Source organism: Papaver somniferum, chromosome 5, assembly GCF_003573695.1.
Source record: "Papaver somniferum cultivar HN1 chromosome 5, ASM357369v1, whole genome shotgun sequence".
Classification (NCBI taxonomy): domain Eukaryota; kingdom Viridiplantae; phylum Streptophyta; class Magnoliopsida; order Ranunculales; family Papaveraceae; genus Papaver; species Papaver somniferum.
The window spans coordinates 36,206,931-36,279,019 of NC_039362.1; the positions used below are offsets into that span (position 1 = coordinate 36,206,931).

Sequence of the window (72,089 nt, forward strand, 5' to 3'; positions counted from 1 at the left end):
ATTGTTTACGTCCGTGAACTTGAAGGTCACATATTGCAGTCAAAAGTAAAGTCGTTCATGAATCGGTATTCGTATTGATGAAAGGACGAATGGACTTTTGACATATACAAAATTTATGCCTATGCAGTCATGTATTTGATGTAAAATAGGATGAAATCTTTTGTTCTACAAGGATAAAGTCTATTATGTCGTTATGATGGAAAATAGAATAGATCCTTGTATGTTATCCACGGTATTGATCTTCATTGATCCATTTTATTATGTTTTACCGTGAAGGCTCCATTGTGTGTCTTATGTTGAGCACCTTAAAACTAAGTCGATTTACCTTGGCTTTGTTGGTTGTTCCATAAGATGCTATATGTCGAGCATTATGAACTAAATTAATCAACTAGTTTGGTTATTTAGTTAGTACTCCATAAGTCTTCTTTCTTATGTTGAGTACATGTACGGTTAAGGTTGTCATACTCTATGATGAACTTAGTCGGGGTTCCATAAGTTCTCTTATGTTGAGCCCAAAATAATTAAATTGATTACTTCGGTGAATAGTTTGGTTGTTTGTTTTCCAATTAGATTAATTATAGGTTCTCTTGTAATTAATCTAGTTGAATTTTCATATATTCCACAAGTTCTTGTGTTGAGAATATGAAAGGATACACTATCATGTTCTTTGGTTAATGTAGTCATATACTCCGTAAGGTTTTCCTTATGTTGAGTATTTGAACGGTTAAGCTAGTCATCTCCGTGTGATTGACTTAGTCGTAGATCTGTGAGTTTACTTATGTTGAGCACTTTCAATTAAATTGATCACTTTTGTGGTTTTATTTAGTTGTGTATTCCAATTGAATTAATCATGGGTTTACTTGTGGTTAACTTGGTTGACCTTTGGATATAGAAAATCTTTCCTATGGTTTTTGGTGTCCAATAAAAAATCCTTCTTTTCTGTCGAAATTAAGGTCGCTCTTGTTGTTCTCTCGGGAATGACATCTAATGGGGGAGAGTTCTTTTGAACTTGTGATTAATGGAAATATCTTGCGGGGAGTGCGGCTGTGGAATTTTATAGGGGTTATCTTGTATCTTAAAACTCCTTGATGAATGTTGTTAGCTTCGGCTATTAGATTGCATCTAAACTAAGTTGGTATGTATTTTTCTTTTGGTCATGAAATGTCTCTTATGGAAATTTTATTATGATCCCATTCTTGTACCTTTGCCAATTTTATTGACAAAAAGGGGGAGAAATATTGTAGTTCACACTACAAATACATATGGTTTTCGGATCATTGTGTAAGGGGGAGTGGTTTCCATGATCGAGATGGAGTATTGACTAAGGGGGAGTAATACATATCACCGTAGTATTATTGTTAAAGTCGTGATACAATTGGACTTTGATGTTATATAATAATACTATGACATTGTATAATAATGATCGAGAATCTCGATTTCTCTCATTGTTATAGCTACGGATCTTCAACAATGATGGTGCTAAACTTACAACCTTTGGGATCATTGGAGTACTTGGAAGGACGAAGATTTCAAGGAACTTTAAAGATTAGACTATGGAATAGGAGCCACTAAAGTTTATTTTTTTTGTATTCCATATGTATTAATAGTTTTGTCACTAAAATTGACAAAGGGGGAGATTGTTAGAGCATAGCTCGGTCAACCTCGCATGTGTTGCTATCTCAAGCATGTTTGTCAATGTTAGTGATCAAAACTATAAGTCTTGATTTCTAGCCTACATAGCTAAGTCTCGGACTAGGATAGAAAAGTGTAGTTGAGCTCAAGGACTTCATGGCGATTCATCATACAAGGAACCGTGGAACTTCATCAACAAAAAGGTATGTGGAGACTTGAACTTATCTATCACTCAAAAGTCTATCTCTTCTATCTCCTACTTCTTATGAGACAAAAGTCGTATGTTATATAGACTAGATCATATACATTTGATGTTTTGAGCTGAGCATTCATTGCTTATCTTTTATCTCGAAATCGTGTGTTGGTAAAGAGTTTCGCTTTGATCAAGTTTATCTTCACCTAGTAATGAAAGTCATGAAAAGTTTCAATCACTTTGAGAATTGCTCTGACTTGAATCAGTTTGTGAATAACGGCTACACAGCGTCCTCTGAGAATATCTCAATGATTGAAATTAGAGTTTAGATTACATAACCATGTATTCCTTGAACCGAAGTTTTCGAACTTTGTTGATCAAGAGAAATCGGGAGGATTGTGGAATTGGCTTGCCAAGTCCGCGAACCTAGTTCGCAGACTCAGTCCGCGAACTGTCGGAAGTTCTCGACCGAGAATTTCTTATGGGATTTTTCCGAAACTTGTTTGTGTGCTAAGTACGCGAACTCAGTCCGCGAACCTAGTCTGCGAACTGACGGAAGTTCTCTTTCCGAGAATTTCTGTTGAGTTTGGAAAACTCAAACGATTAACTTAAGTCCGCGAACTTGTTTGTGAACTTAAGAGGTTATGATCTAAAGATGTGCTCTGAACATGAAACATTAAATTACTAAGGAATGCTTTATGAAAACCGTGTCTATAATGTTCATGAACCGATTCAATCGAATCATCTTTGTTTCAATTGTGTCTTGTGTAGTTACATAAGATATCATAGCAATTGAACAACTCTTTAACTAGTTCATTTGGGTCAATTGAACTAGTTATGGTAAAGAAGAACAAGGTTAACATGAAATGCTCATATGGTTAACCTTTTGGGTTACTATGTTGAACCAACATACACGTACACGTTTAGGCATGGTTTTCACGAAAATAAACGTCTACTCAAGTGTGTGTGACAAGCTAAGTTTTCAATCTAACGGTTGATAAATATTAGCTTGATTCTAAATCAGGTTTTCATCTAATGGTGAAGAAGGATTGCTTTGTAACTAAGGCAAAACCCTGATTTGAAGGCTATATAAAGGAGACATCTAGCATTGTGCAAAACTAATCCCCACACGTCTGTGTGCTACTAGTGCGCACGCTAGAGTCGATCTCCATTAACCTTTGATTTTCTTCTCTAAAATCAGGTTAACGACTTAAAGACTTCATTGGGATTGTGAAGCCAGACCGATACTACTTTATCATAGTTGTGTGATCTGATCTTGCATCTTCTATCGTACGAGTATAATCGATTGATTGGCTTGAGATCGTGAGAGTTCTCTGATAGGAAAGATAAAGAAGTCACAAACATCTTCGTCCCACTGTTTGTGATTTCTCTACAATCCGCTTGTGTAGTCGGGAAGGATTGTAGAGAGGTGATTGATTAATCTAGGTTGTTCTTCGGGAATATAAGACCGGATTATCAATTGGTTCCTGTTCACCTTGATTTCATATCAAAAGACGGAACAAAACCTAGGGTTTATATGTGGGAGACAAATTTATCCTTTTATAGACTTTTCTGTGTTAGACATATCTGTTTATTATCAAGTCTGTGATTTTGGGTTACAACAACTCTTGGTGGTGGGTGAGATCAGCTAAGGGAATCAAGTGCGCAGTATCCTGCTGGTATCAGAGGCGTAAGAGTACAACTGTACCTTGTATTAGTAGGAGATTGATAGGGGTTCAACTATAATCCAGTCCGAAGTTAGTTTGCAGTGGGCTAGTGTCTGTAGCGGCTTAATACAATGTGTATTCAATCTGGACTAGGTCCCGGGGTTTTTCTGCATTTGCGTTTTCCTCGTTAACAAAATTTTTGATGTCTGTGTTATTTCTTTTCCGCATTATATTTTATATAATTGAAATAATACAGGTTGTGTGTTTGTGATCATCAATTGGAAATCCAACCTTTGGTTGTTGATTGATATTGATTGATCCTTGGACATCGGTCTTTGGTACCATCCAAGTATTCTTTGCATTTGATAAAGACTCGTTATTGTTTTTAGCTTGAGTAAAAATCAAATCAAGAGAGAGATATTAACTCCTTGAGATACTTTTATCTAGATTGAGTCTGACTGTCTAGTTGATTCTCTAGTAAAGTATTTTGGAGTTAGTCCATACAGATTGCTAAGCGAAATATTGGGTGGTGTTGTTAGACCCCCGCTTTTTCATCAGGATTAAGCCGTTGTACAAAATCTAAACCAACTTCGTATAGTTGAGACCAAGCAACTAAACCTAGATTTCACCTACTTCCGTCTGTATCCATGCGCCTCCAACTTGCAATAAGTCACGCACTTGGAACAATCCCTTTGGTTCGTAATCCAAACAGTAAAGGAACAACATCTTTTCAATCAACATGATATGAGTTTGACAAAAAGGATCTTCCGTTTATCCCAATAAACTCCTTTGTCAGGTCCTTAGATCTACCCAATAACAATTACCAAAGTAATTGTCAAGATTTTGCAATCAATACTTTGAATCACAAAGAATTGTATGGATGTCGATCTACTCAACTAATCAATCAAATCTATCACAAAGATAAACCGATTATAGTTGGATCCTTTTCCAGCCAAAACAAGTATTGTGCAAACCAAAGATTATGAACCCAAATCGGAAATCTTCTTCGTCTTCAAATCTTCTTAGATCTTCAATAAACACATGCACACAATCAACTTGAATCTTCTATGATCAATCACACACAGAATGAAGTCTGTTAACAATGTATTATCACAAGACGTCTTTAGAACTACAAACAGTCTAAAGATTCCCGTCGAAACTTCGATCTAGTTTGAGTGAATCTTATATCAGAAGAGAAGATTCTCAAGCATAAACAAACTAGGTGCAATCAAAGTTCGACAACCGTTAGTCAATCAAATCAATCGAAAACTAATAATAAACTGCAATTATCTAGTTTCCCACCGAGGGTACTAATAGATCTTCTTGATCCCAAAGAAGTCTTTAAACTGAGTGGCCGTAAGAGATATCGCCTAATTAGGTTACTTTCTTCTCCGAAAAGGCAGCTCCACTTGTAACAACACAACTAGGTAGTTTTTGCTGGCCCTGAGGATTAGTTTGCTTAAAATGCAAACTTCAATATTTATAGACTAAGGAAGTTTGGACACCAAGGAATTTCCAAAAACGAATATTCTCAAAGATATGCAATAAACACAAAATCGGTTTTCATAATTCCTGGAAATGCTCTGTCCAATTAATGACCGAAATCTCAGTAGAAAATCTCCAACTAGTAAAGTACCTTACTAATTTTTTCCCCAAAGATATGCATTTTAATTGCTGGAAATTAAAATCATATAAAACTAAAAACCTTAATTAAAAGATTCTCAATTTATTTCGATCATGGATTCTCCTTTAGCTATTAAGGAATATTTTTGAATAATAAATGATAAGAGTTACTGCACATGCTCAAAGTATGTCGACATTTTACTTTGTAAATCCTTTTTCATATTTACAATCTTGGAACCGATTTTCCACACTTACAAACAAGTATAGAATTGGTTCATCTGACTTCCAAGAACTATGTGATTGATTATCCTATCAAATCACAAATCATGGGTTTCACGGTTCTACCAAAACAAGTTTCGTTTCTACCTCCATGTGGGTACTATAATTAGTCATGCTAGTTACCAAAACTTGGTTGATTTAGGTACTAGGATCGGTTCCCACATATATATGGTATCTAACTTGTATTTGTTGCATATGTTCATAGGATCGGTTCCCAATAACTAAAAACGTATTGCACATGTTCATAAGATCGGTTCCCAATAACTAAAAACTTGTTGCACCTCTTACAAGGATTGATTCCCCTTTTGTGATCAGTTGCACCTCTTACTAGAATCGGTCCCTCGATGTCTAGAGTTGGTCATACCAATTACAACAAATCGATCATACCATCTCAGGTGATTACTTAAGATCGGTTTCACTAATAAAAGTCATACCAATACATAAGTCAGGCCTTGTGAATAGTTTTACCAAGAACATAAGCAAGTCATAAGCGGTTATATTAAACACACACATTGGTAATCCAAAGATTTGCAATGAATAACAATACCAATAAGCCTAGCAATTTCCTTTTCGATTCATAAAACAAGTTTATGAATTGTACTTCCTTTAAACGAATGTAAAACATTGTTTCCTAGGACGAAATCTTCACCCATACCCATACATAATCATAATAGCATTCATACGATTATATCGATGTCTTATATACGAAGTTCAAAAGATAAGCGTTATACTTCGTATTGTATTCCTTAATACTATGTCTAACTAGAGTATAATCATTCACAGCTACGCATGTTTTCAATATGCACGACTTGAAAGATACGTTAGGGAATGAAACAGTTCAAGTCAAATATTATTAACCTCAAGTGGAAGGATGATGTCGTCGTTGTAGCTGCTTACTTCTTCACATTCTTCAAGTCTTCACGTAATACTTGTAATGTCGCATTTCCTAATACTTTCAAGCTAACCTATACGAAATTGACTCTAATAAATAATCAAGCGACTCTTTAAATGAGTTTTGGTTCACTAAAATATGACAACCAAACGTGACATACCAACGCTTGGTGGGTTCAACCGAGCTATGCTCTAACATACATTGGATACAATCCATTACTGTGAGGGCCTTGTAAAGTTATCTTCCGACAATAGATCCTTCATTGTGAAACCAACAAAATCAAAATATGGAACAATTTTTATTTGAAGTAAAATTATGTACAAATAACAAATTAACTGAAGATTTAGGGACAAGAGAATTTTATTGTTCAATGAGAATAATTGAGCAGCAATATACTTCAAAGCAGAACCAAAATGTGATATTTGCATATCTTCACCATTAGAAGCTTTAAGTTCTTAATTGTCATCATGAGGATGTGAAACTTGCAATTCAGACTTATCAACAATGATATGACTGATACCCCCTATATAAGCATACTAGGATTTTCTACCAAAATATTTGCAGTTGCTAGCATAATACTTAGATTTTGAGGAGTAATAACATTTGGATAGATAAAATTCAATCCATGTCTACAGGAAAGTACATAATGACCAAATTTGTTTCAAATTTGACAGATATGAGATTCAGATGAACCTGAAGTAGGTTTTGGTGGTGGAACAAAAGTAATGTTGAAGAAATTGGGAGTAGGATCCCTAGGATGAAACTGAAAGCTACTCCTAAAGTATGGATTAAAAAAGTTACCTCTACCACAACCTCTAAAACCAGAAGAGTATTATTGATGCAAATTCGATTGGTAAGCACCAAAGCTTTATTGTTGGCTTCAGATAGTAAAGCTGCAAATCTATCACCAACAATAATTTATTCAGTGAAAAGAAGATTATGAAGCTATCTAGAGTTAACAAGGGGATTTCGAATGCGAATTAAAATACTAAAATCTTGATAATCTTGACCAATATCATTCAAAATAGTGACCAAAAATTCATCATCAGAGATAGATGAACCAGATGCAGCAAGTTGATCAGTGATTTTCTTAATTTCACCTAAGTAAGTAGACATAGTTCCAGATCCAGGCTTTATATATTGAAGTTTGGTGCGTAGTTGGATGAAATGATATGTAGAGCTTCTTGCAAATCTTGAATAAATGTTATCCTAAATCTCTTTAGCGGATTCAACACCAAACACATAATAAATACACAATCCGAGATGGTGTATTGAATCTACAAGACTAAGGTATTGTCATCATAAATTCAAGCAGTATAAGATGGATTGAGAACGTTTCTGTCATCACCATCAATCCAGGTAGGAATGAAATTCGATGGACAAGATGGCAGAGATCCGTTAAAAAACCCATAAACATTTTATTTCTTCAATAATAGAAGAAGGACACCCTTCCAAGTGAAAAAATTGTCTTCTTTAAGTTTACATTGAATGATATTAAAAATGTGGTTAAGGGAAATCTAATAAATACGATATTCTAGTGATACAAAGCCATTAAAAATAGAAAAGAAGAAAGTTAGCAGAAGAAAGATGATGAGATGATCAATGATCAAAAAATTAAAGAGTGAAACATCAGAAATATGGTTTTACCACACGATTGATACCATGATAGAACTATGATCTTGTTTATTCATTGCTGAATCACAATTACATAAAATGAATATCTTACGGAGGTTGAAATTTCTATAACAATTGTATTACATAAAACTTACACAGATAATGAGAAAACACAAATGATATATATGGACATTGAAAACAAAGACAGGATTGAACCAATCCGTAACTCAACTCACAGACCAATGCGATAAAGGAACATGCGTGAGGATAGCTGGTATAACTGGTAATCATGTTATCCACCTGAAACAGATAATGAGCATAATGGGAGTGTTAACAATTAAATATTATTGTTATGTGTTATTATTATTATGAAAAAATCCCAGGGAAATGGTTTGATCTATGGATCCTAGCACCTCTAATATATGTAGATTTTTTAAGAGGTTTGGAAGAGTTAATCATAATTCAAAACAGGACATTTAAATTTGTCATGTTACTTAGGAATATGTACGAGATAATTATATGTCTCCTATATAGTATGATATGTATCCTTGTTGATGAGTCTGAAATTGTATGTGGTTTGGTTGTTGTATGTGTTAGAGCATAGCTCGGTCGACCTTGCATGCGTTGTTATATCAAGCATGTTTGTCAATGTTAGTGATCAAAACTATGAATCTTGATTTCTAGTCTACATAGCTAAGTCTCGGACTAGGATAGAAAAGTGTAGTTGAGCTCAAGGACTTCATGGCGATTCATCATAAAACGACGAAGATCTATACAAGGAACCGTGGAACTTCATCAACAAAAAGGTATGTGGAGACTTGAACATATCTATCATTCAAAAGTCTATCTATTCTATATCCTACTTCTTATGAGACAAAAAGTCGTATACTATATAGACTGGATCATACACATTTGACATTTCGAGCTGAGTATTCACTACTTATCTTTTTCTTGAAATCGTGTGTTGGTAAAGCGTTTCGCTTTGATCAAGTTTATCTTCACCTAGTGACGAAAGTCATGAAAAGTTTCAATTACTTTGAGAATTGCTCTGACGTGAAACGGTCTGTGAATAACGGCTATATAACGTCCTCTAAGAATGTCTCAATGATTGGAATGAAAGTTTAGATTACATAACCATGTATTCCTTAATCCGAAGTTTTCGAACTTTGTTGATTGAGAGAAACCGGAGGAATTGGCTTTGCCAAGTCCGCGAACCCAGTCCGCGAACTGACGGAAGTTCTCTTACCGAGAATTTCTGCTGGGATTTTCAAAAAACACGTTTGCGTGTTTAGTCCGCGAACTGGCGGAAGTCTCCTTGCCGAGATTTTCTGCTGAGTTTGGAAAACTCTGCCGGTTGCCTTAAGTCCGCGAACTTGTTTGTGAGCTTAAGTGGTTATGATCCAAAGATGTGCTCTGAACATGAAACTTAAATTACTAAGGAATGCTTTATGCAAACCGTGGCTATAAAGTTCATGAGCCGATTCATCGAATCGAATCATCTTTGTTTCAATTGTGTCTTGTGTAGTTGCATAAGATCTCATAGAAATTGATCAACTCTCTAACTAGTTCATTTGATTAAATTGAACTAGTTATGGTGAAGAAGAACTAGGTTAATATGAATTGCTCATATGGTTAACCTTTTGGGTTACTATGTTGAACCAACATACACGCACACGTTTGGGAATGGTTTTCACAAACCCAGTAAGCGTCTTCCAAAGTGTGTGTGACAAGCTAAGTTTTCGATCTAACGGTTGAGAAATATTAACTTGAATCTAAATCAGGTTTTCATCTAACGGTGAATATGGATTGCTTTGTAACTACGGCAAAACCCTGATTTGAAGGCTATATAAAGGAGACATCTAGCATTGGGAAAAACTAATCCGCACACGTCTGTGTGATACTAGTGCGCTCGCTAGAGCCGATTCTCCTTTAACCTTTGGTTTTTATCTCTAAAACGAGGTTAACGACTTAAAGACTTCATTGGGATTATGAAGCCAGACCGATGCTACTTTTATTGTAGTTGTGTGATCTGATCTTGCATCTTCTATCGTACGAGTACAATATTTGATTGTCTTGAGATCGTGAGAGTTCTCCGATAGGCAAGATAAAGAAGTCACAAACATCTTCGTCTCACTGTTTGTGATTCCTCGACAAAACGCTTGTGTAGTCAAGAAGGATTGTTGAGAGGTGATTGATTAATCTAGGATGTTCTTCGGGAATATAAGACCGGATTATCAATTGGTCCTTGTTCACCTTGATTTTATATCTTAAGACGGAACAAAACTTAGGGTTTTTCTGTGGGAGACAGATTTATCCTTTTGATAGACTTTTCTATGTGAGATAGATTTGTTTATTATCAAGTCTGCGATTTTGGGTTGCAAAAACTCTTGGTTGTGGGTGAGATCAGCTAAGGGAATCAAGTGCGCAGTATCCTGCTGGGATCAGAGGCGTAGGAGTACAACTGTACCTTGGATCGGTGGGAGACTGATTGGGGTTCAACTATAGTCCAGTCCGAAGTTAGCTTGGAGTAGACTAGTGTCTGTAGCGGCTTAATACAGTGTGTATTCAATCTGGACTAGGTCACGGTGTTTTTCTGCATTTGCGGTTTCCTCGTTAACAAAACTTTTGGTGTCTGTGTTAATTCTTTTCCGCATTATATTTTATATAATTGAAATAATACAGGTTGTGGGTTAAATATCATCAATTGGAAATACAACCTTTGGTTGTTGATTGATATTGATTGGTCCTTGGACATTGGTCTTTGGTATCGTCCAAGTTATCTATCTTTGATAAAGACTCGCATATTTCCATTTGCTTGAGTAAAGATCAAATCGAGAGATTGAGATATAAACTCTTTGATATATCTTTTTATTGATTGAGTCTAACTGTCTAGTTGATTCTCATAAAAAGTATATTGGAGCTTGTCCATACAGATTGCTAAGCGAAATATTGGGTGGTGTTGTTAGACCCCCTCTTTTTCAATTGGTATCAGAGCAGGCAAACACGTTTAAGACCTAACAAGTCCGTGTTTGTAGCGATCTGACTCTATGGACAGGGGTGATATCTCTATTAACGTACCACCAGTCTTCGATGGCTCCAATTACTTATGGTGGAAAGTTCTATGCGAGCTTTTCTTCAATCGCGTGATTTTCAATCATGGGTATATGTGGTTAATGGCTATGATGCTCCCGTTGTGGCAGTTGGTGATGTAAACGTTCCCAAACCTATTGGTGAATACACCGCTGTTGAGATAACTGATGCAAAGCAAAATTATGACGGTTTGAATGCTATCATACATGCCATTACCCCAAATCTTCAGCATCATGTGACAAACTGCACTAGATTTAAAGATGCTTGGGATATCTTAGAAACAGTATTTGAAGGCAACTCCAGTGAAAAGGATGCTAGGCTTCAAAACCTTAATTCCGATTGGGAGAACCTTCGTATGGCAGATGAAGAAACATTTGATAAGTTTAATCACAAAGTGTCTGAAATTGTTAATGCATCTTTTGCATTGGGTAAGACTTCCTTAAAAGGACATTGTGATGAAAATTCTCAGATCGCTGCCATCTAGATACGAGTCTAAGAAGCATGCCATCGTTGAGGGTAACAACCTCAATAATCTTTCCAGAAACACCTTGGTTGGAAAGCTTAAGATCTTTGACCATGAGCATACATCCAAAGTCGGTAAGGATGTTGCCTTTAAAGCACAGAAGAACACTAAATTACTTGTCAAAGGTAAGAGTGTTCATGTCTCTGAGGATGATCAGTTTGAGGATGATTGTTCAGATGAAGATCTTGACAAATAAGTCTCCTTGATCACAACACAGTTTAGGGATCTTCTGTTGAAGAGAAGTAAATGGTTTTCAAGAGACAAACCTCACGGTCGCGTACCTCCTAAAAATAGGGATGCTGACGAGGCTGATGACGAGGACATGCCTCAGTGCTTTAAGTGTAAGGGTTTTGGCCATTTTGCTAACGAATGCCCAAATCGTAGAAAATACACTGGGAACAAAGGTCTAGATGTAACACTTGATGAAATGTCTAAAACCTATGATTCCGATGAAGATAGGAAATCAAGTGTAGGGCTTCTTTGTAAAAACATCAATTTTGATACTTGTAGCAATACATATATCAACCTCAATGGGTTCGGAGAAGAGGGAAACCCAATCAAGCTGGAAGATTCACTGAATCCGATAACTGGAAACCTTATTAGCGATGTTTCATGATCAACTGTATGTCTAGATGCTTGCACATCTCAGATGCCTGAATACTATCCAAGATTGACGTCCTCGTTTTGTTCGATGAAGGGACATGAACTATCAAAGTGTTATAAATACAAGCACCAAATAAGGCACGCCAGCAAACTTCAACGAAGAGCAGATCGATTAGCAAGGAAGCTGAAACTTGCTCAGAAGACCGCCGAGGTATGTAGGATCTTATCTTTGTCTAAGAAGTTGGTTTCCAAGGATAGAATAAGACCATTTGAAAAGAAAATATGGTCAACTCGTTTTGATAGACAGAGATCAGAGGATTCCTCCCATGAGGAAAAAGATGGACAAATCGTTGTTCATCGCAACACAACTTGATTGTGTTGTTGGGAAAATCTTGTCTCATGTGCCTGTTCGAAAAGAGACAAGATTGAGTACTGATCCAGGCTTCAGAAAAGTTTTTCCTTATTTCCTTAGTTTTGTTTGTCTATCAAATAAAAGAAAGGGTTATTATCGACAATTTTACTCTTTATAGGGTTTTAGAGTTGGGTGTATACGAACCTGTCAATAGGTTTCGAAACCTACATTCCTTTTTCCTTTTGACATCCTTTATAAGACTGCTTGTTGAGTTAAGTGATTCCATCACACAAATCCAGTTGTTCATAATTGTTCTCAAAGCACTATGTCGTCAGATGGAAAGGATGTCAACATGATTGTTAAGTCTTCAATCAAGGAAAAAGAGAAATCTCCTGTTTCTAAGTCCCTGAAAAGAAAAAGAAGGAATACAAGAAATCTCAGGGCTGTTCCTTCTAACTCTCAGAAATTTTCCGATGTTCTTGATGATTTAAAGGAAATAAGAAGGGAGATTTATGAAATAAAGACGTTCGTGTCTAAATCTTTGAAAATTCAGAGGACCCTAATTCAACCTCTTTAGCCAAGACAGTTCGTGGGTATTGACACTTATCTCCGTGAACCTTATGTCCCGATGGTTGTTGATAACAAGGAGTTCGGGAATGATAAAGAGTTTCTCAAAGAAATTGTTGCCTAGTATGTCTTCTTTTTGGATTAGTTGGAAGAATAACTAGAGCTGTGAATAGCGAAAATTGTGACTATACATAACTACTTTTTTTCATCTTCTTGTGTTATTTTTTAGGTTTATTGGTTTTAAATTCTAAAAAATTTGGAGGATGATATTATTGCAGTATTAATCTGTTTCGAAGTATTGCAATGTTTTTATGGGATATGTATTTTTTGCGTCTGTGAACTTGAAGGTCCCATATTGTGTCAAAAGTAAATTCGTTCATAAATTGATATTCGTATTGATGAAAGGACGAATAGACTTTTGACAATTACAAAAGTTATGCCTATGCAGTCATTTATTTGATGGAAAATAGGATGAAATCTTTTGTTTGACAAGGATAAAGTCTATTATGTCGTTATGCATATAGTGATGGAAAATAGAATAGATCCTTGTATGTTATCCACGGTGTTGATCTTCATTGATCCATTTTATTATGTTTTACTGTGAAGGCTCCATTGTGTATCTTATGTTGAGCACCTTACAACTATGTCGATTAATATTGGCCTCGTTGGTTGTTCCATGAGATGCTATATGTTGAGCATTCTTGAACTAAATTAATCATCTTGATTGGTTATTTAGTTATTTGCTCCGAAAGTCTTCTTTTGTCGAGCAAAATCTTTTGACAATTAAATTGATTGCTTCGGTGATTAGTTTGGTTGTGTATTCCAATTAGATTAATTATGGGTTTTCTTGTAATTAATCTAGTAGAGTTTTTCATATATTCCACAAGTTCTTGTGTTGAGTATATGAACGGCTATACTAATCATGTTTTGTTGGTTGATGTAGTCGTGTATTTCGTAAGGTTTTCCTTATGTTGAGTATTTGAACGATTAAGGTAGTCATCTCTGTGTGGTTATCTTAGTCGTAGCTCCGTGAGTTTTCTTATGTTGAGCACAATCAATTAAATTGATCACTTTTGTGGTTTGATTTAGTTGCATATTCCGATTAAATTAATCATGGGTTTACTTGTGATTAATTTGGTTGAGTTTTGGATATAGAAAATCATTTACATGGTTTTTGGTGTCCAATTAAAATCCTTCTTTTCTTTCGAAATTAAGGTCGCTCTTGTTGTTCTTTCGGGAATTACATCAAATGGGGGAGAGTTCTTTTGAACTTGTGCTTAATGGTAATATCTTGCGGGGTGTGCGGCTATGGAATTTTATAGGGGTTATCTTGTATCTTAAAACTCCTTGATGAATGCATTTAGCTTCGGCTTTATGATTGCATCTAAATTAAGATGGTATGTATTTTTATTTTAGTCTATGAAATGTCTCTTGTGGAAATTTCATTATGAACCCGTTCTTTTACCTTTGCCAATTTTATTGACAAAAAGGGGGAGAAATAATGTAGTTCACACTACAAATACATATGGTTTTCGGATCATTGTGTAAGAGGGAGTGGTTTCCATGATCGAGATGGAGTATTGACCAAGGGGGAGTGATACATATCACCATAGTATTGTTGTTAAAGTCGTGATGCAATTGGACTTTGATGTTACATAATGATACTATGACACTGTATAATAATGATCGAGAATCTCGATTTCACTCATTGTTATAGCTACGGATCAACAACGGTGGTGCTAAACTTACAACCTTTGGGATCATTGGAGTACTTGGAAGGACGGAGATTTCAAGGAACGTTGAAGATTAGACTATGGAATAGGATCCACTAAAGTTTATCTTTTTTTTTATTCCATATGTATTAATAGTTTTGTCACTAAAATTGACAAAGGGGGAGATTGTTAGAGCATAGCTCGGTCGACCTCGCATGCGTTGCTATATCAAGCATGTTTGTCAATGTTAGTGATCAAAACTATGAGTCTTGATTTCTAATCTACATAGCTAAGTCTCGGACTAGGATAGAAAAGTGTAGTTGAACTCAAGGACTTCATGGCGATTCATCATACAACGACGAAGATCTATATAAGGAACCGTGGAACTTCATCAACAAAAAGGTATGTGGAGACTTGAACTTATCTATCACTTAAAAGTCTATCTATTCTATCTCCTACTTCTTATGAGACAAAAAGTCGTATGCTATATAGACTGGATCATACACATTTGACATTTCGAGATGAGTATTCACTACTTATCTTTTTCTCGAAATCGTGTGTTGGTAAAGCGTTTCGCTTTGATCAAGTTTATCTTCACCTAGTGACGAAAGTCATGAAAAGTTTCAATTACTTTGAGAATTGCTCTGACGTGAAACGGTCTGTGAATAACGACAATATAACGTCCTCTGAGAATGTCTCAATGATTGGAATGAGAGTTTAGATTACATAACCATGTATTCCTTAATCCGAAGTTTTCGAACTTTGTTGATCGAGAGAAACCGGAGGAACTGGCTTTGCCAAGTCCGCGAACTGATGGAAGTTCTCTTACCAAGAATTTCTGCTGTGATTTTCCAAAAACTCGTTTGCGTGTTTAGTCCGCGAACTCAGTCCGCGAACTGGCGGAAGTCTCCTTGCCGAGATTTTCTGCTGAGTTTGGAAAACTCTTCCGGTTGCCTTAAGTCCGCGAACTTGTTTGTGAGATTAAGTGGTTATGATCTAAAGATGTGCTCTGAACATGAAACTTAAATTACTAAGGAATGCTTTATGCAAACCGTGGCTATGAAGTTCATGAGCCGATTCATCGAATCGAATCATTTTTGTTTCAAGTGTATCTTGTGTAGTTGCATAAGATCTCATAGCAATTGAACAACTCTCTAACTAGTTCATTTGAGTAAATTGAATTAGTTATGGTGAAGAAGAACTAGGTTAATATGAATTGCTCATATGGTTAACCTTTTGGGTTACTATGTTGAACCAACATACACGTACACATTTGGGCATGGTTTTCACAAACCCAGTAAACGTCTACCCAGGTGTGTGTGACAAGCTAAGTTTTCGATCTAAAGGTTGAGAAATATTAGCTTGAATCTAAATCAGGTTTTCATCTAACGGTCAATATGGATTGCTTTGTAACTAAGGCAAAACCCTGATTTGAAGACTATATAAAGGAGACATCTAGCATTGGGATAAACTAATCCCCACATGTCTGTGTGATACTAGTGCGCTCGCTAGAGTCGATTCTCCTTTAACCTTTGGTTTTCTTCTCTAAAACGAGGTTAACGACTTAAAGACTTCATTGGGATTATGAAGCCAGAAAGATACTACTTTTATTGTAATTGTGTGATATGATCTTGCATCTTCTATCGTACGAGTACAATATTTGATTGGCTTGATATCGTGAGAGTTCTCCGATAGGCAAGATAAAGAAGTCACAAATATCTTCGTCTCACTGTTTGTGATTCCTCGACAAACCGCTTGTGTAGTCAAGAAGGATTGATGAGAGGTGATTGATTAATCTAGGATGTTCTTCGGGAATATAAGACCGGATTATCAACTGGTCCCTGTTCACCTTGATTTTATATCTTAAGACAGAACAAAACCTAGGGTTTTTCTGTGGGAGACAGATTTATCCTTTTGATAGACTTTTCTGTGTGAGACAGATTTGTTTATTATCAAGTCTGCGATTATGGGTTGCAACAACTCTTGGTTGTGGGTGAGATCAGCTAAGGGAATCAAGTGCGCAGTATCCTGCTGGGATCAGAGGCGTAGGAGTACAACTGTACCTTGGATCGGTGGAAGACTGATTTGGGTTCAACTATAGTCCAATCCGAAGTTAGCTTGGAGTAGGCTGTGTCTGTAGCGGCTTAATACAGTGTGTATTCAATCTGGACTAGGTCCCGGGGTTTTTGTGCATTTTCGGTTTCCTCGTTAACAAAACTTCTGGTGTCTGTGTTATTTCTTTTCCGCATTATATTTTATATAATTGAAATAATACAGGTTATGCGTTAAAGATCATCAATTGGAAATCCAACCTTTGGTTGTTGATTGATATTGATTGGTCCTTGGACATTGGTCTTTGGTACCGTCCAAGTATCTCTCTTTGATAAAGACTCGCAGATTTCCATTTACTTGAGTAAAGATCAAATCGAGAGATTGAGATATAAACTCTTTGATATATCTTTTTATTGATTGAGTCTAACTGTCTAGTTGATTCTCATAAAAAGTATATTGGAGTTTGTCCATACAGATTGCTAAGCGAAATATTGGGTGGTGTTTTTAGACCCCCGCTTTTTCAGTATGTAATCTGGTTGTACTCATCAAATCCGATGAAAACACGTGTGTCAGTTTTGTAACTCGTCTGTTTACAAATCGGTTCATCATCAATGTTAAAAGTTGGTGGCTCTATTCTTTATTAAAAATAAAGAAAACAAAAGGATGATAATGCCTAGGGTGGGAAAAACATTTATTTGTGGAAAAATAAAGTTTTTTACCGAAACTTGAATTATTATTTCGGATATGAAGAAAAAATTCGTTAAAACTTAATGGTTTGAACTTCACACTCTTCCACCAGTAGTTATGACTAATACAATCCACATTGATTTTCCTGCTGGGCTCAACAGACGCGTTGCTAAATAAGATATTACCATTTTCCATGAAATCATTTCCCTTATTAACATCCATATCGTACTTATCTCTTAGAATAATAAGATTTACAACTGATGAAGATTAAATTTTTTATACGTATTTCTTATTTGATGGCTAATACATCTTAAAATCCTTGTATACCATTATTTGGATATTTTTTATTTTATGTCGGGCTAACTTGCCAGAATATCCAGCAAGTAGTACCAAGTTCTATCAATGTAACAAAATGTTCGGCCCCATCAACCGGATTACAAGGGTATTATACAATTTTTCGGTTATTTGGGAATCCTAAACCAAATCATGGTTAGTTCAGAATTAGATTATTTGGGAATCCTATTAATCCTACAATCTGGTTTTCGATTGCACTTGCCAAAGTGTTTAACTGTTTATCATAGCATGATTTTTTTGTCATTCATTATCCTTATTTTTCAAACTCTGTAGGAATTGTTTAAGTTAAAATGGATATATATCATATTGTTATGAAGATTTCTTCTTATAGGTCATCATGCTAACAATTTAGTTTTAGTTTATGAATATTTAGGGGTATTGAAGTCGTTTTACTGAACAATCAAGGTCACAATGTGATTGAACTAACCTAACCAAACACTTTGTTTTTGAATCAAAAATTCCTTTTTAATATCTTAGGGTAAAACAATAAATTTATGGAAATTGTGTTGGAGAAATGTAAAATATATTTTTAGTTTTGGTGTGGTTTAATCTAATGACATGAGGGTCTAAGGATACTTACTCATTTAGTGAATGAATAAAATGTAATCTTTAGTCATACACTGGGTAAAGCTAAAAGAGGAACTCCTTATATAGCTATTTCCTAATGAACAGTTATATGAGCCACCGAATAATGCTTGGTATAATGTTTGCATTATGCTTGCGCACTTGTGAAAGACGTGCATCAATCAAGATCTCTTTTTTTTTGCCGAAAATAGATCTAGTATTTATCTTTGGAAATTTTTTTACAAAATATTCTTTTGGTATTTATATTTGGGAGAATTCCTTCAACGCATTTAGTTGTTTTACAAGAAACAAAAAATTGATTTTTACAAGAATTAAAGGTTTCTTTTCTCCTATAAATACATAGCGTTTTTCACAGTTGAAACATGCGTCCAGAAGCGACTACTATCCCGTCTTCTTTTTAGATCTTCTTGCTTTGTTTTTCGCATTGTGTGTTTATTTACTTCTAATCCATGTTACTAATTCCAAGAATGGGTAACTTGCATTGTGCTAACACGTGTTATATCAGGCAGTCTTATCTTGGACACATCTTCGCACATTGGGTATAGCATTGCATATTCTTGAGTGTACCCGCGAACTAATATGTTAAGGACAACTTGTTAAACATGTAATTCTTCCCTCGTCAAGTTGTTTTTGGTAGAGTTGCTTCCATTCAGTATTTGTACATATTATCTGATACATATAATGTGTTGTTCATTATTGCAAGATTCCAAAAAATTGGAAAATTAGGATTATAAGACTGCGAGAGATCGATTTTATTAAAACCGGGCTAACTCAAGTCAATGAATGTTCAACTGAGTTCGTTCTTAAGAAATAAAGAAGCATTCTTTTCTAGTAGACAAAAAGTAGAGGAAACGTAGGATTCCTTGTATGCTCGTGGAGATTAGAGATGTCTTGTCGTTTTGGGAAAAAATGCAGTATAAGGAAAAACACGTTTTTCTTACGTTATTACCGTTTTAACAGGCGTTATAACAATCAAATAGAAAAACACAAAAAAAGGATGATTTAATTTCCTATCTAATTGTTATAACATGAGCGAAAAAAGTTATAATGGGTTTAATAACGTTATTCTTTTATGTTTAGGATTTTAATTATAGCTTTTAGTCTTTAATTTTTCAGAAATTAAAAATTATGTAAGTGTAGTTATAGAAAATCTAATATATTCAATATAAGATTCATGAAGATTAGTATGCAAACATCAACACAAAACACAAAGAGATACGTGGTTCGGCGTGATTATCTACGACCACGAGGGTGAATAATGAATTTTATTACTTTCTCTAAGGCTACAAGGGTGGTAATGCTTAGTAAACACTCAAAAATAGTTACACTCAATCTATCTCCTTGCTTACCTACTCACAAAACCTGCCTCTACCTCATTACTTTGCTGGATATTTAGGCAAAGGCGTACATGCAACAAGACTACAATGTTAGACTATCTTTTCAACTTTGATGTTCCTGTCAGGTGGTCTCGACTCCCGATTCCCGATACTCAGTCTTATGTCCACCCGAGATATAAATGTCTTTATGGCTCTTCGCCTGCTGACAATGGGTCTTCCGGTACGACCTATGTGTCCCGTTAGTCTTCTGTAATCGGGCCAACCTTGGTATGGCCTTAAAGTATCGTGCGTGCCTCGTTGGTAGCATTTAATGCCTTGTCACCTAATTCAAACTGAGCCGTTGATTTTAAGCTTTTCACGCGCCCTCTTTCTAATCGAATGTGGTAGATACTTCGGTTACTGCACCCAGATACATAGGTTTGATCTTATACCTCGCCTTTGATCATCTTATGACGCTTCATAGCTTAGGATGTTACCATGTGCATCTGCCAAATATTTACTCTTACAATAAGAAATATTTTTCTCTAAATATCCGTTTGGCATGAAAAGGAGAAAAACGATCTACGAAACTCACGTTAAAGTAAAAAGATAATCAATTTTAGAAAAATAATTACAATTGATAATGAAGCAATAAAACCTGCAGGTGAATTCAAGGGTTGCAAACTGGTCTCGGGGAGGGATGTGTGTTCTGAAAGAGCTGAAAGTGTGGCAATACTAGAGGCTGCAAAATGGATTAAAGAGAAAACTTTCAGGACTTTTATTTAATTAGTGATGCCAAAAATATGATGGTTTATCTTAATAATAACAAAGGCCAAACTAGTTGGACCTCTTGCTCTGTTTTAGATGATTGCATGTTTCTTTTGAAAGATGTTCTTTTTGTTTTGATCATAAAAGCAAATTCATTACTAAAAGAAAACAGATTAATAGAATTATCCTTCTCAAAGGTTGAGAGGATACATCTTGGTGGTATGTCAACCCACACTTGATTACATTCATATTTTTTGGCATATTTGGCTAGCCCACCAGCCACTTCATTACCAGTCTTAGGAAAGAAAACACACTTAACATTGCTAATAGATTCAATTTTCCTACTAATATCTGAAAGAAGATTATGGTGCTGCTAGTTAGCATTAACAAAGATATTCATCCTTTTAGATTCAAACATCTTAAGAGAGAGCTAAATGGAGTAGAACGCTTAACTGCAAAACTGAGTAGAATTGGGAATGTAACAAGAGAATGGGATGAGAATAATTTCCCCTACTTTCTCCAAAATGGTATAATCTCTCCTTAGTTGATGAATTTTTTTCTTTCCAAGCTTAAAAAAAAAAAATATCACCGTTGTTCCTTATCGACATTTGTATAGATACGGGAATACCCTCAGACTTAGTCTTATGGGGTGCTAGTCTAGCAGCTAGATTAGCAGTCAGGACTACCTCCTAAATCTCATAGGAGTGCTAATCTGGCAGCTAAATTAGCAGTCCATGTCAGCCCAACGATGAACCATTCAGCGCCCAGCGATGAATGGTTCAGCGCTTTAAATCTCAGCCGTCAGATCAAAAATAAATCTCTCAGCGCTGAACCATTCCGCAAAAAGGTGATTTTCAGGTGCTGAATCATTCAACGTAACTATCTAGCATGCTAGTTCACATGCTAGCAACTGGTATGAGAGAGAACTAGTGTTAATTTTTTTGCCACACTTTTTTTTTGAATTGCAACACTTAAGTGCTAATCTAGCACCTCCAATCTAGCCCATAAGACTAAGTCTCATGGACCTGTAGGAAATACCATATAGTTTTGGGAATAATATATTAGAGAGAGTCTAGTCCAGTTGACTCAGTCATGTGTCTGTTTGGTCCTATTTGGGAAAATATATTATAGTTTGGTCCTATAAATTATGGTTTGGTCCTAGGGTGATGTCATGGATGATGTAATGTCATCTTGTAGTGGCAGAAATACCCTTTTAGATTATGACCATATATATAGTCAAAAAGTAAGAGAGAAGAAATCATTTTCAGATTTACTTTCTCTCACATCTTTTTTTCTTTCCAGATCTAATCTCTCTCTTTTTTTTTTTTTTTTTTTTTTCTTTCTTCTTCTTTTTCTTCCTGCTAATAATGGCGTCTCTATTTTTTTTTCTCTTTTCTTCCTGCTGCTGTAACAATGGTGATTGAAGGTGAAAATCTACGTCTGTGATTTAGATATGTAGATCGGTAGGTGTAGACGATGAATACGATGATGTTGGTACTGCTGAATACGATTTTTCTAGTTTTTTTTTTCTTTTTTCTGTTGCTGCAATTAAATGACGAAGACGAGAAGAATAAATGAACTGTTGTTGTTGTTCATTCTGCTGATGTTGTTCTTGATTACCATCATGATTTGAGAAATGATTTCTGTTGTTGTTGATTACGATCTTGATTTTTGAATGTTTTTGTCTCTGCTGATGATGATGATGACGAAGAAGATGAAGATCTGTTGCTGCTGCTGCTGTTCACGACAAAGAAAATGGTGTTTAATCTTGATTTTTGAATGTTTTTTTGTCTCTGCTGTTGATGATGATGATGAAAAAGATGAAGAAGATAAAGATCTGCTACTGTTGCTGTCGTTGATGATGAAGACGGTGGTGTTTTTCAAGACGAAGATGTTGTTGCTGCTGTTGAAGACGACGAAGATGATGAAGATGATGATGTTGCAGTTCATTCCATAAATGAACTCTGTTTTTATATGGAGTTCATTTCTGAAATGAACTCTGTTTTTTTAGGTTTTTATATGGAGTTCATTTCTGGAATGAACTCTGTTTTTTTAGGTTTTTATATGGAATTCATTTCTGGAAAGAACTATGTTTTTTTAGCTTTTTATATGGAGTTCATTTCCGGAATGAACTATGTTTTTATACGGAGTTCATTTATGGAATGAACTCTGTTTTTTTTAGGTTTTTATATGGAGTTCATTTCTGGAATGAACTCTGTTTTTTAGGTTTTTATATGGAGTTCATTTCTGGAATGAACTCTGGTTAATATGTTTTCTGAAAAAATAAGTAGAAATTAATAGGAGTTCATTTTGACGAATGAACTGCTACAAGAAAATAAGTAAAAATTAACACGGAAGGGTACTTTTGTCTGTTTTATATTTTTAAATAATTATGGACCAAACAGTAAAAGCGTTTTCCCAAAGGACTAAACAGATATGGGCTCACCTAAAAAGGACCAAACGATATTTTCCCCCTACGGGATACCCTCATGGACCCGCTACATAGCCGTGACCATCTTGACAATATTTGAAACGGCTTTGATAGATACATCGTGATTTAAGCACCGTGGGTGCACCGAGAAGGATCTGACGGTCCCAAATCCTGCGTTCACAACATCAGGAAGGGGTGGGCAGGCGTGGCCCCACCCTTCTCACACGGTGCTCACCGCCGTGCTTAAATCACGGTGCATCTATCATTTTCGCATTTGAAAACTTTTTCAAACCTTGTAGTCTTGTACTCATCCAACTCTAGCCTCCCGACTTCTCGTCTCACCCTCTTTCCAACAACTTGAGTGTTCTGTGTTAGTGGCGTCAGTTTCTTTCTAGTCGATCCGAGATTTCCAAATGCCCTAGAGTTGTTGTTACTAGCTTCTTTAAACGACACGATCACAAGGAGTTCAGAGGATCAAATTTTGAGAAAGAAGCTCCTGAATTATTCGAGGTAAGGCCAGTTAAAATTCTCAAGAACGCCACTTAATAACCTTAATTTATATGGAGGATGATAAGTACACACGTCCGGAACAAACTTGACAAACAAAAAAATTAAGTTCAACATTTCAGGGGTGGGATTAGCATCTGGTTGCTTTTATCATTAATATCAGATACTGTAGTAGTTTGCCCTAGTTTTTTATTTAGTTGCTTCATCTTTCTGTTGTTTTGTAAAATGTATTAGCATGTCAGCATCAAATTGAATTGGCCATGTTTCTTCCCTTTGTCAAATTTTCCACAATTTTAGCATAGCATCACTATTATACTCCTAGTGAAGAGTCATCCTATTTCATGATTTAAATTTTTTTGTTCTTTTTGTGGCATTGAACATGTAATAAGACAGCACAAAACAATCATTCCTCCATTATTGCAGGGAGGAATTCCTTAAATTATGAAATCTCTCACTTTAATTTATCGTATGGCGGCAACTAATTCTGCTAGGCATAGTGTTATGTTCTACGTAGAATTGTATCTCAGGATATTACCATGTTCTTAGTCTTGAAGCTAACTGAAGTTTGACTACTATTACTTGGCTGATTTGCTGTCATGCGAAATGAAGTCACATGATACATTCTGGGTCATTTGGCTCAAGGAGGTGTTGCCCATCCATAGTGGATGGACATGCAAGCAGTTATTCGTTTTTGCTTTCACTTCTCCATGGATATTTAAATGATAGGAATGTGGCATTCCTTTGTCCTAGTGGAGAATGCTTTTGTACTGTTTTAATTATCTCTTTTGAAGTATTACTACTGAGCATGTTGTTTAGTGTTTCACAGCCCTTTTAAGACTGGTTAGTCTGAATTTATATGCATCTACGGTTTTTGTCACCAGGATTACGAAAAATGACAAGCACAACTCTGGGAAAGACAATTTGTCTGAAAAGTTCACAAGTGAAGGGGAAACGGATAGTGTAATTGGGAGGATTCCTGTGATGGTGAAAATGAAAATGATAATGATTGTGGTTTCGCCTTTGATCAGGGCTGCTTTCTGATCAAGGGTGCAGATAAGGTAACTTTTGCTGTTCTATTGTTTTTCTACCCTTCGATGTTCCTGTGAAATTTTGCACTTCCCCAAGTTGTTTTTCTACCCCTCGATGTTCCTGTGAAATTTTGCACTTCCCCAAGAAATTCTAAAAAAAAAAAACAAAATAGGATATGCGGGTACCTTAAGTAGATATTTAAAGTTATTGTTATAAAGAGTGAAAAAGCTCTCAAACTCCTTTGAAAACATAATTGATGAATTGAAGTCCTAGCATACGATCTAATCCTTAATTTTTATACCGACTATATTTTAAGCCTAATTACATTAGGTATAACATGATTTTGTAGTTAGTTGAGCATCATATTTGACGCTTTAATATATATTTTTTTTTTATCAATAACATCATATGCTTAAGGTGACATGGCAAATGACTTGTTCAGGTGTGTCTATGCATCCTAGTTTACAACAAATGGATTGTAGCTGCAAGAAAGCTTGATATATTAGTTTTCTCATTGTGCTGATATGTTGAATGGTTGAAGTTCTAAAGCCTTCTGTGACACATATTCATACCTTGCTCTGGTTTATATCTTGTATTCAGTTGTTGGTGTGCTCGATATTTACCTAGCTCTCACCATTAGCATCTTCTACCTTAACTCTCTGTGTAAACTTTAATAAACATATTTTTCTGGAGCCTAAGAATGATAGATTGGTTCTTGACGCAATGAGTGGGTGGAAGTCATGGTTAGCATTTGAGGTGTCAAAGATCTATGCATGTAGGTCATACCGTCATAAAGTGAAGTCTTGCTAAGTGAAGTCTTGCTTTAATAGTTACGGACTGTAAACAGATATTTATATTATACGGTATGTTTCTCTCTATAGTTGCATAGTGGAGGTGCACAAGTGTGTAGTCTAACGTTAACTATTTTAATGACTGCAGCAAACCTTCATATAGGGAAATTGGCTTTTCTTTGTTACCCGATTAGGAAAAAAATGCAAGCTGGTAAAAAATATGACCACAAACCTGATGGAGCCCGTTGAAGGATATCATTTTGAGGTGGGATAGAGAAGCTTGTAGATAAGGTATTTTCTGCCTCATTGAGTTAAGTTTTATCTCGATGGAGATCTAGTTGGAGTTTGTAACGGCTTGCGTTCCTTTGTGTCTGAGCTAAGAGATAGTCATCGCAGCAAGGAATCTCACTGCAGGTGTTCTACCGCTCTTTCTGACCCGTTTTAGGCATAACAAGTAAGCACCTTCTAACTTTTGTCTGATTATTCAAATCACAAATAAGTGGTCATATCTCATAGTTCCTTATGTTGCTGTTTACATTTTTTTTTTATCTGTTTTACTTTCTTGAAATAAAACTTAACCTTGCTGATCGAAGCAATTAGAATTGAAATTTATACAGTTAGTAATTTATACTTTATCTTTATTGCCTATTGTTATGAAGATATTTCTATGCTTTCATGTTTTAACGGAGAGTAGGCAGTAGGTTCTTGTTCACATTTGTCCATACTATGCTGTCATGTTTTACTAGAGATTAGGCAATAAGTTCTTGTTCACATTTGTTCATATATACGAGTCACGGGCTACTTTGGTTTCATAGTTCCTGTCGCGCTGTTCAATTTTCCTTTTTTTTTTTTTTTTTTTTTTTTTTTTTTTTTTTTTTTTTTTTTTTTTTTTTTTTTTTTTTTTTTTTTTCATTCTTTTAAACTTGGATTTACAAATCGAAGTGGCTATTATTGACATCTAAACACTTGGTAATTAAACATAGTGTAACTTCGTTAATCTTTCTCTCAGTTCATAGTATGTATGCATGCTCATACCTTTTTCTGGTTTAGTGTCTGGAAATTTAATATGTATAATATTTTAACCCTGTTTTGAGTCTGCAATACTTTAATTGTTGGCTTGTAGGCTTGTAGCTAACATTGAAATAGATGGTTCTAAAAGATCTCACCTTTTACTCCCATCTCTCTGTTGTTCTTGGAGGTATGCTAAGTTTTGCTAAAGTTTGGGGGGTCTTTAATGAGATCTTCCAAACAGCATGACATTTTTGTGCGCCAACTCAGCCAATTGGGGTTCTTTGTCAAACACACTGTGGGACAATTCAACACGCCCTATTTTTTGCTTGCTTGCTTTTCACAGGCTAGAATCTAAAAGAAAATATACATATATATTGGGGCTCTACTTTATACTTGTTAGAGTATTAAAGTGGAACGATATTGAGTCTTCTACTTCCTAAAGAGGGATCATACCCGTAGTACTCTTTAAGAAAATACAGTATACGTATTTAATGTTAGTGGTAGAAATTTATAGATTGAAGTGTGTGTGAGCTAGAATTTGACTTGTTAATGGCCAGCCCTGGTGATTTAGAGGGCTAGAAAAAAGAAAAGCAAAAAAAAATGACAGCTGTGGGATTTGAACCCACGCCCTTTCGGACCAGAGCCTAAATCTGGCGCCTTAGACCACTCGGCCAAACTGTCTGAAGTGATATATGCATTCTATCCTTGTTACTAATCCTATAGAGAGAAAGAGTTTACTTGCCGCCGCCAGAAAAAAACAGTTAAGCCCAAGCCCCTCCCACGTAAATCCTAGTCCGCCCCTGCTGGGTAAAAAAGCGAACCATAATATTGGGCATACCAAAATCTTCCAAGACATACTGAATGAAGACAAAAAAGGTTGTGAAATAGCAAAATCAGATAACCCCTTAACCCAAATTTTTTTTAATGGCAAATCTGCCCTTTACGTATTAGTGTTAATAATCTTGATTAGTGATTAAATATTTTGTTTAGTGATTAAAATAATTTTCAGAATTATAAGAGTTGTTTAGATGAAAAATTTGAGGAAAAAAAATCAAAATTTTGGTTTGGTTAAGAAGGAGAGAAAGAGAAAGAGAAAGTGAGAAAATTCTAATTCTTGATTCAATGGAGGATGAGGAGGGTCATATATCATCTAAAAAACCTAGGAAAATGCACATCAACTACACCAATGATTCCCAAACCATTGGAGGATGAAAAGGTTCGACTTACATTTATGAGCCGAACCGATCCCTTTATGAACAGTTCGGCTAACTGAAACTGTTTAGGTATGCGCCGAACATTTGCTAGACACTAGTTCGGCTTGTATAAAATTTTCCTAGAAAGCCGAACCTATTCCTGAGAGTTCTGGAATAAAAAATGTTAATGGTTCGGCTTATATAATGAAAATCGTATCAGCCGAACTGTTCATATACACTTTCAGGCTGAAAATTTGAAGAACCGTTCGGCTTAAAAAACAACAACATTATGCGCCGAACTTAGGTTCGGCTCACAACGCAACTAAATTATGCGCCGAACCTAGGTTCGGCTCACAACTCACCTAAATTATGCGTCGGACCTTGATCTGAAACCTGGATATTGACAACTAATGAACAGTTCGGCAAGCTGAAAGTGTTATTGTTATGAGCCGAACCAACTAGTTCGGCTTGTTTAAAAATATCATAATGAGCCGAACCTAGTCCTGTGTGATCTGGAAGAAAAATTATGTGAGGTTCGGCTCATAGATGTAAGCCCACGGTGTTAAAAAATCCAGTCTAACTGAACTGTGTTGTTGTGGCCACTATGTTGAGTTCCAAAATAACCGAACTTAGCCAATAAAGTTCGTTTTTTTTTGCAAAAAATTTTAAAACTGTAAAGTAACCGAACTTAGCCTATAGACGCTGGAACTTCACATTTTTTGTTTGCTTGTTAAGTTCGGTAACTTCACAATTTTATGCAGAAACCGAACTCAAAGTTCTGTTGGTTAGCTATTAGGTTCAAGTTTGCGAAAGAACCGAACTTTGTAAACTTATATATTCTTATATTACGTAAAGTTCGGTTAGATCAAAAGTGCATGCAGTTTGCGAACCAACCGAACATAACGCTGTAACTCCTAGAAATTCTATTATTAGAGAGTTCGCTAACCTGCGTGTTTGGAACATGTAACCGAACTACACTTTCAGATGAGTTCGGTTACTTGTTCGTCTCACGGGGAAACCGAACTACAACTTCAGATGAGTTCGATTACTTGTTCTTCATATAAAGTAACCGAACTACAGCTTCAGATGAGTTCGGTTACTTGTTCTTCATATAAAGTAACCGAACTGTTCAAAATCCAGTTCAAAGCCGGATCATTTTAAAGATTAACAAATATTCTAGGAGAGGATGGAGATGAAGAATCAGATGAGTTTTCATCATTTGAATACTCAAACTTAGTGAATTGGAAAAAAAATCTATTTTCCATGTTTTTCTCCTTTATCTTCTCTAACTCTACTCTCTCAATAATTCTACTCAACTAATAATAAACCCATCTTTTAATTTAATCTCACTAATTATTTTTAATTAAATCATTCACTAATCATAACCTAGAATTAATTAAGAGGGTAGATTAGGTATTAAATGAATAACTAGATATGGGGTGACCTACAATTACTTCTAATGTCTTTACCCAAAATAAAACCATGGTCCCCCAAAAAAATCATGGTCCCCAAAAAATCGTTCTAATACTAGAGGTAGTAGGATAGACATACGAACAGTGTTTGAGTCTTGTAATTCTTACAAAGGAATCATAGCTGAGGTACCCTCAATATTAGCAGTGAAATTTCATATTGATAAAAATGGATTGACTAAATTTGAGAAGCTACATAGTTACTAACTTACTATCCTCCAATACAGCATTTGCGGTGAAGTTAGGAGGAATAATTATTCAGACTTGTGAAATTTTGAAACATGCTAGCATGCCTAGCTAATCTATCAGCTTATTACATTTTCATCTGATAAATCTGCACTTCCATAATTGTCTAGTGCTAAACATATTTTTAATATCTAGAATAGTGGATTGATTCTCCTAGGCTACTGCAAGGTGATTGGAGTTCACTGCTTCAGCTACCAGTTTTGCGTCAAGTTCAAACCGTACTTGTTGTAGTCTCAACTCGGCTCCTCACTCCGTAGATTTCCTCAATATCTCACACTTTGCTTGCTCTATTCTTACGTATCCAGCTGCATGTATGCGTCGTGCTCTTTCAAATCCACCTGTGAAATTCCAAAAAATTATACCAATTGCAGTTTGGTTTTCTGATTTTTAAAAGAAGCATCACAATCCAATTGAGATTCTCAGAATCAGCTGTCTCATAACTATTTGAGGTGCATTTCCATTTCATTCCTTTTCTAGTAGAGACATTAAGATTCTGGATGCATCTTATAACCTCAACTGCATTTGGCTTTTTAGGAAGACACATCTACATCTAGCCTTCTAAATCTCCCAGATTTGTGTTTGCCAATTTAACAACCCAATCTTCATCAGTTTTAGTATAGTCATTTTCAAACCAGCTGATGATCCATTATTGAATTGAAGTGTCAGCTGATTCCATGCTTCTTATGGCTCCAACATCCGTACTGCCCTAGCAAAGTGACAGTCCCACAATATATGCTTCGTAGATTCAGTTTCATGATTGCACATCTTGCACAGTTCCCCTCCAATCCTCCATATCCTACAACTCTTGCCAGTCACTCATTTGATGGTACAATATCGCACATACATTTCCAGGGAAAATTCTCAACTCTAGGGAGAGTCTGTATGTCCATAGAAACTTTCAGAATTTAGCAACATCTCTGTTATAAGTCAGTCTGCTGTTGTGCTTCAGGTCCACCAACTTGTTATATGCAGATTTAACTGGAAACTGACCATTCCTGGTCAATGCGGAGCTACTCTGCCTTCCACAACAAGAATTCTCGTTTCCAAAATCAGGTCCACTGCTTCAGGTTGGAAAATCTGCTGATTCACCCGATTCTTCCAGGTCTTTGGTGTGTGGATCGATAAGCTCTGCAATTGTGGTGTATTGATCATTGGCAATGTTAGAATGTGCTGGTTTTGGGGGTTCATGAAGTCCAAACACTCAATTTTTCTAAGTCAAGATGTTCTGACCATTACCCAACATCCAAAAACTGTGTTGTCTTATGAAATCCACACTGCTGACTGCCCTATATACTTCTTTATCTGTGAATGCAGAAGAGAAATGTTGGGGTAGTACTTCTGTTTTAAAGATTAAGCTTATGTTGCAAATTTTAGTCCAGGAAGTAAGAAAAACTCCTTTACCATCTGGCTTGTCCCACCAGAATCTTCTTTGAGCTTTATCCATCTACTTTATGGTGCTTTCAGGAATCTTGGAAGTGCACGTTTGATGTAGTGGCATTGCATTAAGGACATGTTTTACCATTACACTTCTTCCAGATTGTGTCATAAATCTGCCTTTCTACCTTGTTAGTCTTGATTCATGTTATCCACAATACTAGAAAAAGAAGAAGTCTTTTTCATGTTCAAGAATAATGGTAACCCAAGTTACTGTTCCTCCAAATTCATTCTTCTCATCTTAAGTCTTCTAGTAAGCATTCTACAATGCCTTGGACGGAGATACTTAGAAAAGAATATGGATGATTTCTGAAAATTATTTGCTGATTTGAGGCTTCACTGAAGTTTTTTTGTGACTTGTAAAAGATTGTTAGCGTTATGAATGTTTGCTTTAGAGAAAAACAGACAATCATCTGCAAAAAGGAGGTGGGCGACTTGTGGAGCATGTTTGGCTATCTTGATGCCTCGTTTTTTCCCTTCTTGTTCTGCCTGTGTTAAAGCTCTAGTGAAAACTTCCATTGTAAGTAAAAAAAGGTAGGGTGATATGGGATCACCTTGCCTTATCCATTATTGGATAAGAGAGCACCATTTACTGCTGAAACCAAGCTTCTTCATAGTGCTATCTAAGAATGGCCATTCCACACAATCAAATGCCTTTGACATATCCAACTTCAATGCCTTGTATCCCTTCTTGGTTTTCTTTTTCTTCATACAGTGGATCAGTTCATGAGCTACAGTGATGATGTGCCTGTAATTTTTTACCAAGGACATAAGCTGCTTGCATTGGTAAGATGATTCTTTCCAGGAAAAGCTTCAATCTTGGAGCTAATATCTTTAATATTAATTTGTAAGCTGAGTTGCAAAGGGAAATTGGCCTGTAGTCACTTGGTGTTTGTGAAAGCTTGACTTTTGGATTAAGACAGAGATTGGTTTTCTTTATTTTCCTCATCATTCTGCCAGACACAAAGAAACTCTGTACCAGTGAAACTTAATTTAAGATAAGTGTTTGTGTCTGTACTACTTTTTGGAAAACAAGTAACTTTATAAATGTGCCATTAGACAGTTAAAGAAAAAATGTACCAGTAGAACATTTTATTTAGATGAGCAATCTTAATGTCATGCTTATCAATCAGAAAAACATATTGGTACTCGTTACCTCTGCTCCATACAGAAATTGGTTTATCATCTGCACGAACATTATGTAATAAACTTGTAAAAATGGATTACCACATCTTTATCATTCCTGGAAGATCCATCTCAACAAGCATAATATAGTATTCATATGTGATAAACATAAATTTTATGGAGTAGATGTAACGGTTAATGATTTTTATTGATAGCATTACACTTGAATTGTTCATTTCAATAGCATGTTGAAGTTGAACTTTAGTGAAATCAAGGTCCTGGATTGCACCCAGACTTACATATGCACTGGATCTTAATATAAATTTTACTGGTAACCTTGAGAGTATCTGACTGTGGTTTACTCTAAAAGAAGTCAAAATCACGAAATCGTTCTCATGCATTTTTTTTCATGCCCTTCTTCTATTTTACTACTAGAGTAATACTAGTTAGTTCTTGTTTATAGTTCCATCTTTCATAATTATTTCTGAAAGAAACTGGCGTTCTTAAACTTATTAGGACTTTGTTGGTTGGAAATTCCCAATGCATAATCTTGTAGAAAAAAGTTGACAGCTCATGAACGCGTTGCTTAAAATAATTAGAAAACACTTCTCTCTGCAACAATTCTGCCTTTATCATTTGTGGTAGCATCTAAAGAGAATCCACCTCTGTTTTTGACATCTCAGTTGATTGTTGAACCAAAGAGTGTTATTTAGGACACTGCCACTAGTTCTAGCTAGCCTCACTGTAAAATCATAAGTAAATAAAAGGTGAGAAACGGAATAGTGCTTTGAACAGTGTGACAGTTGAGTAGAAGAGTTTGGGTTTTTCCAGATAAATGGGGGTCTAATCTCATGGGATAGCAGTAGTAGTAGAACTAAGAAGGAAGACGAGATATGTGAGAAAAAGACTAGAAATGCAGTAAAGTGTGTTAGAAGAGTTTGTGTAGTGCTGTTGGTGGGGTCAGAAAACCAGACAAAAGGAATCAAATATCTTCTTTCATTAGTATTTCTTGCAATATATCTTATGTGATTTAGCCATTGCCTTAATTGAAACTTTGAATTTAAAATTTCATGCATGATTATTCGGAAGTAAATACTGCACTCCTTGTGCTATAAGAGAGCTGCACAAAATGCGTATGTATTTTGATCTGGTTTTTATCATGTTTCAGTTGCTGAAATGCTTGATAGTACCTAGCTCTCAGCCTCTCACCTCCTACCTTAAATGTAATCTGTACTGAACCAATGATCAGGGGATTCATAAGGCTAAGAACCATAGATGAGTTGCGTAACACGATGAGTTGGTGGAAGTTAGTAATTTGAGATTTCAAAGATCTGTGCATGTAGGTTATATCGTGAATTCTCACTTTAATAATCACCAATTGAAGAGGATATACTGTTTGCAATATACATATATTATTCTTTTAATGCCTCTCGGTATCATTAAATAGTTGAAGTGCAGAATGATTGTGTAGTCTAATATTTTTTTTTCTTGAACGACTGCGAATAACTTTTTTCTTTAACGACTGCGAATAACTTTCTTACCAGGGAAAGGGGTGTTTCTTCTAATCTGTATTGGAAAAACGCGGACTGGTAAAGAACATGACAACAAACCTGATGACATTGAAGGATGAGCTTCTAAATTCTGGAAGGGAGAAGCTTTATAGGCATTCTCTGCCTCATGGGAAGGGAAGGATAGAATTCTTCTGAATGAAGATTAGATTGGAGTTTGTAACGACTTGCTTCCATTTGTGGCTGATCTGAGAAGTTGTTGTTGCATCAAGAGAATTCCACTGCAGGTGCTTTGCCGTTCTCTGTGGGAGGTCAGGAAGCACTTTCTCCCTTCTGCCCCCTTATTGTTATCACAATCAAGAATTTCCTATGTTCCTGTTTACACTTTTACTTGTTTTAGTTTCGCTAAATAAAACTTACTTTGCTGATCAAAGCAAGTCGAGCCGAAATTTGACAGCATGGTTGATGACAGCAGGGACAGATCATATTTTCAAGATGAAGTGCACGGAAAAAGTGGAAGTACAAAAGTTAAATTGACAGCTACGAAGGCTAGAACTGCTCTGTTTTCTGTGTCAGGTTAACCTCTCTTTCTCAGTTCTTAGTACATATACCCTTGTCTGGATTGTGTGTGTAAGACTTAACATTCTGTATGCAGTCAAGCTTTTTTCAGTTTCTCTGGTTTGGGCACTGTGTGCCATTAGCTTCAAGCAGGTTTAGAATAGCAAAGGAGTTAGTCAGTAACCGACTAGGAAAGTTGACGGTTTCTTCTTTTGGTCGGTAAAGAATTTGGTAAGCCGACGGTTTCTTGGCCACCAAGTTTCTTCCACCTTATTTATATCAATTCTTCCCCACACCTCTGAATAGCAAATCTATTCCCTTCCCTGAAGTAAAACAAAAAACTCAATTCAATCAAAAACAATGTCTTCTGCAACTGTTCATCATCAGCTTCTTGGTCCTCCACAAATCTATATCAAACAACAAAATCCAGCAATTGATGCTTCCCATGTTTCCGATAAAGGATATACAGAGAACGGATCATCAACTTTCAATTCTAGTGGGAACCCGTTACTTGATTTCTTCTTCCATGTAGTTCCTAATACACCAGCTGAAAGTGTAACCGAAAGATTAGAATTAGCTTGGAATTATAACCCATTGAAAGCTCTGAAGCTAGTTTGTAACTTGAGAGGAATTAGAGGAACTGGAAAATCAGATAGAGAAGGGTTCTATGCTGCTGCCTTATGGCTTCATAAACATCATCCTAAAACCCTAGCTTGTAATCTTAAATCTATTGCTGGTTTTGGTTATTTCAAAGATTTGCCTGAAATTCTTTATAGGTTACTTGAAGGTATTGATGTCCATGAAATTCAAAAGAGAGAAAGAGGGAGGAAAAACAAATCTGGGAATTTCAGATGCAGGGGAATAAGATCTACATCAAATCCCAATAAGAGATTAAAAACTGCTAGTATTACGAAATCTTGAGAAGAAAGGATTTCCGATGAGTTGAAAAGGGTTGAATGTCAGGATTTTCTTAGGGAATAATCACTGACAACCGCGGAATAACGGATCTTGAGATATTATGATGAATAATAAGTAAACCAAGCACAAGCAACCATAATAATACGAGAAAGATAAATCAACTCATAAGACACAACATTTATAGTGGTTCGACCAATACATACAACTTGTACATATTGTCTACGTCCACTTTAAGCCGCACCAACTCAAATCCACTATGAAGAAAAACGATTACAGCGTCGTGTGAATCCCAGCAAACCCTTGGTTACACCGCAACAATTACCCGAGACGATAACCTTGTCTCTTGTTCCTCACCAATATGCTCTCACAACGAAACCCCAGCTTTAGACCTAAAAGCTATACAAGAAATCTCTCACCGATCTCTTAATCGTTTTCTACACAATGTACAAATTCTACAAGGCCTAACTACCTATTTATATAGGTTACAAACTTGGCCGCCAAGAATTCTAACCGGTTTAGGAAACCCCTTCCCTAAATAACCACGACTAACTTTAGGAAATAATTAATTAGTCTTCAATAACTAACAATCTCTCACTTTGAAGACTTATTGATTGTCTTCCATTCTTCAACTTTGGATTGACGGTGCTAAAACATCTTCCTTGTTAGTGCGGCTCCCCTCCCAGATCCTCATTCTGAGAGACCAACTAAAGCCTTGCAGAGCTTTAGCTTGTCTGATGTAACTCCCTTGGTAAACATATCCGCCGGATTCTTCGAACCAAGAATCTTCTCGAGCTTCAAATCTCCTTCTTCTAAGAGATCCCGAATGAAATGATAACGGATATCTATATGCTTCGTCCTAGCATGATAGGCCGAGTTCTTGGCTAAATGTATAGCATTTGGACTGTCGCTAAACAGAACATTATCTTCTTGTTCCTTTCCCAACTCAGTTAATAATCCTTGTAACCAAATCATCTCCTTGCTCGCTTCCGTCACCGCTACGTACTCCACTTCCGTAGTAGACAATGTCAGCAACTTCTGTAAACGTGAGTTCCAACTCACTGCAGCTGACCCCATAGTATAAACATAACCGGTCGTACTTCGCCCTTTATCTACATCACCTGCGAAGTCTGCATCCACATAACCCCTCAAGATAGAACCACCTTTTCCATAACACAATGGTACGTTTGTGTTACCTCTCAAATACCTGAGAATCCACTTCACATTCCCAATGTTGTTTTCCTGGGTTGCTTGCATATCTACTCACTACTCCCACTGCATGTGCAATATCCGGTCTCGTGCACACCATAGCATACATTAGACTCCCAATAGCCGAAGAATATGGTACGTTAGACATGTACTCCTTTTCTTCATCTGTCTTCGCACACTGCATACTTGAAAGACGAATTTGACTTCCAAGTGGAGAACTAACTGGTTTAGCATTCTCCATATTGAACCTTTTCAACACTCGTTCAATATATTCAGCCTGACTAAGCATAAGTACACCCTTAGCTCTGTCTCTTATGATCCTCATACCAAGAATCTGCTTTGCTTCACCAAGATCTTTCATAGCAAACTCACTTGCTAATTGTTTCTTCAAATTCTCAACTTCTTGTAGAGATGTTCCGGCAACCAACATATCATCCACATACAGTAAATGATGTAGTCAGAACCATTCCTTTTGAAGTAACAACAATGATCTGCATTACACCGTGAGTAACCACTTCTATGCATGAAGTTATCAAACTTCTTGTACCACTGTCTCGGGGCTTGTTTTAAACCATACAAACTCTTCTTTAGCTTGCACACCATCTCTTCCTTGCCTTTTACTATGAATCCTTCTGGCTGCTTCATGTAAATTTCTTCATCTAGGTCACCATGAAGAAAAGTTGTCTTTACATCCAACTGTTCAAGGTAGAGATCTTCAGAAGCCACTAGACTTAACACTACTCGAATAGTAGTCATCTTCACAACTGGAGAAAATATCTCGTTGTAATCAACACCAGGTTTTTGGAAACCTTTCACAACCAACCTCGCCTTGTAGCGAATTTCTCCATTTGCTTCAGATTTCATCCGATAAACCCACTTGTTATGCAACGCCTTCTTACCTCTTGGTAATTTTACTAACACCCAAGTGACATTCTCATCAAGTGAATTTATCTCATCCTCCATAGCAAGTTTCCACTTGCCTGAATCATCGTCAGCCGCTAGTGCTTCCTTAATATCTTCAGGTTCGCCTCCATCCGTAAGTAATAGATAATTCAAAGCATACCTTGGGTTTGGTTTAGGAGTTCTTGACGATCTTCGTACTTCTTGTGAAACTGTAGGAATAACTCCCACTGCAATAGAAGTATCTTCAACTTGTACTTCTCTGCCATCAGCAACATCATGCTCTTCTTGTTCCACACTTCTTCCAGAAACATCATTAATATCGATATACAACTCCTTATCGACGTTGCTTGACCTGACATCTTCAACTTGTGTTGTATTCCTGTCCTTGTACAACTCATTCTCATTAAAAGTGACATCTCTACTTCTAATAATTTTGTGACCCTCATAGTCCCAAAGTTTATACCCAAAAGCGTCAATTCCATAACCAAGGAATATACACTTCTTTGCTTGAGCACCTGTGTTAGACCTCTCACCGGGACTAAGATGAACATAACCAACACAACCAAAAACTTTCAAATAGGAAAGATTTACCTTTTTGCCAGTCCAAACCTCCTCTGGTATCTTCATATCTAATGGACTACTAGGTGTCCTGTTAATTAGATAAGCAGCCGTCTCTGTTGCATGTGCCCAGAAGGTCTCGGGCAAACCAGACTGCAACCTCATGCACCTTGCACGTGCATTCAACGTCCAATTCATACGTTCTGCTACTCCATTCTCCCGTGGTGTCCTTGGAACTGTCCTCTCCAAACGAATTTCATTTGTAGCACATAATTGTAAGAATTCTGTTTTGTCATACTCACCACCGTTGTCTGACCTTAGACACTTCAACTTCAGACCAGTTTCTGTTTCAACCAAAGTTTTCCACTTCTTCAACACTTCATACACCTCGAACTTATTCTTCATGAAGTAAAGCCACACCTTCCTTGAGTGATCATCAATAAAGGTGACATAATATTGGAACCCGCTGTGAGATGCAACATCAATTGGTCCCCATACATCCGTGTGAACCAAATCAAGTTTTGCACTTCTCAAGTCTCTTCCTCCTCTGCTAAAACTAACCCGTTTTTGTTTTCCAAGAACACAGTCTTCACAAAAACTCATATCAACAGACTTCACCTTAGGTAGATATCCTCCCGAACATAGAATCTTCATGTTCTTCTCACTCATGTCCCCTAATCTTCTATGCCATAAGTTAGTGTCTTCATCGCTACTAGCCACTGCTAAAGTAGTTCCATCTGAAGTCCGGTATAGAGTACCGACTCTAACTCCACGAGCTAATACCATAGCTCCTTTCTTCACTTTCCAATTGTGTTTCGTTAACACAACTTCACAGTCATCATCACAAACTTGGCCCATAGACACCAAGTTCTTCTTCAAATTTGGAACGTGTCGTACATCCTTCAATTTTCATGTCGAACCATTGACTTTCAAGATCACATCACCCAAACCGATGATGTCGCATGCTTCACCGTCACCCAAGAATACTTGGCCATAGCATCCTTCTTTATAAGAGATCATAATACTCTTATCACCTGTCGCATGAAAAGAAGCTCCCGAGTCTATAATCCAAGACTCATCTTGCTTGTCCTCAGAGAGTAGTAGAAAACCTTCAGTAATCATCTTCCTGTTATCAACAAGGACATTCACTGGTTCCGCAGCTGCAACTACGTTGACCTCTTCTTGATTACCTTTGTTTCCACCATTATTAGCACCTTTGTTTTCCGGACAATCGCGCTTGAAGTGTCCTACTTTCTTACACGCCCAACACTCAACAACACCTCTAGGTCGAGATTGAGATCTCCCCCTAGAATTCCCTCTAGACTTCCATCTGGATTTGTTGTTGTTGTTCCTATTTGAACTCCTGCCTCTATCTTCTTCATGCATACTTAAGGCCGAGCTTGAAGAACTAGAAACATAACCTTGTTCTACTCTTCTATCCTCTTCAACAATTAACCTTTGTTGCACATCATCAAGCTTCAACTTCTCGCTCCCTGCGGAATTCCTAATGGTTGTCCTTGCAGTCTCCCAACTCTTTGGTAATGACGACAACAACCGTAAAGCTTGAACTTCATCATCAAAAGTAATATTAACTTTTGAAAGCTGAGAAATAATTGATTTAAACTTCCCAAGATGTGCTGAAATCGCTTCGCCTTCTTGCATCTTCAGATTAAATAATTTTTCACACAACATAATCTTTCCCGAAGCTGATGAGTTTTGATACAAATTTTCAAGTTTATCCATAAGATCCTTCGTACTAGTTTCCTCTTGTACGTTATTATAGACTTCCTCCGTTAGACATCTACGGATCACGGCTACACACTTGCGATCAAGAGTTGTCCATTCATCGTCTTTGCGTGCTCCCTTTTTCGCAACTCCGCCCAATGGATCAGCAATGTCTTTCTCATATAGGTAGTCTTCCATCTGAGACTTCCAAAACGCAAAGTTCTTCCCATTAAAAACTTTAACCCTAGCTACCATACTTTCGTTATTATCACCCATAACTCCCGCTCCAATCGTACTACGATAAACCCTAAAGCTCTAACCCGAGCTCTGATACCAGTTGTCAGGATTTTCTTAGGGAATAATCACTGACAACCGCGGAATAACGGATCTTGAGATATTATGATGAATAATAAGTAAACCAAGCACAAGCGACCATAATAATACGAGAAAGATAAATCAACTCACAAGACACAAGATTTATAGTGGTTCGACCAATACATACAACTTATACATATTGTCTACGTCCACTTTGAGCCGCACCAACTCAATTCCACTATGAAGAAAAACGATTACAGCGTCGTGTGAATCCCAGAAAACCCTTGGTTACACAGAACAATTACCCGAGACGATAACCTTGTCTCTTGTTCCTCACCAATATGCTCTCACAACGAAACCCTAGCTTTAGACCTAAAAGCTATACAAGAAATCTCTCACCTATCTCTTAATCGTTTTCTACACAATGTACAAATTCTACAAGGCCTAACTACCTATTTATATAGGTTACAAACTTGGCCACCAAGAATTCTAACCGGTTTAGGAAACCCCTTCCCTAAATAACCACGACTAACTTTAGGAAATAATTAATTAGTCTTCAATAACTAACATTGAAGTGAGGAAGGAAACAATTAGTTTTCTCAGGAAGGAAAAGAGAGATGCGAAAGCAAAAAAGGCAATGGAAAGGTATAAGCGCGATCCTGACTACAGATTCTTGCATGATAAGATTTCTGAATTATTTGCAGAATGTTTAGTTTCGGATTTAGAGTTCTTGAAATCTGGTAAACCTAAAAAGATCATTTTAGCAGCCAAATGGTGTCCTTCATTGGATTATTCCTTCGATCAGTCTACATTGTTATGCGAGGGTATGACGAGAAGAGTTTTTCCGCGTAACTCAAGTCCTGAGTATGAACATATTAAAGAAGCTTACTACACTTACAGGATACGTGATAGGTTGAGGAAAGAATATCTTGTCCCTCTTCGTAGAGCATTGCAATCGCCTGAGATTTATATGAGTTCTAATAACTGGAAAGAGTTGCCATATAACCGAGTTCCGTCAGTTGCAATGAAAAATTACAAGGGTGTCTTTGGTAAGCATGATAAAGAACGGTTTGAGGATTATCTAGAGAGTGTTGAACGTGGAGACAAAAAGATTGTTGCTGGAGCATTATTACCCCACCAAATTATCAAGTCTTTAGAATATGATAATGAACATGGTTCCAGTGTCGCGGAGCTTCAATGGAAAAGAATGGTGGATGATCTGCCGAAAGCTGGTAAACTGAAAGATTGTCTTGCAATATGTGATGTATCAGGAAGTATGAAAGGAACTCCCTTGGAGGTGTCTGTAGCTCTTGGTTTGTTGATATCGGAATTGAGTGAAGACCCATGGAAAGGGAACTTAATAACTTTTAGTTCTGTTCTGACCCTAAATTGCAGAAGATTAAAGGTCATAACCTCCGCTCGAAGATAAAGTCCATTGAAAGAATGCATTGGGAAATGTCAACTGATTTTAAAAAGGTTTTCAAATTAATATTGCGAGTCGCTTATGAAGGGAAGTTGACAGAAGACCAGATGATAAAAAAGACTTTTTGTTTTCAGCGATATGGAGTTTGATCAGGCTTCAAAGAATGATTGGGAGACTGATTATGAGGCAATACGTAGGAAATTTAAAAGGTACTGGTATACGTCTGTTCCTGAGATTGTGTTTTGGAACCTTAAAGACTCGAAAGCAACACCAGTGCTGAGTAACCAGAAAGGTGTGGCATTAGTGGGTGGGTTTTCGAAGAATTTGGTGAAATTGTTTTTAGAAGGTGGGAATGACATGACACCATTGGCTGTCATGGAAAGAGCAATCTCTGGCGAGGATTACAACAAGCTTGTTGTAATTGACTGATGATATTCATTGAATATTATGAAGTAGAGGTTATTGAAGAAGCTAATGATCTGTGAAAGCAACAAATAGTAAAGCCATTCGAATTTTGAAGAAATAGCTTAACAGGAAACACGCAGTTAGCAATATTTAATCTCCATTGGTAAAGTCATTCTGTAGTTTTATTTTTTTGCTATGCTCTTCCCTTTTGTCTTGCAAAAAAATGAAAAAAAAACTATAGTAGCTTTTGTCGACAGTAAAGTCTTTTTACTGACATTTACTTGGGCATTTTCTTTGTGAAGTTTCAACTAGAAAATGTAAGTTACCTGTGTGAGTTGTAAAAAGCTCTACTAGGACCTGTGTGTACTGTTACCTACAGCGGGTAGGACTAAGTGGAAGTTTATATTTGGTGGAAACTAAATACTCTCTCCGTTACTTTTTAATAGACCAGTTTCTTTTTTTGAGAAATTAAGGAAATTAAGAGAATTAATTATTGAAAGTGGTCCTCTAGACACTTGTCAATAAAAAAAGTGAAGTGAAATGGTCCCCATGACACTTGTCAGCCAAAGAAATAAGTGAAATGGTCCACATAACACTTGTCATCAAAAGAAATTAAAAGAAAACTGGTCCCAGAAAATTAAAATAACATTTGACTTTCCCAATTAGAAAACTGGCCTATTTTTTTGAAATATTTATTTATAGAAACTGGCCGATTAAAAAGTAACGGAGGGAGTATTAACTAGACATTACTCTTAGAAAATTTTCAAGTATTCGTTTTTTGTCGTCCATACTAGTTGCAGTAGGACCCACTAGACATTTGTTCTACAGTGATTTTGAAAAAATTCTTGAGAAATGATTGGATCTTTGTATCCTAACATCTCTATTGTTTGTGGATTTGTTACATGGTTTGGATAAGTTATTGTTGATCCAACCAAGACCATTTAATCTTGTTACGAATCTACGATACCTTGGAAACGATTAGGAATGATGAGAATCTCTTTGCATATTAGGTTTTGGGACTATGGTGTAAAATTGTACGAACGTTCTAATTATATGTCTGAAAATTATGAATTTGTTGTAATAGATGGAGTGTAATCAATCTTGATCTTGAATGCATTTGAGGCTTTCCTCTTTTATGAAAAAGAAAAAAAAAAAGCTCTGCCATCTCCCACTAATCGGAGCGGCTACGATGTGGTCGGGCCACATACTTCAAGTATGTGGCCCCTCTTTATACTTTGACACATATTGTAAAGTAGAATTTTTTTTTTTAAAACTATTTTATTACACAACTGTTTAACTAAAAAAGAAATTAACTTCCTATTTTTTCTCAAAAAGTGAATGCTTTATGGAAATTTAAAGGGGGCAGGTTTTTAGGTTATACATGTGTCAAGAAATAAAGATGGGCCCCCTAATCGACGCACAAAAACGCATTTTAGCCTTGGCAGGATATCTTTTTACACTTTACCGTCGTGGTTTTAGAAGGATATAATACCCCTCCCATCCACATATAGAACAAATCTTATTGGTTGGTATCGAAGCACACGGATCACTGGGTAGTGTAAACTAACAACCGTAGATTATAATCTAAAGAGATCAGAAAACCTAAAGTCTGAATACAAATTATTGAACGAATGTTATTGGTTAATAATGAAGCACACGTATCGCTGGTTTGTATACACCAACAAGCTGTAACAACCGTTGATTAAATCTAAAGAGAACCGAATACCAAAAGTCTAGATAGAAATCCATTTCTGGAGTAAAGTATAAATAACCAGCGAACCAGACTAGTTTATTCACAAATTCGATTCTATCTCTCAACGATTCACAGAAATTCTCATTATCAAAACCCTAGTTTCAAAATCATTTTAGGTTATCAATGGAAGGAACTGCAACTGCAAATATTGTTGGTAATGGAGGAAGAAAAGGCGGTGATAGAAAGAAAGCTGTAACAAAATCTGCTAAAGCCGGATTACAATTCCCAGTTGGAAGAATCACTCGTTTCTTGAAGAACGGTCGTTATTCTCAACGTCTTGGTTCTGGTGCTCCCGTTTACATGGCTGCTGTTCTTGAATATCTCGCTGCTGAGGTAAAAAGTAGTTTTCTTCATTTTTGAATCTGGGGTTTATAATTGATTTTGATTTTGTTTCTGATTTTTGTGTATTTTGGAATTGGGTTTTTAGGTATTGGAATTGGCTGGAAATGCTGCTAGAGACAACAAGAAATCAAGAGTTATACCAAGACATTTATGTTTAGCAATAAGGAATGATGAAGAATTAGGGAAATTGCTTGCTGGTGTTACAATTGCTAGTGGCGGTGTTCTTCCCAACATTAACGCTGTATTGTTACCTAAGAAGAGCGGAAAAGCTGAGGCAGAGAAACCTAAATTTGCAGGAAAATCTGTTGCTTCTAAATCTCCAAAGAAGTAATAATAAGATTTAGATCTAGTTTATTAGTAGTAGTGATCTTATCTAGGTTTGATACTGTAAGTGTAAGTAATGAAATTTATGGTTACCTTTTGGGTTGTAATGTGTAATGAACATCATCTTTTTGAAATATAAGTTTACCATTCGACGCCATAATAGCATCTTCAAAGTAGTTTTTATTTTCTGAAGACACCTTTAATAACTTTACAGAGTGACCATTGTGTCTACTGACAATTCTTTCATAGTGGAAGAGGCTATAAAATGACCTTGATGTGCCAATTGTGTTATGGCTGTAAATCTACAATCACTGTAATGCTTGAGAAAAGTCTCATAGTTTGCCTGAGAAGAGAAAATGAATCGAGTCTACAACAAGAATAGTGTAATGCTTGAGAAAAAGTCTCATGATTGTCTTAATGGATGTGCCAATTTTGCTACTAATGTGGTGTCCATAATCTGACAAGAAAAGATGTTTCAGAAATCAATTGAAACTTTCAGAAGTCGACTTCTCCTGAAGTCTTATTGTCGAACTCGAATGCCTGAAAAGCTATATCAAATAAGCAACGCCTCAAAATCACAAGAAAAATTAACGAATAGTCTGCTAATAATCTAATCTTTTAAATTTCTTTGTTCGCAGTGGAATAATCTAATCTTGCTTCTAAGATCCATTTTAAGGGGAGGGCATCTTTAGGATTTCTTGCTCTAATCAAGTTACATTTAATCAAAGAAACAGAGAAAAACCAGCTGACAAATGATGACAAAGCAAGAGCCACGGAAGTCTCAAAACACAGTTCCATTAAATTTAAAAGTGTATAAACCACTGAACCACCTAAAAATAGTATGTCGTGAATTAAGACTCAGGGTCATCAGAGAAGTTGTCGCTAGACAAACTACGAAATACTTAGATATCCAACTTGAAGACTACAGAAAAGAACAAAACAGTAGTAGCTCTTTTTCTATATACAACTGAAGTCGTCTAAAACTCTACAAAAATGTGGAGCATCTAACCACTCACCTTTTGTCACCCAGCATATTTACAACCCCAAGAACCCAAAAAAGGACAGGTACAAAATATTCAAAACCTTATAGGAGATATATTTTCTCGTTGGCATGGGTGTGGGTGCGGTTTTCTTATGCTTTGGACTCGGGTTTATCTTCACGTGCAAGTCTGGCTAACGATTTTGTTCTTCGTTTCTTTGCTGGTAGAGGAGTGGATTCGGATACAGGACCACCACCATTTGAGTTGCTTAGTCCTCTACGATCTGAAACTCGCAACTCATCATTTGCTGGTCCTGCCCATGCAAGGGGATTTACTGCAGCAACATATATACGTAAGTTTTTGGTTACGATTCAGATTTGAGAAATGCCATAAATGAACAACAATTATCATGTGGACAGTACTAGATTAAGTATATTTCTGTACAGAGGCTGATCTTAAGAAGATAGATCTCTAGGATTTAAAACTAACCCAACATTTGTACCTGATATTTTAGAGAAGAAAATCAATCATAACAAATTTCTATGTAACTCACAGATTCAACCATTAAATCAGAAAATGTGTTCAATTGTTAATAGTTTGTGATTTATACAGGTTTAAATTCAAGCCCAAAAAGAACCTGAAATGACGTTTAGATTTTAAGATAGAATCCAATTAAAAAATATATAATGCATTTATCTTTAGTTCATCTTAAAAGAGCTAAGTATTTGTTTTGCATACCTTCAGTTGGTTCAAGTGGTTGTAACGTGGACAAACCAGGAGAAGACATCACAGTTGTAGGGCGCTTCCTAACATAGTCTTCTTTCAGAGGTTTTGGAATTAGAAATGAAAATTGACTCGTAGTCAGTCCTGCATCTGGATGTTCTAATATATATCTGCACCAGAAAAAGGTTTGTTACATTCTCACTTTCCTTGGAAGCACACTTTCTGTTCTATAAAAATCTTGAGAAGGGGAGATAAAAAAAGATACTTCTGGATTTCCACCATAGAGCGCAGCCTCTTTCCCAATGGAGTAAGATAATACCTGAGATATAGAAAAAGGAGTTCAAAACAGGAAATTGCTAAGTGAAAACGACAGAACAACTGAATGTTCTCGAAAATTGATGGTTGAAGCAGCTGGATAATTTTCAGGTGCAATAGGAATAGAATTTCATATATACAGCATTCAGTTGAAAATAAAAACAAATGAAAGGGAGTACTCACACATCTGCAAATCTGGAGGATCCTTCACCTCTGATCCGATATAATCGCTTCCAATCAGGAGGAGCTTGAGGGATATTTGGTTTATCAAGTGCCCAAAGTTTGCTCCCATCTTGGATGATATCAGCTGGATCATCACAACTTATATCGGGACTCCACTCTCTGGCACTTTCACAAACAAAACGATCACGCGAGATGTTTTCACGTATTTCTTCGTACTTCTCTTTGGTTGGGATCAACCTCCATTTATTGCAGGCTGCACATTGGACAGTAAACGTTCTGATATCGTAAGTAGTGTCCCGATGATGCTCCTTTTCTTTCCCAATCATCTTGCTCGAGTTTGGTGAAGTACATCCAACATCTGATTCTTGAACTTCTTTCCCCTTCGCCGGATGCATCTGAGTAGACATCTCCTAACCTTTCACATTCAGATATGACAAAGGAAGATCACAAACTAATTGGGTAAATAATCTGGCAACAAATAAGGTTAAGGGCGAGCAATGATCTAGATGCAGGATCACTGCATTATAAAGTACTTCAAACATTTGAATCAAACACTAGCCTATTATTGCAATCGATAAAATCCTGATAACCCCTCTATCTAACTTTTCCACTGTGCAATAGCAGAATAAACACAAAACAAAAACGCACATGAAAGTTTCAATTTTTAACATATCAACATCAAGCATATGAATTGTGTGGTGATCATCATCTCAAGTAAAGCCATTAGATAAGAGTTGAGGCTTGCCCATTTTCTTCTAAACTCAAATACTGAAAACACAGACGAGATTGAAATTGCAGGATTCAACAAAATATAACAACAAAAGCACATGGAAATTAGTCTAGATAAACAGGTGAACTCTACGTGTTAATGATCTTTCTATATGTACCAACCTAAGGACAAAAGAAAGCAAGCAAAAATCTGAGCACACAATCGTTCGTTCTTTCATGGATAGCCTTTGATTTCTCCAGACCAAAATTATCTACTAAAATCCAAAATTTCTTTCATTTATGTTGAAGTTTGTAATTACAGAAGCACATGCAAAGCTAGTAGACACACAAATTCAATAGAAACCATGTAAATAAAGCATGCCAAAACTCCGAAGTGAAACCTAAATTAGTTGGTGAACTGACCAATTTCAGGAGACAACCCACAGCTTATCTTTGCTTTGCGGTATCTGCAAAATCGAAGAAAATTATAATGTTAAAAGAAACATCGATAAAGAGTAAGTAAAAGTTGAACGAAAACATAGACGAATCAAGAAAACAGTATCATGTCCATTTCAAAGCTGGGGAAATAGTATTTACATTGGATCTACAGGCGTCCTGTTTTGTAGGAGAAAGTGAGAAGATACAGCGACTTGTTTATAGTATTAATCTTTTGTGTACAATGACTAAACTACACTTAGTATGTTTTGTGTTAGAACTTGACAGTTCGAGAATAAACTAGAAAGGAAAGGTGAAAGATGTAAATAATAATATATACGTGTCAAGTCACCGTGTATCTCTCAGAAAAATACGTCAAAAATCAAGACTTTACTGTACCAATTGTAATTTACCGTATTTGTTTTCCCATTTTGATCTCAAATCAACGAAAGAGAGAAATGGATGGGCAAACCAATAAATGTATGTATTGGTTTTCCCATTGCGGTTCCTGATTAGTTATGCGTCTCCTGTCTAGCCGCGCGGTTTAGCTCCGCTGGTGGATCCACTAGACCCGAACGGATCCCCTAAACTCGCGGATGGTTTTCTTAAATTCGTGTGCGCCTTCTATTCCCGCCGACAGATAAATCTAAATTGATTCATCTAACGGTTGTAATTTTTTTCTATGTAAATTCAGCTCATTTCAACTTAAAATTCACATCAATTTTCTCTTTTCATTCTCTTTATTCAACATAATTTGTCGAAAGATGTCTCGACCCTTGTTAGTTCGGCGAGCTCCGTATATTCGAGAAGAAAATTTAGCTATTTGTAGAAATTATGTGTTGTTACAGACTCAGCTTGCTGAAACACACTATCCGTGTGTGAATTTCTGGACGCCACGGTCATATACGAGAAGTTATGCAGTGACATCCGTAACCCTGGTCGTTGTGTTATATGTGACATGCAAAATCGTTTTCAGACAATTAAAAAAGAAGTAAGTTTGATTTGTAGCTTTAACCATGTTAGTCAATCGTTTTAAAGTGAGGGTGAAACTAATGCTTAGTTGGTAAGAAGATCTTTAGATGAATGACATAGATGGAAAAATATGGTTTTTCGTTTCGAAGGTTGTTTCGAAATCCTTAAGCAGTTGAACAAGTTTAACCCCTTCTTGTTATATGTTGTTCCACCGAGTACATCTCAATGAACATGGTAAATTACAAGTATTTTGATCGTTTAATTGAGTTAGTAGATTAAATGACAGTTTCTAACTAGAAGTAATTGTAACATGTAATTTGATTTCAACATAAATCACCTACTTTTCATTAATTAAAATTAGAATTACATTAATAGCTGAAATAAAAGTAAAAACTTATCTAATGTCGATGATCATTTCCTTATTCACCTTGATTTCATTCTCCAAGACTCATAATACTCTCACTTGCAAACAAACTTGAGAATTGAGCTATATCTCCAAAATTTTGAAAGGTAGAAGATTGTAAACCAGAAGTTGCTACAAACGTAGAAGAGGCTGTTTGTGGTGGTGTAACGTTATAATAACCTTGATTCTGGTTCTAGGGCGAGAATGATGTTGAAAGGCGTCTCGGATCTAGTTGAATTACTTGATGTTAGGAAACATGCACAGTTTGGTTTTATGTATTCGACAATTGTGTTTCTCCCACTTGTGTACCGTTAGGCTCGTGTCATGATGCATTACTCCTAGAAGTAATGCAGGAATGATCACGACCATCAGGATTTATAGTTGGGCTCAATTCAAAATGGTATTTGTCTGCGTTTCTGAACTGTCTGCAAGTGCAATCTCTTTGTTTATTAATTTATCCAATACAAATTGTTAAGCCCTGCCTTCAATTGTTTTTCGCGGGCCTCCACATTGCAATATGGATAGGTACGTTCCTTAGTTATCGAAACTATGGGGATCGTGATTGGCTCGCCTTGTGAATTTATACTTGGAAACTCCCAATGTATTTCAGGCATATTTGATAAGGATGATGAAGAACTTTCACTTGTGGTGGGGTAAGTCATAAAACATGATTCTTCTGGAGGCGGATGGCTAGGAATGAAGGTTCTATCCCGACATATACGTCATAACGCCGAGAAATCAAACGCATAAATGTGCATGTTGTTAAAACCAGTTGTAGGCCTTGCAATCGTATGGTATCATTGGAGGTACCGTGCTTCAGTAATATACACTTGAAAGTTTAATTCATACCTCTCCCATGACGATTGTCGCAACCTATCAAAATATGATTCAGAAACTTGCATCTGACTTGGGGGTTGATCGCAATTGCAAAACTATGTTGTAACTGGAAAGGTAGTCTTTCTCCCAAATAACAAACACCTTTGTTCATTTTAGGAGTGTAAAAAACTACTCTTCGAAGTGAATAATCAAGTTTAGTTCGTACCTCCTGATCAGAGAACTGTGGAAAATCACTGTAAGGATGAACACCAATATTTTTGTGGCTCTGTGTCATTTATTGTTACCTATTAATGATAGGCACATTTTTGTGTCTTATATAATCCCAATTGTATATATTATTAGTGCTCGATTTTATATTTATTATGGCTTTTTATGTCCTTGTAGGTATTTTGGAGAAATAAGCTTTTGCGGCGAAATTGGCTCGAAAAGCGGTTTTTGTGCTCGTGGGAGAAAATTACTATACGGACTCTCATTTTGGATAAGGGGTAACCTAATTACTAAGGGGTGACCTATTTCCAGGCAGCTGCTAAAGGGAGAACATCACAGGATAAGGGGACACCCACCTTCTTCACGTTTCAAATTAGAAATATTGGCGGGAAAAGAGACTTCACGTCTGCAGATTTTGGACGTGAAGCTTTGAGCAGTTTTAAAGAGATTCAACACCGGAAATTGATTGGGCTGGACTTCTCATGGCTATACAAGTTTACTAGAAGCAGTTGGATCGATCGAATTGGGCTGGAATGGCCGGAAAAGGGAAACAGAGGTGAATAAGGAAATACGGCTATGTGGATTTGTTTTAGGAAATTCAGAGAGAATAAAGACCTAAAATTCGTTCCAAAGGTACATATTCTATATAAGGAAGAGTTTGATATAAGTGGGAGAGCTCAGAAACGCGTAAAACAATTTCTGGAAGGAATTATTGCCGTGACTGCTAAGGAAGGAAAGGAGAGATTTTGATGCGATTTGGGAAAGATTCAATGACCCTTTTATGTATAAATAGGATGCTTAGGTCCCCTAAAAGAAGGAACGAAGAGGTTCGGGGTCGAGAGGAGAGCTCAGGAGGCGAGAATCAGAGTTGCAAGAAGTTACGTCTCTGCTGCTGTTGCTGCCATTGAAGAACACGAAGAACAGACTTCCAAAGACAGTCGTTCTTCTACAGTGAAAAGGACAGACGACTGGCAGTCTTAAAACAACAGAAACAACACTTCTGTTTTATCGTTCTTTTCTGGACGCCTTCTGTGGGTCGCAGATTCACTGATTTTATTCTTTTCACTCTTTTAATCAACTTTTGGGCTATAAACATGTATTTTGAGCAAGTGATTAATATGAGGAGCTAAACCCCAACACTGGGATGACGGAGGAAGCCCTATTTCACGCATGTGGTAATTCTAATAATTCTTTTATGACTATTTGCATTGATTTTTAATCGATTTATGATTTTTATTGAATGGGTGTGATTTCGTTTGATGGTGTATGCTTGGTCTATGTATTTTTGATACATCATGCTTTTTATTTACAATCATTACTTTTCAAAAATCTACTTTTTGGCAAAGAATAAGAGTCCATATGTTTAATATTTGATCTATAATTGATTGGAATTATTATTTGAATCACATGAATGGAATTTGGTGGAATCCCGAGTCTCAGTCTCTCTCGATATTCGTGACAACCTTGTGATTATATTTTTAGTATTTTTATTCTTAGTTCTTAAAACAAACCTTTACACAATCCGAGTTGAACGAACTTTACTACCACTTTCAAAACTACATCAATTTTTGGCCCGCCGACGCGGACTTGTATTTAGATTTGTTTTAGGTTTCTTTTTATTTTTATTATTTTTTGTTCTTTTTTACGCGTTTTGGTATTTTTCGATTCTTTTCAGATTTGGAGCGAAGCTACAAGGGAAGAACAAGTGTTATAAAAGGAAAGCATAGCCAAAGAAGGAAAGCAAAGAGGAATCCGAAAGGAGTGAAAAAGAAGATTTTGTATATAGTTATTTTGTTTTATTTTTAGAAACTGCAAATAGGGTATTATTTTTGTAATTTTTCTTTTCCTTTTTGGGACATTTTTATTTTTGGACTTTTTGGACATTCTTGGAAATTATTTTTAAACCCTAAGGAAGGGTCAAAATTAAATATCAACTGTTTGCAGGGAAGGACGACAGTGACGATACTTTCTCAGCCCCTCGGGTTCGTACACTGACATCGGAATCGGTGGCCTGAGTCGACTTCAACGGTTCATCGCCCGTCTGGTACGGGAGGTAAGACTCTATCCACCCACGAATCCCCTGTCAGTGGGTTTTATTTTGTGATAACTCACACCCCTGCAAAAGAATGTCGAACTGGTATCACAATAGCCAATACAACGAATATCCGACTGAGTTTCAAAATGGACGTTACAATTTTAACCATAGTGTGAATAGTGATTGGGAACATCAACCTTTTCAAGGTTACGTCTCATACCATGGTGAGCCCAATTACTATACACACACACACCGGTCATACGAGCAAGAAAATAAGGATTATTATAGTACTAGTTCCTCGTCTTTGGACAATATAATGAAAATGTTGAAAACTAGTCCCTATTATGATCCTTCTGAACCTGTTCTTCCTCTAGAAGAGTCTCTCAAACAATTAACTGAGAATACAAATAGGTTTGTGTTAGAAATGAATAAACAAAATGCACCTTCTATACACGATACCATAAGGAAGTCATGTGAGTCGACTCAGAAAATGTTGTTAGAGGCCCAGAACAGAACTGCTCAAGATAATCTTAATTTCCAATATAGTGTTTCCAATAGTACCCTTGAAAATGAGGATAGTTATTTGCATAATCAAGATGCCGAGGTTAGAATTGGTAACACTACTTTTTTAGATGAGGTTCAACCATTTTCATGCTATTATGATGATTATGACGAGGATAGTGTTGAGGAAGAATTTGAAATATGTAGGCATAGTGATCAGGAATTTGTTACTCCAAATGAACTTTATGATGATAGTGTTATTTCTGGTTCAGATCCCGATAATTTTAATGATTATTCACCTATTCAAAAGGACGAGGATTTGACTAGAGATACCCCTATTTTAGACGATGTAGTATTTCCTTTTGATTACGAAGACGATAATGGTTTGGAGGAACGAGTTTTTTCTGAGAATATTGTTTTAGAGTCTAGCGATTTAGAAACATTAGTCTTAGACAAAGAAAGTGAACTCGTAGAGATGAGTGAGGATGAACCATACTTAGAAGAATCAATTGACCATTTTCAGGAATCTAATGACCTTGAAATTAGGGACGTTGTGACTAGTCTTTCTAGAGACACTGAAAACTCTAAGTTTGGGGGTGATTATCATTCTCCATGTGCTTTAACTATTAGAAAGGTCTCTCACTTGGGACTTGACATATGTGCCTCAACCATTTTACAAGATTATCTTCATACACGTTTTCCTGAACCTAGTGATGTCCATAAGGAAGTTCAGTTGTTAGAAACCCATCCTCTGGTTGATGTGGTTTACCCAGGCTATGATATCCAGATTGACTTTGTTTTCCCACCAAATATTTTTCAACCAGTTGTGGGAACGTATAAATTTCAGATGTGTCAATTATTTAGTTTTGAGACTAAACCTAATTACTTTAAGAGATTAGGGTCGATACATTTGCTTAAGATTGACCACCAGTTTCATCATGGTCGATTGTGTGAGTCAAAACTGATTGACTTTAAGGATCCTCAATTATTTAGGTTATTATTATGTGCTTTTAAATTTTTACTTGAGTTTCTTCAGACTCTAATACCTGAACCGGATCTTAGCTTTGAGGAATTCCAACCCATGCAAATATTTTATTTGGACCCAGTTATAGAACCTGAACCACAGCTAGATGTAGTTGTCTTAAACATGAAACTAGACAAGGGTGCGCTTTAATTGTTAATTTTCTTGGAAGGTTGTAGATTCCTTTTATTTGTGATAGCTCTATTTGGTTTTGATGACCCACATAAATTTCGGCTATTACTTTATGATTTTATGAGGTGACTAATCCTTTCTTAGTCTGTCTGAAGACTTTAAACTTAGCACTTCTTGGGAGGTAACCCAACATTCATGCGACACGGTAATATCTTTCCTTATCTCTTTTGCTTCAAATGGTAACAGTTTCTCCTTGTTCATGCTTTTAATTTCATCTTTAGAACATTGAGGACAATGTTAGATTTAAGTTTGGGGGTATGGGAGAAACTTTTTAGTTGCAGTATGAATAAATAAACTCCAGAACCTAGAAATTTATGCCTATTGAGGATTGCACTAACTAATCTAAGTGGATGGAAGCATTTTGGTTGTAGGAGTTGAGGAACCAATCTGATTAGATGGAAACATCTAAAGAGTCTATTCATAAAAGCACAGAGCTCAGGTGTTAGAAATAACATGATAGTTTCACCATATCTCGTTGAGTCCTTTTCACTTTCACTTCTATTTTTATTTTATTTTGTTTTTAAACTATGTTTCTCTAAGTGATAGGTGGGGCCCACGATTCAAGTTGTTACCAATGCTAGGGTGAATTAGAGTGATTGAGATACCATGAAAAAAAAAAAATTGAGACCAGACCATTTGACCAAAAGGAATAAATTCAATAAAGTCGACCACTGGTACCCTTGTATATGCCAGTTGTGTTGACCTAGAGTTAGGTTATCGACCACTGGTTCCCTTGTATATGCCAGTGTGTTGATATTAGTCAGACTAATATCTCAATCCATTAGGATAGGTTCATTTTGGCGGAGGCCTTCAGACAGATATGGGAAACGCCGTTCACTTAGTAAACATCAAAACCATCTATGTTTTTCTATATCCATCTTCTTGATCTATCCATGTGATTAGTTTTGACTCCGGATATTGATGTCCATAGTGCAACTATTTGAGTAGAGCTCTGTCACTTTATATGAATTTTAGTATGCTTGAGTGCAAACTCGTGTACAACAATTGGAATTTCGCATCAGGGTACTTCTTCCTGTAGTCAATAAGTATGCCAACCAAGGAGATTCTTTAGTGCCTTCCAAGGTTCTGCGTAGATAGCTAAGGTCTGGAGTAAAGGTTTTGTGGGTATATCTCTAGTAAGACCTCCCGAGACTATAACTCGGCCACTAGGGACACCTAGGGGTTTAAAGGCTTATTGCATACGCTAAATGCAATCGACGATGCCTGCGACAGTTAGTTAGGATTTTATTTTCTATTTAATTTGCTCGAGGACTAGCAAATAATAAGTTTGGGGGTATTTGATAGGCACATTTTTGTGTCTTATATAATCTCAATTGTATATATTATCACTGCTCGATTTTATATTTATTATGGCTTTTTATGTCCCTGTAGGTATTTTGGAGAAATAAGCTTTTGCGGCGAAATTGGCTCGAAAAGCGGTTTTTGTGCTCGTGGGAGAAAATTACTATACAGACTCTCATTTTGGATAAGGGGTAACCTAATTACTAAGGGGTGACCTATTTCCAGGCAGCTGCTAAAGGGAGAACAACACAAGATAGGGGGACACCCACCTTCTTCACGTTTCAAATTAGAAATATTGGCGGGAAAAGAGACTTCACGTCTACAGATTTTGGACGTGAAGCTTTGAGCAGTTTTAAAGAGATTCAACACCGGAAATTGATTGGGCTGGAATTCTGATGGCTATACAAGTTTACTAGAAGCAATTGGATCGATCGAATTGGGCTGGAATGGCCGGAAAAGGGAAACAGAGGTGAATAAGGAAATACGGCTATGTGGATTTGTTTTAGGAAATTCAGAGAGAATAAAGACCTAAAATTCGTTCCAAAGGTACATATTCTATCTAAGGAAGGGTTTGATATAAGTGGGAGAGCTCAGAAACGCGTAAAACAATTTCTGGAAGGAATTATTTCCGTGACTGCCAAGGAAGGAAAGAAGAGATTTTGATGCGATTTGGGAAAGATTCAATGACTCTTTTATGTATAAATAGGATGCTTAGGTCCCCTAGAAGAAGGAACGGAGAGGTTTGGGGTCGATAGGAGAGCTCGGGAGGCGAGAATCAGAGTTGCAGGAAGTTACGTCTCTGCCGCTGCTGCTGCCATTGAAGAGCACGAAGAACACGAAGAACAGACTTCCAAAGACAGTCGTTCTTCTACAGTGAAAAGGACAGACGATTGGCAGTCTTAAAACAACAGAAACAACACTTCTGTTTTATCGTTCTTTTCTGGACGCCTTCTGTGGGTCGCAGATTCACTGATTTTATTCTTTTCACTCTTTTAATCAACTTTTGGGTTATAAACATGTATTTTGAGCAAGTGATTAATATGAGGAGCTAAACCCCAACACTGGGATGACGGAGGAAGCCCTATTTCACACATGTGGTAATTCTAATAATTCTTTTATGACTATTTGCATTGATTTTTAATCGATCTATGATTTTTATTTAATGGGTGTGATTTCGTTTGATGGTGTATGCTTGGGTTATGTATTTTTGATACATCATGCTTTTGATTTACAATCATTACTTTTCAAAAATCTACTTTTTGGCAAAGAATAAGAGTCCATATGTTTAATATTTGATCTATAATTGATTGGAATTATTATTTGAATCACATGAATGGAATTTGGTGGAATCCTGAGTCTCAGTCTCTCTCGATATTCCTGACAACCTTGTGAATATATTTTTAGTATTTTTATTCTTAGTTCTTAAAACAAACCTTTACACAATCCGAGTTGAACGAACTTTACTACCACTTTCAAAACTACATCAATTAACAAATGCAGAAAGCGCCCCTTCATTACCATTGTCTTTTTCCCCATTATTCTTCATTACCAGTGTCCTTTTCCCCATTTAGTATTATGACCATGTTAGTTTTGTTCATAAAAAATACTCAATTTAAACATCATAATTTAGATATTTACTTTTATGATGCCCCAGAAACCACTGAAGTTCTGAATACCTATGGATGCTGCATCGAGGACGTTGTACATTTCTGTTAAAATTGTAAACCCCCAATCATGATTTGGTGCACTATCAATATCTTGTAAAGCTATAATCCATCCAACGTGAGAAACATTGGTTGAGTTAGGAAAGAATTTTTCACCCAATAACCATAACACTTTTTCGGTTTCCTCATATTTAGTTACATTTGTTGAGCCTTCCATAAGCCTTAGGAAAAGCTTCAACGCTCATACATGTATTCCACCTCCTTTCAACTCTTCATGATCTTCTCGTATAGGTGATTATAAAAACAAGGAAAAAAACGTCTTCCATTTATTATTTGACCCTCATTCATTTTCGTTGAATGGTATAGGGGCTTGCACACCACTTGGAATTCCACAAATGAAATACAAATCAATGGGGTTAATTCCTCTGACAAGAATGGATGTCCACTTCGGGAAAAGTAGTAGGCCGTGGGTGAACAAGCGCGCGGTTGGATGAAATCCGCGTGGGCGCAGAAGATCCGCTGACAGGATGAGATAATCCGCGGGCGGGCCCATAAGATCCGCTGGCGGTTGGTGATGATCGGCAAATGGTAAAAAGACAACAAGTCTTTTCCCTCTATTTCAAAATCCTATAAATAACTCCATTTTCACTCACACCACACTACTCCACTCTATTATTTATAATTTCTCCAAACAAAATATTTTATTTGTTATTTACAATTTTTAGCATAAATTAAGCAATATAAAGGTTGTCATACATAGTATAAGGAAAAAAAAGATCGAAAAAGTGAAAGAATATCGTTGTCAGCTACAAATGCCGATTATACTCAAAATTGAATTGTAGAGTTTGCTTCTCCGAATCAAGAGTGGTCTAATTATTATAGAATCAGAGGTGGATACAAAGATTTAAATGTTGTTTATCTAGGTCTACCTCCTCCAGTCCGAGAAAGGGTGGATAGATATCCTTGGCGTCGATTTTATTTTGTAAATCACAAAAAAACACAATTCCACGCTTACGAGAACATTGGTAGAAAGGTGGTTGCTTACGACGCACACGTTCCATTTCATGGACTTTGAAATTAGTAAGTTTGTTTAACTAAAATTAAATTAAAGAAAAAAAAAACAGTTTTGCCCATCCTGACTTTGCAAAATAAAAAATATTATGTTGAGTTCCATAGGAACTGCCCTAAAGGCACATCTAGTGGAGAGTCAAAGAGGATATTTTCCCATTTTTGTTTCATTATCCGATAGCCAAGCGGCTAAGCTTTAGACGATTGGTTGATTTTCGGCTTAGCAGTATATAAGTGGCTAGTCACTGACCATACAACTATATCTGTAACAACTATTTCATTCAATTGTTTTGATTCAATCATACATCTCTAGTATAAAAATAAGAAAGAAGATAGGGCTGTCAACGGATAAATATCCGCCGGATATTGGACAATCCGATAAGGTTAAGGTTAAGAATTATCGGATATCCGATATCCGTTAACATCCGGCGGATATCAAAAATACAAACCGATATCGTTAACGTTAATCTATCGGATAACGGATATTTATCCGTTAAAATCCGATAACGCATGTCACAGAAGCAAATGCAGAAATGCTGAAAATTTAGGTTGTTCTTCAAAGTTTTTTGACAGTCTTTTTTGTTCAGAAATACAAACCACACAAACACCTCAGTCACATCACACATGAAAAAACAAACAACAACAGAGTCTGCAACTACAAGCAAAAAACTACACTAAAAAAGGCTAGATGACTAGATCTTCTTTGCTGGTTTCATTTTGCATCAACTTCAGTCGACGACTTCCATATCTGCATTCACAAAGAATATTGTCACAGTTCTAATCATATGGTAGCTCATCTAATATTAATACAGTTCTTAATATGGAAAAGAATTAAGTAAAGGAAAAGAAACGAAGATTTACCTGCATCAAAGAAGTCTGGCAGCCAATCACTTAAGCATAGCAATGCTTGGACTAAATCTGGACTTAGTGAAGTTCTATGAGTTGTTAGGACCCTTCCACCATCGCTGAACATGGACTCTGACGCCACACTAGTCACTGGCACAGCCAATACATCTCTTGCTATCTTTGCCAGAGTTGGATACTTACAACCATTCATCTTCCACCAAACCAATATATCAAAGTTCATTTCATCTTGAGCTGTTAGAGTTGGAAGAATTGGTTCTGCTAAGTATGTCTCTAACTCAGATTTCTGAACATCATCTTCATCATTTTCCAACACAAAACTAGCATAATCTGTGCTAGATGCACCTGAGCTTCTTACATTCATGCGAGCGACAGAGTTTCTAAAGAAAGCAGGAGCTGCAGTGTTGTTTTGAGATTCATATGCATTGTAAACCTTGAACAAGTCTGTTTTGAATTTCTCATAAAGTTCTGCAGCTTTAGCATCTCCAAACATTCTTTTATATGTGTACCTAACCCATTTTGCCTTATACCTAGGATCTAAAACCACTCCAATGCTCATAATCAAGTTACTCTCACTCCAATATCCATTAAACTTTTCTCTCATTTTCGACCCCATTTCTTTGATATAAAAAAACTCACTATCTTCCCAACTGTTTATGCATTTGTTAATTTCATAAACCCCATTATAATACAGATTTGCAGTTGGATACTTAATCCCTGCAAACTGAGTTGAAACAGTATTAAAAACCTCTAAACATTTACATATTTCTATTCCTTGATCCCACTGCTCTTTAGATGGTAGAATATCGAAATCAGAATCAAACTCACTAAGTCTTTCAAAACCTTCTTGCAGTTTAATTGCATTCTTAAGCATCATGAAAGTGGAGTTCCACCTTGTGTCCACATCTAAACTAACTTCTCCATACAATCTACATTGTGCCAATGCTATATCAAACTTTTCTTTCCTAGCTTGTGAAGACTTTACATATTTAACACAATCTCTAATAGCCTCTATAAACTCAGCAGCTACTTTCATGCCATACAATACAATCAAATGCAGTGTGTGGTTGCTACACCTCATGTGAAACATTTTTCCTCCAAGCAACAAACAATTTTTACCATCTAGCCAAGTGATAAGATTTCTCATCATAACACCATTAGCTGGAGCATTATCAGCAGTCAAAGCGAAAAATTTCCTATCTATGTTCCATTCCAAAGTGCAAGTTTTGATAAAATCTGAGAGAGCATCTCCTGTATGTGGTGACGGCACTACAATGTAAGCTAAGGTTTTGGCTTTCAAATTCCACTCATCATCTATAAAATGACATGTAACACAACAATAACCATCTTTAGTGTATTTGGCAGTCCACATATCAGTTGTAAGACTACATTTGGAAGTCAATTTCTCTAATTGTAGTAACAATTCATCTTTCATTTCAGCATAACACCTCATAACATCTGCTCTACTTGTATTCCTACATGGCATTTTAGCAGCAGGGTTTAAAGCCTTAACAAACTCTCTAAAGTAGAAATGCTCAACCATGTTGAGAGGGTAATCATGCTTAGCAATCATTCTAGCAAGGCAATCTCTCATAAAAATAGGATCATACTTCCAATTAAGTAATTTAACTTGGTTATTACCTCCTTTTTTAAATGCAGTGCTAATCTTCCTCTGTCCTGTCTTGTTTTCAGGCTTCTCAAGGCAGGTTTTTAGATGTTGAGACAAGCGGGTAGTTCCTTGTTCACTCTGAGCAGGTACTAACCTTTTACAATGATGACATTCACCCATAAGTACATCTTCTTCCTCATCTGTCTTCCCTTTTACAGGTTGTACAATGATTCTCCTAGTGAATTCATCCCATGCCGGTGACCTTGTTGTACGCAATTTCTTCAACAAAGCAACAACAAGTGGATGATTTTCATTCGCTACTTCTGCTAATCTCTTACTTGAAGAAGGTGTTGAACTTGAAGCAATTGTTGAATATTCAACACTTTGATCTTCTTGTTCTGGTTGTTCGGAATTTGGTTGAGTGCCTGAAGTTTCAACTCTGTTGGATGCTTTATGAGACATTCTGAGAATAACAACATGAATATAGTATTAGTAAAACATACTTGCTGAATAAATCATAAATCTAATCAGTTAAGTAGTAAAGCAAGTCATGTACAGTGACAAACCTTGAAATTTGAATGTACAGCAGCAATAGCAGCAACAACCAACTTAAAGAATGAGTGAACTCCTACAAGACCTGAAATTTGCAGCTGAAACTCAAAACCTAATCAGAAAAGCAAGAAAAAAAAATGAATTTAGTATTGAAGAAACCAATATTTATTCCACATTTTAAAGCCCCCTTCACCCTTCTAATCAATCAATCAAGTCACCAAATCAAAAAACCTCAAGAAAAGTGGAATCAACTATTTGAGAAATGAAAGATAAAGAAACCTTAATTTCTAATTGCTAGTCATGTTCTGATGTTCCTTCACAAATCACCATAGAAAAACAACAACAAGAAACCAACTGCAACCCCATGACCCTTTTTCTCATATAAACCAGATTTAGTGAATTCAGAAAGACAGAAACCAATTTCCTATACAAACTTGATAATTTTTTAGTAACCCTAATTTTATCTGGAAAAAATTGATTTTCAGAATCTCAAAAATTAAAAACATAGAAACATTCATGACTTCCTTAGGGCTTAGGGTTTCGATTAGATTAGAAGAACATCAAAATATGCAGTCGATTTTGGGGAAAAATGAAACCTAACTTTGAACATCAAAATTAAACATCGACTTACTTCTGTGAGAGTCTCTAATGATGACTGATCATCATACTTCTTCTCTGATGATGAGAGTCACTTCCTTCTCAACTTCTCGATCTCGAATCACACTTCTTCTCTGATGAAAAACGCTCCTCCTCTAATAGAGTCTCTGAGTCTAGAATCGAATAGAGAAGTCGATTTCGATAGATTAGAGTTATCCCTGTCGGCAGCATATATCTAGGGGTAGGAAATTACAAGTACACCCCTAGACTATCGGATATCGGATATTAACCTAACGGAAAGGCCCATTCCAATATCGTTATCGTTAAGAGAAAATATCCGATAAAATATCCGATTCCGATATCCGATATCCGATATGTCGGATAAAATCCTATAGGATGTCGGATTTCGGAAATGGATATCGGATATCGGTTATCCGTTGCCAGCCCTAAAAGAAGATGTATTTTTGTCTGTCTATAATACAAACGACGGCCGAGATTGTGCGAAAAACACAAAGGACGTTAGGACTCACCTTTCTCCATCAATATCAAAACAAAGGATTGCCATGATTCACTGGCATTTGATTTTGTAATATTTCCTAATGTAGGTATACTTCTTCATTTAATTAATTTAGTTACATTTCTCAACTATAATTTATAGTAATTATCTAACACTAACTCTAACTGGTATGCGGGAGGCCTCGGCTAACCCTAAAAGTTGGTTACTTAGAAAAAGGTTGAGCCTACAAATCCAACCTCTAAAATTATCATCCTACAGTAGAAATCGATTATTTCTTGAGACATATATTCGTTTATCCATTGTGTATAGGCTGAGATTTTATATTTTTGGACGACATTGACTGTTGAGGTTTGTGGTATTTCTATAAAAAAAAAAAAGAAAGTAAGAGAGAGAAATCTACCTACCCGAATATACAGAAAGGATCCTCATAAACTAAACTAACAACATGAAGGTTTGGTGATCAATCCAAAATAAAATGTATGCAAATGACAACTTAACATATACGTTATGAAAGTGATATGACACCGTAACAATCAAATGCAAAGAGACATCCCAGACCTAGTTCGTATAAAATATTTGGTTAATACAAACAAAGAAACACTAAATTAAGTGGTTATCTAAAAACGCACACTAAATTAATCATGGAAACATGCATCATATCAGGAACATGGACAAGATCAAGAGAAGGAAAATGATCCAACCGAATTTTTGAAACACGGGCATCTAATCCAATAATAGGAACCCCGCAAAAAGTTTGGTTAAAAAATCTAGGAGAAGTAACATATAATATGGATTTGGGATCGTCTATCTTATCCTCGTGTAAGTAAGTCCACAAGCCTTACAAAAATCTCTAGTGTACGGTCATCCATGTCCTTGAAAAATTCTATTGATTCTCATAAGTCATAGGAGAAACGTGTATTATCATTACTATCATGTAATATCCTTGAGATACACACATCATCATTATCATCTTCAAATAAGTGATCTATGGGTATTTCATAATCTAGATGTTAAGATTGTATTTCATTATTGTAGACATTAATCGTCTAAACAGTGGTATCCACTATAATAACTTGGAAAAGTTACATAATCGTAATAAATAATGTCTCTAGTCCCAAACTCATCCTCTTGAATAAGAGAATAATCATTAATATGACCTTGAGTTGGACTAGATACATAAAAATCATATTCTAATCCTAAAATCATAGGTTTGAAGTTCATCATCATTCTCAATACACACTGATTCATCATTTAGAACAGTTTCATTATTAATATCATGATTATAAGAAAAATTAGTTACCGAATCCTCAAAAATATCACAATCATTTACCGACTGCGATAGTCGAGCAGTCGATAAATTAGTTTGTTCGGCAACTTCAGTAAAATAAGCACGCACTTTACTTATCTTGTCATCAGACAAATCACTGATTATGGTTCTTTTATCAATATCATTCCTTAGCCGTCCCAGCAATGATGGTAATGGTGAAAGTGAGTCACCATACAAGTGATCATTTCTCTCAAACAGTGGAATCATTAAAATGTGGCTCACAACCTAGGTGTCGTTAGTTATAATCATAATCTTCACAAGGTATATGAACACCGACTTTAGTATCAGAACTGGGATTAGGAATAAAGCTTACTGAACCTGACCTAAGATCCATCATTTTGAAAAATTTAAGAATCTATAATACAAAACAGAAAGGTTTTTTTTATCCTTGGACGGTCGGATAACATTTTAAGAGACAAACGTTGCATTCGGCCATCTCAGTCTCATCCCAGACAAAGACATCCGACGGATGTAGAAGTTGCAATCCCTTTTCATTATGAATATACTTTGAGTGGACTCCCTTATAATTAGGATCATAAATAAAAAGTAAATTAAATGTGAAAAAAAAATAAGATCATTAGCTTAAATCATCTTATTATTTGATTTTTTATATAATATAATATTCTCCATGTACAAATAAATAAATATATTTAAAAAAATAAAACACAAAATCTTCAAAATCAAGAATCGCAAAATTTTAATTAAATTCAAAAAATTAAATGAAAACTAAGTTATTCTAACCTTTGAAGAACTGCACACAAAAACACCAATTATAAAGAAAATCTATGATCCCAATTGACTTTTTATTTAAATTATGCAGCAAGAAGCCAATTAAATAAATAAATAAAAAAGAATAATAAAAAGATAAAATCTTTTGTAAAGAATAAAATCCTATAGCATGTCTATTTAAGAAATTACAAATCAAAGCACAATTGTTTTTGGAAATTACGTTGGCGATATGAAGACATTCAGTTGATCTGTATCACTTGAGAATTTGAACGGTTTCATTAACTTATGTGGAATGAAAATCAAAGACGCGGTGGAGATCGATAAAAATTTGAGGGAAGTTGTTGGTTTTGAGAAAATCAGTAATTTTAGAGGACGGGAAATAAAGGCTCGCGTAAATTTTGGGATGAAATACCGTTAGAATGTTTATTTGTTTTAATAGCTTCTTCATAGGACAAATGCCGACATTTTTCACTCCAATTTTTCATATTTTAATTTTGGAATGAGGGAAAACGGATGTGTGCGTAATGAGATTCACATGCACAGACCATTTGAATTAATACTAAAAATATAAAAATATTTGGGATTCAGCCTAACCAGAGGATACATTTGATGTCATATATATTTCTAATAGAGGCGATGATTAATTAGATAATTAATTGTAACATTACCCATTTTCTTTTATTTCTATTAAATATTATTAAAACACGATGTTATGGGTGATTTCGGTTGCGTTCCGGGTTCACCATATTATTAAACAAATGTTGTTAGGAGTGCCATTACGGCACGGGTTATCTCTAGTTGATTCTATAACCAAGAGGTTGATCTCTTGTTGTGGTCTCCAACTGCTTTTGATAAAAAAAATACTATAAAGTACTTTTTAAATTCGAGTAATCAAAATCTTATAATACAAGCCTAAACCAAGAAATGTCCATTCACGTTTTATTTTGGTTACAAGGTGGAGATGATGGGTTGATCTTAGGAGTTTTTAAATTACGACGTGAATGCTAGACCTATTAATGAAACTCTGATCGTCTTTCTGAATAGATGAAATCATCTATTTATAGTCGTATTGAACACACTTATTTCTTGTAAATTATCGGAGTTTTGAAGAAGCGAGGATCATGGAGGTAGTGGTGAAATCATATCCGCTATCGGTTACGTATGACCACTACTCCCTTATTCTCTTAATTGTTCCTACTACTTGTTACCTTCTCATCATGGATGTGTTTTCACATTGCACGTTGATGTAATTGGTCATACTAATAATCCAATGAGAATCCCCATTGACATATTTGATGTCTCGTTGAAAATAGTTGAGTCATGGACTACAACTAAGTTAGGATATATAATAACCTGCCAAATTAGTGAAGAAAGTTGTTTATTTCACTAATTGGTTAAGTAGACTGATCAATGTCAAGTGTACTGAAAATACTAAGTCTAGTAGTGACTTAAGTTTCAGTAAGTCTAAGAGTAAACTATATTGACATGACTTGAGCGTTGAGCTCTATGATAATATCATGGATCTAAACAGCTGATACTCAGTGATAATGTGACCAATGATGATGTCTTATGTGATCTCGTCTTAGAGGCTCACTTATAAAAGTATATGCAGCATAGGATGTCAAGTAGGTAGCTCATACTTGATACTCACCTGAGTGGAATGAAGTACTTGGTGTTGTGCCAGGATCCAAAGATATCGGTGACAGTAGGCCACGCTGTGACATTAGAGGTGCTAAGCTATCATCATGACTTATGTCAGGTCCGGAATTAATCCAACACTATTATTGATGGTTCAGCTAAAATTAGCTCAAGGCCATATAGTTGCATGGCGCTAGGATTAATTTAACGTTGTGGTACTGGTTGGAGCTGACACAAGGATATCGTTGTAGTAGGATTGGATCAGCATCATGAGTATTCTAGTGTTGTCATTAAGGCAGTGTTGTATAGAGTCTGGCGCAAGGACTATCCCATCGTTGTAGGTAGTCCAGCTAATCTAGCATTATATTTATAAAAGTATGGTGCTGGGATTAGCACAACACCACATAGACTCTATCGCTGACACTAGGTTTGTTGTATAGTCTAGCCCCAACGCTTCGAAGAAATGTTTTGGAAGAAGTTAGGCTTATGTTGGGGAATTTGATCAACTTCATCGCGAGCCTTATTCATCCTTTGTTAGCATCATGAAGGTTTTTCTTCCCTTATGATGAAAGTGGTTCTTTTTGTACTTTCACCAAGTTCTTTAAGGTTGTGTTTTTCTTCTCTTATGAGTTCTCTGAATTCACTTCATTATTTCTTATCTGATGATGAAAGTGAGTGAGATCTCATTTTAGTATAAGTTTATTTCTTAGCTCGTGCAATTCACTTCTTATTTCAACTCTTTAGTACTTAGGTTCATTCAATTGGTGCATTCATACATATGAACAAGACCAAATATAGGGAATTGCGTATTAGATAGATTCAATGAATGCGAGAAAGATATCAAAATGCTGGTACATAACCATGGATTGCAAGAGGTCAGCTTTCTATTTTACCCTCAGATATTATACTTACCAACTCCCTCTTTGGACCCTGTTAAGTCCCCAAGTACCAAGTCCTTTTATGGACTTAAGATTGTAAACCACGTGATGAACTTATGACCCAAGTAATGGATTTTCATGTACCAACAAGAGTTATTCATATAATTCCACCGTAAATATAGTAAACATTGTTCAAGTAATAATTTGAGCATCGATATGTGTGTAAAACTAGTTTAAGGGATTCAGTCGTGGAAATTCTGCAACTTGACAGGTTCAATACCGTTTCATACTAGTAGATATCCATCTAGTAGCCACAGAAAATCGGTACTAGTCATATAGTGCAGATGTTACATACATAAAATATTGAAAGTTCAGTCGGGTGAAAATCCAATATTATATGTATATATATTTAGAGAGGCTACATGACCAATATAGAATACTTGAAGCTACTAATAAAATCTGTATTTTCAATTCTCTTGCAGAATATGAGATAAAAATATTAACTTCATATTTCTGATACAGGGTCATAAATATATAAATTTTTCGTATTTCTATATTTCTGCTACTGAGCAGAGGCGATTTTATAATTTTCGCTTTTATCAAAAATCCACCATCAACGAAAACTAAATCGTACAGTTATTTTAGTTTTCAATTAATTGATTTGATTAAGAATTAACAATATAGTGAATATTGATAGATCATACTTGTTTATTCTATGGTCCTTTTCTTCTGATATAAGGACACTCAAGTTTGTTTGAGGATATGATTATTACAGATCTCGTGATTCAAGATATGTAGATAAAATTATTGATCAATCAATGCTAACAGGTTTTGTTCTGTGTGTGTTGATCAATAATGGAATCAAGGTGTTTTGTACACCGGTTACTTTGAGGAATGAAAATTCAAGACTTGAAGACTTTTCTATTCTGGTTTCTGATCTTTATGTTACTTCTTGCGCACTTGTTCTTCGGGATCCAATCAAGTAGCTTATCTTGAACACATAAGACTTCTATAAATATCGAACAAACTATGTAGTATAAATTTTCTTGGATAGAGCTTGTTCACTGAGATTGATTATTTCGATAATCTTTGTCTTGATTTGATTTTTGACCAAAGGAGTTTATATTAATTAAATGTAAGATACTTTATTCTATTTCATCTTTGATCTAAAGATTGATTCGGGAGATTGATAAGTAAGTTGATTACTGAAACATATTTAATAATTTATTGTTTCGGGTTACGATCCAAAAGAGTTGAGAAAGAAAGTTTTCACTGTAGTGAAAAACTCAAGATAGAGGATTCTGTCTTGGAATTCACGTATATAGATCAGATTGGTCGTATGCGTACGAATACTAAAGGAACTTGGTAATTGATAGACACATTTTTGTGTCTAATTTGATCTCAATACTATATATTGTTGGCACTCGATTTTGTACTAATTTTGTTATTTTATGTATTTGTAGGTATTTTTTGGAAATAAATATTTTTGGAAAATTCAGCTCGAAAAGTTGATTTTGGCACCCGGAGGACACGTGTTATTCGGACTCCCAAGTTTGGATAAGGGGTAACCTAATTACTAAGGGGCACCCACAGGTCACCCCCAAGGCATCTGATATTCGCACCCCAGTCCAGGATAAGGGGCACCTTCTTCAACAATTTGAAAACTAAAAATTGGCGGGAAACGAAGAACAGTTCTGCATGATGTTTGATCGAGAAAATGAAGAGGTTGGAATGCGATTCATCGCTGAAAATTGACATTAAAATGTGATATGACATAGGGAAGACATTGTGGGCATCGAATTTGATCGACTTTGGCTGGAAAGCTCGTTTTAATTCACGAGCTCAAAACAGAGCAACGTGAACTGAACACGAGCTCAATCGTGTTTCTGCTATGCATGGAGTGATGTGGAGGCGCGGGAAAGCTTATGAGGCGTGGAGAAGATGATTAGGAGCGTACATGGAGTGAGTTAACGTGTGGAGAATCAAAATTTGGTAATTATTCCTATTTCTGGGCAGCGAGCAATTAGAGGATTAATGGGAAATTATACGCATTGATGTTAGTATTTTTGGGCTCCAAAACACTATAAATACTAGCCTAATTGGTCGAAAAGAGGTTGGCAAGTGATTGGGAGAGAGTTAGAGCCGAGAGAATCAAAAGAAGAGGTCGACAGGCGAAGAAGTTCTGCTGCTGCTCAGCCAAGAACACGAAGAACATTAGACGGTAAGGGAAAGTCGTTGAAAAGTGTCGCTTAATTGCGACAATTTCCAATTCGCGACTTAGGAATAGCGCTTACAACATTTCAGTTGTGTCGTTCTTCCTTGACGCTTCCTGCGTGTCGCAACGGACGGTCTTAAATCGATTTTCTTATTATTTCATCAATTGTAATCAAATTTTGAGCGTTGATAAAATCTTTTGAGATGTATTACACCATGATGAGCTAAACCCAATCCCAGGGGTGACGGAGGAAGCCATTCACACAATATTTATGTGGTAATTGTTATTTATTTAATTTTTGCAATATTTTTATATGATTAATTGCATTGAAAAAATGATTTAAATGGTTTTTATTAATCAATTGTATTTTCTCTTGATAATGCATGCTTAGTTTTATACTCTTGATGCATTATGCTTGCGACTAACATTTGATATTTTGGAAATCTGCTTTTGGCAATTATTAGAATCAAATCAATTGTTTAATTTGCATAATTAAAAATTAAATAACTTACATAAATATTGTTGAATGGTGGAATCTTCACCTCTATTTTTCTCCATAAAATTCACATCACTTTGTTTAATTTTGTTACATTTCTAAGTTTAAAAAAAAAATCTATCTTCACAAGTTCGAAAAGAACCCCCTTTTACCACTATCTACAACAACTTTGAAAATACATCAAATTTTTGGCGCCGCCGACGCGGACCTGTGCTTAGGTAGAATTTTTTTTTTAGGTTTATTTTTTTTTTTTTTTTTTTTTTCCTTTTTACGTTTCTTTTTGTCTTTGATTTGCAGGTTCGAAGTGGAGTACTAAGGACCTTGGAAGGAAAAGCTTAAAGCGAAAGGAGCGAAAGAGGAATTTTTTTTTTATATATAGAAAAGAGAGAAAAAAAGAGAGATTTTTATTATATTTTTTTTAGGTTATTTTTCTTTTTCTTTTGCACTTTACTTTGGACTTTGGACTGGACTCTTGGACTTATTATTTTTTTAAACCCTACGGAAGGGTTGTTAAATACAAACTGTGTGCAGGGAAGGACGGTGATTACAATATCACCTCGGCCCCTCGGGTTCGCACACGGCATAGGAGTCGTGGCCCGAGTCGACGACAACGGTTCATCCCCCGTCTGGTACGGGAGGTAAGTCCAATCGAAACACTCGCGAATCTCCTGTAAGCGAGTTACTGTATTCCTTAAGGTGATCATTGATTGAGGACGAATTTGGACTGTCTTTATTTTCCTAGTAAAGGGCAAGGCCTGGCCTAAACAAGATAAGGGTTCGGATTTCATCACCGCTCCCTTCTTGCCCGCTTTAGGAGAACAAAACCTAACGCGAACCCAAGCTTTAAAATCTGATTAGAAAGAGACCTATAGGGTATCGAGCTTGTTAGGAAAATTTTTCGAAGGATATTGGTTATTCTTTTAGCATACTTCGAAGTTCATACGGTTTCTGTGAGTTGAATGCGTGACTGCGCGCCGCCTTGTACTGCGGTGAGGCCTTGGGTATCAAAGCTCCACTGAGCTTCCCTCGCCTCGATTCAACTTACTTTGACTCGGATTGATTCCAGAGGGGTTTGCTTAAATTGTAACGAATTCCCTTCGAGAGATAGAAGCTGGTCTAGAAACAATCTAAGTGAGCCATCATGCTTGTTGTTTGCTAGAAATCTCTAGGTTTGCTGTGGTAAAGTCGAGTCAGCCTGCTGTGTGATTGCTAGAACCTTCCTGTTAGGATTTTTTTTCTTTTTGATTTTTTTAGTGTATGCCCGATTTTGTTAATAGGGCTTGGAAAAGAGATTCTCTAGGTCGATTGATAGCGAAAAACCTAGTAGTTCTTCTGATTTAAGCAGGGAGCTCGAAGATTGTTCTTTGAGAGCCCTGTTTTTGGAAACTTCAGTTTTGAGAATCTGCGTCTTTGTGAAGAAATTTCTCCTAGTCCTTTGGTAGTGCCAGAAATGGCAACTTTAAAAGCTTTATTGAACCCAACTAGGACCTCTCGTCCGTCTTGTATCAAGTTAGCTGAAACCGAGGCAAATTATGAACTCAAACCTGGGACTTTACAGATGCTCCCAACCTTTTTAGGAAAAGAGAATGAGAACCCCTATTTTCATGTTAGGGAATTTGAGGAAATATAGTACTCTGAAAATTAAAAACCTTAGTGATGATGCACTGAAACTTAGGTTATTCCCCTTTTCCTTAAAAGATAAAGCCAAATCTTGGCTGTATAGTTTGGATTCTGAGTCAATTGAAACCTATGAACAACTTACATCTGCCTTTATACATAAGTTTTTCCCAAGGCACAAAACATCGTCTATTAGGACACAAATTTGTACTTTTGCTCAACAAGAGGGAGAATCTTTATATAGGTATTTAGAAAGGTTCAATGACTTAATTTCTCAATGTCCTCATCATGGTTTAGAGAAGGTTAGGTTAGTTCAGATCCTCTACGAGGGTTTAGACTATTCAACAACGACCATGGTTGAGTCCTTATGCACAGGTGGGTTTGAGAATAAAACTGTTGATGAGGCGATGACATTTTTGAATGAAATCGCCAATAAGACCCAACAATGGGAAAATAATAGGGAACCCCAGAAAACAATTCTTCTAAGTAGAGGAAACGTCAATAGGGTAGAAGGATCCTATGAGTCAGATGCTAAAATAGCAGCCATAGCCAAAAGGTTAGAAGCGTTGGAATTAGGTCATTCTAGTGGTACTAGTGGTAGAATAGAGCCTTTTTGGGAAGACCATACTGTTGAAGAGCAAGCCAATGCTCTTTATAACAACACTAGATTCGATAACCGTCAGAAGTTTGACCCTTATTCAGAAACCTATAACCCTGGCTGGAGAAACCATCCCAACCTTTCTTGGTCTAAGGGCCAGAATCAAGGTCAGTCTAGTAACTCTCAAGCTCCCCCAGGTTTTGGCTATCCTAAGAATCCTTCAGCCCCGACACAGTTTCAGAACCCTTCGGATAAGAAGATTATGAGTTTAGAAGAGTCTCTTGCTTGTTAACTCGTAACACTATGGAGTTTCAGCAATCTGTTGCTCAAGGTATAGAAGAAAATAAGAGAATAGGTCAGGCTAACTCTCAGGCTATTTCCGAGTTGAAAACCCAGGTTAGTCATATAAATGAGTCTTTGAGGGAAAAAGGTAAGTTTCCTAGTCAAACTCAACCCAATCCTAAAGCAGAGAAATCGTACAATCATGTGAACTCTATTACAACCCTTAGGAGTGGAAAGAAAGTTGACAATAAGGTCCATGCCTGATAGTGAACATGCTGTAGTTCACCCTTATGAGCCAGAAAATGAGAAGACTGATAGAGTCTCCAAAGAGACCAATGAGGGTCCTGATGAGCCCGGATTTGTTCCCAGAGCCCCGTTCCCCCAGCTGCTAGTTCCGACTAAGAGGGAGTCCAACTTTAATGATATATTGGAGGTTTTTAAGCAGGTTAATATCAACCTTCCGTTATTAGATGCAATTAGGCAGATTCCCTCTTATGCCAAGTTCCTCAAGGACTTGTGTACGCGAAAGCGTAAGCTCAATGTCCAGAAGAAAGCCTTCATAGCTAGTCATGTGAGTTCTATTATTCAGAATACCACTACTCCTAAGTATAAAGACCCAGGGTCCCCACCATTGCTTGTACAATAGGTAAGTACCGTGTTGAGAAAGCGTTGCTTGACTTAGGAGCCAGTGTGAACTTACTGCCATACCATGTGTACCTTAAGCTAGGACTTGGTGAGATGAAACCTACAGATGACACTTCAGTTAGCTGATAGGTCCGTTAAAATTCCTCGTGGTGTGATCGAGGATGTTCTCATAGAGGTCGACAAGTTTATATATCCGGTGGATTTTGTTATCCTAGATACCCAACCTATCCCTGACCCAGAGAACCAAATACCAGTGATTTTAGGTCGCCCGTTTTTAGCTACATCCAATGCGATCA

The 72,089-nt window shown here is 36.2% G+C and overlaps 2 protein-coding genes, 1 non-coding gene and 1 pseudogene across 4 annotated transcripts; 2 read left to right on the forward strand and 2 right to left on the reverse strand.

Annotated features, from left to right (window-relative positions):
- The first annotated feature begins 23,233 nt into the window (after nucleotides 1-23,233).
- LOC113281381 lies at nucleotides 23,234-41,288 on the forward strand (annotated as a pseudogene).
- Nucleotides 26,880-26,959, reverse strand: TRNAL-UAG. Its single transcript has one exon. It is a non-coding gene; the product is annotated as a tRNA-Leu (tRNA).
- A 1,743-nt stretch (nucleotides 41,289-43,031) lies between the features above and the next one.
- On the forward strand, nucleotides 43,032-43,866 carry LOC113281383 (histone H2A.1-like). Its single transcript, XM_026530104.1, has 2 exons — nucleotides 43,032-43,350; nucleotides 43,445-43,866. Exons 1-2 carry the CDS (start codon nucleotides 43,141-43,143, stop codon nucleotides 43,688-43,690), a joined length of 456 nt encoding a protein of 151 aa, XP_026385889.1. The 5' UTR covers nucleotides 43,032-43,140; the 3' UTR covers nucleotides 43,691-43,866.
- A 591-nt stretch (nucleotides 43,867-44,457) lies between these two features.
- Nucleotides 44,458-47,231, reverse strand: LOC113281382 (methyl-CpG-binding domain-containing protein 2-like). Of its 2 annotated transcripts, none has more exons than XM_026530102.1 (6): nucleotides 47,190-47,231; nucleotides 47,016-47,059; nucleotides 45,885-46,299; nucleotides 45,652-45,705; nucleotides 45,402-45,556; nucleotides 44,458-44,997 (listed from the first exon to the last, which is right to left on the reverse strand). In XM_026530102.1, the coding sequence occupies exons 3-6, from the start codon at nucleotides 46,289-46,291 to the stop codon at nucleotides 44,816-44,818; spliced, it is 798 nt and encodes a 265-aa protein (XP_026385887.1). In that variant the 5' UTR covers nucleotides 46,292-46,299; nucleotides 47,016-47,059; nucleotides 47,190-47,231; the 3' UTR covers nucleotides 44,458-44,815. The 2 variants fall into 2 exon arrangements, with proteins under 2 accessions (XP_026385887.1, XP_026385888.1); XM_026530103.1 differs by having other exon boundaries at nucleotides 45,885-46,294; nucleotides 47,190-47,213.
- Nucleotides 47,232-72,089: the final 24,858 nt, after the last annotated feature.

Bases quoted from the DNA above. Each gene is read 5' to 3' on its own strand.
- LOC113281383 (XM_026530104.1), top strand. From the start codon at position 43,141: ATGGAAGGAACTGCAACTGCAAATATTGTTGGTAATGGAGGAAGAAAA. The intron at 43,351-43,444 runs GTAAAAAGTAGT...TTGGGTTTTTAG, and splicing joins TTGAATATCTCGCTGCTGAG to GTATTGGAATTGGCTGGAAA.
- LOC113281382 (XM_026530102.1), bottom strand. From the start codon at position 46,291: ATGTCTACTCAGATGCATCCGGCGAAGGGGAAAGAAGTTCAAGAATCA. The intron at 45,706-45,884 runs GTGAGTACTCCC...TCTATATCTCAG, and splicing joins TCCTCCAGATTTGCAGATGT to GTATTATCTTACTCCATTGG. The intron at 44,998-45,401 runs GTATGCAAAACA...ATGTTGCTGCAG, and splicing joins ACCACTTGAACCAACTGAAG to TAAATCCCCTTGCATGGGCA.